This window comes from Saccostrea cucullata, unplaced genomic scaffold (assembly GCF_032062105.1).
Source record: "Saccostrea cucullata isolate Sc308-1 unplaced genomic scaffold, CSIRO_AGI_Scuc_v1 ctg1356, whole genome shotgun sequence".
Lineage (NCBI taxonomy): Eukaryota > Metazoa > Mollusca > Bivalvia > Ostreida > Ostreidae > Saccostrea > Saccostrea cuccullata.
Window position 1 is genome coordinate 24,521 of NW_026920947.1, and position 72,089 is coordinate 96,609.

Below are 72,089 nucleotides of genomic sequence, written 5' to 3' on the forward strand. Positions count from 1 at the left end.
TCTTATCAGCAAGTCACAGCGGGAGTTCCACAGGGATCTATACTAGGTCCTCTTATGTTTTTATTTTACATTAATGATATTCCTTTATGTATTAAAAAATCCAAATTAGAACTATTTGCAGATGATGCCACTTTACATGCGAATCAAGTAAATATTCTCAAACTATTGTAGATGCATTATCAACGGATATAGCTTTTATAGAAAAATGGTGTTCTCAAAATCAAATGGTTCTAAATGCTACAAAAACTAATTGCATGTTAGTTGGTACGCACCAAAAGAGATCAAATTTTTTTGAGCATGAAATTAATCTATTTGTATCAAACAAAAAACGTGATATAGTATCAAATGAAAAAAGTCTTGGAGTTTATTTAGATAATTCTTTACAATACAATGTACATATTGACCATGTTTGTAAAACACTGTAACGTAAAATTTCTGCCCTTCGTAGAGTTAAAAAGTTTCTACCTATTCAAACATGCAAGCTGTTAACGTTTTACAATGCATATATCATGCCTTCAATTGATTATTGTTTAACTGTTTGGGATAATACATCTTACTCAAATCTTGACAGAGTTTATGTTTTGTTATATAAATCATTGTTTAATTCTCACCCTACTTATTTAATTAGTATGTTTGACGTCCCGTGTAATAATCGATACAACCTTCGATCTGAATCTAATTTAGACCTGTGTGTACCAGCTCATAAATGTAAACTCTCTGAGAACTCCTTTCAATACTCTGGTGCTATCTCATGGAATAATTTACCTGTACATATAAAAATGTCTCAAATACTCAATGCTTTCAAGAATCAAATCAAAAAATTTGAAAATTATGTCAAAATAACATGATTATTTATTGATTGTGTATATTTGTATATGTATGTATATTGATTTTTGTCTATAGAAGGCCCCGGGGAAGAATAGTGCTTGCACTAATCTGGTTACCTTCTTTAAATAAAGAATTATTATTATTATTATTATTGTAATCTCCCGTGGTCACATATAGCCTTTAGTACCGTAGATTTTTTTCATCTGTTTTGTTTTATGAGTTGTTCACCTTTTTATATGCCTTGAGGAAGGGTCAGATTTCTAAAAAAAATTTGATATTTTTTAATTGTTTGTGTCCGTGGTCATTTTGAGTGCTTTATATAAACTTCCATTTGTCTTTACCTTCGTTTTCATAGTTTTATTCAGTCTTTGTTAATAAGGCTTACTAAATGATGTCTAACCTGATGGAGATTAGTCTCTGTTGAATAGATCTTACAAATGTACAACTGTCTTACTTGTAAAGCATGTTCACCGTATGTTTATTCAATATATACCTTTCAAATTCACAGAAAATAAACAGGTTTCGAAATGTAGAGATAATAATTTTTTAAAAAAAACCTAAAGGTTTTTGCATTATAACCCCAAACACCCAATATTTTTTAAAATTGTTTTTATTCCTTTTAGATAACTAAATCTAAGGACACCTGCTGTTCCGGGATAGGTTATGAATGTACATGAGTATACTGTTATACTAAATGCAATGAACAGATAATCATATTACAAGACATTTTTAAAATATAAAACCAATGTTTACATGGCATTTATAATGTATATTATTCAAATGTATGCCTCTTTTTTCTGTACTATAGAGATCAGAATTTTGTGGTTATAAAATTTCGCTTCACGTGGATTCAAAGAATTCAAACGTGACAGGAAAGCTATTAAGTTTTTTAAACATTTGAATTTAAAACAGCAATTTAGAGTTACATAACACACACATCAATGACCTTAAATTTTACCAAACACCTGTGATTTATACATTTGCTCGTTTGAAATCCTGCGCTTTTACTTATCATAAGATGAAAGATATCTAAACGGGACCAAATAAGAAACGTTTGTGGTTGCATAAACGAATCAGAAAACAGAAAATATCTCAAGAGAAGTGATGTAAGACGGTATTTCTTCTAATTAAAAATATCTTTATTATAAAATATTTCTTTTTTTAAATGAAAAATTATTTCTGTGAAATTAGAGACATCAATGCAACTGATGAATGCAAAGTAAAATTTAGCTATTTCTTATACATTTCAATATAAAAGATTGATCCCTTATTTTGGCCCCTAAAATAACTGTTGGTGGGGGGGGGGGGAGTGGGGGGGGGGTAATGTGAACAATTTTCTCGAGTACATGTACCTTAGAATTTTGGTTTGTACATAATATATTAAAAGCATGTTTTGATGTTAGAATGCACTTCTATAATTACAACTGAAATATCGTATTACGAGGGCTGTACAATAAATAATGTCCTGAGCTATATTACATACAACATAGAAATCATACGACATAAAGTTTGACTTTCTAATATGATTGAATCTTCAATGAATTAAATACAGTTTTTGTGACCACTTATCATCACATTGTTTCATTGTGAGAAGCTGGAATACAAGGGCTATTCGATCGAGATACTGCATTGAATGGTAAAGAATCAGTAAACTATCTAGATTGAAATTAAACGCTTCATTAAAGCTGGTGTAAAAACGTTAAGAATCCCAAAGAAATATTCACTGAAATATGTGAAATTTACAGAACCAATTTTGTTTTATAGAAACATGAGCAGGTGGATTTCATTAAACAAAAATAATATAATGGGCATAAAAAAATGGGCACCGTCCCTTGCGACAAGGACCTACAACAACCAATGTACTGTTTGCCAAAATTCAACAAATTATCATTGACGATGTTTGATCGACTCTAAGGCACATATCAGAAATTGTAGTTATCAACGTTTGTCTGAAATTCAACAAATAACGAACCTTGAATCCATTGCTTTAAACCCTCAAAACAAATTTTACAATAGGATGCACTTGACAAAGACAGCAATGGTCTGGGAAGAGCAAAGAATTGCAAAAGCACAAAATCAATTTTGTATGCCATTTTCTGAAATATTAGTGGTCTTCCTTTTCAAATTCTTATTCGGGGAGGCAGTTCAATTTCTGGAAAGTAATTTCTTTGCAAAAAAAATTAAGATTTTATGAGAAGATGGAACCAGAATCAGGAATCCACTACAGTAAATTTCTTTATAACAGCGTCCAAACCCACACGACATGAAGAGTAAAGGAGTTTTGGGTATAAGCAGATAGTTAATGTTTCGCCAAATCTTTCACCCTTTGACTTGATTTTTTTTTTCCAAGTTGAAAAAAAAACACCTTTCAGAAAAAAGAAAAGAATCCGGGAAATCATAGGATCGGATCGTCCATATTGAAGTATACGAAGAGCCATACTCAAAACTGTGTTCTAAAAACAATCAGAAACTGGATAAAAATGTTTCGGACATGTGTTTTATTTAAAAGAGAATATTTAAGTGAAATCATTAAGACTAAATCATTGAAAAGCGGTTTTTTTTGGTTTCTCTCCGAGCACCGAGAACAGGGTGGAATTAACAAAAAATGACCAAGAACATATTTAAATTACAGGAAATATGATAGCATTACTATAACTCAGTATATGTCTTTTATTACTACTAAAATAATAGCAGAATATAGGTATTGATATTAACAACACCATGGACTGTAGGGTGTACGTGCAACAGAAAAAAATGTAGTGTTGCCTGAAAACGTTGATTCTTAAAATCTGTAGGACAATTTAGTGAAAAAAAAGTATAAACCATTAATTGATATATTTTTAATAACTTTAAATATTATCTCAATCACAAACAGCATTTTCTGTTGATGTCGTGCAATATTTGATCAGTTGCTCTCCAGCAATGAAGGGAAAAAAAACTAAACTTTTATTAGATTATTATTTTTTTTTGCTAATTTGGAAAAGAAGGATACAAAAACATTGTTTATAAGATAAATTTATTAATTAGATTTTAAATTAAATTAAGATCAATATTTGTTTGGTCAGAGAAGGGCTCATTTAAGATCCAAGTTCAGAAATAAAAAGACTTCTATTCATACTAGCTTGGAAGATTCCTTAAAATTCATTATCGATTTGAATAATGTAGCACTCAATCATTGTCACTTTATATGAATAATATATTTTTTGGATTCCATCAATCCAGATGTGTTTTATCTTATCTTTTAATTTTTATTTTAATGAAATTTAAAACACACACCCCCTCACATTCTCACACACTCACACCTTCACACACAAACTGGGAAATTGCTATAAAATCCAACCTCAACTTCACTGACACAACAAAACAAATTCTGATGTAACTTAGGCTTCACGATTCTACTTTAATGTTTCATATGCTCTTGAGGAGGAGAGCAACAAAAAGAATAGAATTATTTATGTTTAAATATGAGTGAATATAAGGAAAAAAATGTTGAATACAATGTTTTTGTTAATATCAGTTGCTGACATCGTTTGTCCTTTTAGAAACAGTTCTATATATGATATATACTTTTACCTTCTAAACATATCTTAGCTACTTTTGTAACATTGTTTGAAGTATGAAATAAACGCATGTTTTAAATAATTTTATTTTTTTAAATTATGAAATATTTTGCAAAAAACTTCATTATGCCAATAAAGGAATTGACACGGTTAATATAAGTAATATTCTTACTCACAAAAGGTTCAAGTCTTGTATTCCACGATATTTCAATTTAAAGACTACACCTTGTATTTCCTACAAATATACATCGACCATTGCTTCTAAACTTTTCAATTACAAATTTTTTTTACAGGACCTGGATATCGAGTATCTGAAACATAATCCTCCATCGGGTTCATGTTCTTCTTCACCCTATAACTATAGTTCTGCTGGACATGTTATTACAAGTGACGTAAATATAGTTAATAATGAGGGCACTAAATCACTTATTTTAAAAGGTCCTAAATAAAGGGAACCCCGATCCTTCAACTGGCGTCGGAATTTCATAAATATTAAGGATTTTGTTGAAGATTACGCAAGGCGATGGGCCAGATATGAAAAGGAGGACGTTGACACTTTGTCAGAATGGATTACATGCATCAGATCCATGTTAAAATCGCGTATGAATAGATCGAGAGGCAATATGAAAACCATCTATCCTTCTGTATTATCAATAATTCATGATCAGTACGTACTGGTCCTTGCTGACAAAGCAGCTAACAACATTCATTTGTCTTTGTTTGTAAGGCTCATTATATAAATTGTATTTTAGAAGAACTTTAGAAGATTTAATTCTACAAGTGGTAATCCAACTTATACTCATAGTTCCCTCTCTAAGGAAGCAATTATTCAAAATCACATGTCAGTTTTGAATATTTTTAACATCCCAAAGAACCAAACTGAATTTGAACTACCATACACATGTATATATATTGGATTCCGAAAATTCATAAGAATCCTTACAAACAAAGATACATAGCGGGTTCCAGTAAATGTTCAACCAAGCCTCTTTCTTTACTCCTCACTAAGATATTAACAGCAGTGAAGGAAAAACTTAAAAAGTACTGTGCAACAATATATTGAAGAAGTGGTGTAAATCAGATGTGGATACTAAAAAATTCCAAGGATCTTTTGGACCAATTGAAATCACAAGATTTTACCAAAATCAACAGCTAAAAAACTTACGACTTTTCAACTTTATACACAAGCATCCCCCAGGATAAATTAAAATCCAGGCTTTTTGACATCATTGACAGCTGCTTTTTTAATAAAAATGGAATTTGTCATTGGTCATTTGCAAAATTACTTTGTTTAAAAGTTTAAAACATTCTTGTACACACAGGTACTTTGAAGTTGATATAAAAAAGTTGCTTGAGTTTCTGATTGACTATATCTATGTTGTTTCGGAGACCAGGTCTTTCAACAATCTATTGGAATTCCTATGGGTACCAAATGCGCCCCGATATTAGCAGGCATATTTTTGTATTCATATGAAGCAGAATTTGTGCAAAATCTTATGCGTGAAAAGAAGAAAACACTTGCTGTTGCCTTCAACTCGACATTTAGATATATCGACGACTTATTGTCAATTATCAATAGTAATTTCCATTCTTAGATCGATACGATATATCCTGGTGAGCTTGAGAAAAAAGATACCACAGAGTCTGACACATCTGTTTCATATTTGGATATTTTACTTGAAAAAGACGTTAATGGTAATCTAACAACCAAGCTCTATGATGAACGTGATGGCTTTAACTGTTCTATCGTCAACTTCCCTTACCTATGCGGCAATTTACCTTCATCACCTGCATACGGAGTTTATATACCTCAGTTGATTCGATACGCAAGAGCATGCTCTACGCATGAACAATTTCTAAATTAAACAAAACAAGTTGATGAAACAAGAATATAAACAGTCTCGTTTAAAGTCACCATTTCGTAAGTTCTTTGGTAGATACAATGACCTTGTCAGCAAATACAATTTTTCATTGAGTCAAATGCTGACTGATGTTTTTCATACTAATTGTTAGTCCATTATTTGTACACTGATTTGACGATGGATTTTTCCGTTGTTACCTGATCATGACAAGGAGCACACGGCGGGTGGGACCGGTCGGCAGGGGATGCTCACTCCTCCATTGTACCTGATCCCACCTCTGATGTTTTGGAGGTCCGTGTTTGCTCTGTTCCTATTTTATATTGTTTTATGGACTTTTGATCTTGAATACTGTTCGTATTTCCATATGTCTCATCAGTACAACTCAGGAGTAGAGCAAAGGGACCTTCAGAAACATCAGAGGTGGGATCAGTTGACAAGGAGGAGTAAGCAACCCCTTCGAGAAACACACGAAGTGTGCTCATTGTCATGATCGAAAAAAAAAATACGTAGACAATTAAGTGTGTAAGTAATTGTCTTACGAGTGGTATGAAAAACGTCAGTCAGTATTTGACTCAATGATAGATTCAACGATAAACTGGTTTATAAACTTTGTGTGAGAACGCGGGTGTTAAAATCTTTTTAAAATAATTGTTAATTAAACGTATCAGACATAAAGAATGCAAGAAAAAAAGATAACAAACGATCATTTCAAAATTATTGTTTTGAATATGGATTTTAAAATACTTTTAGGATGTGATTTTTTTCAAATAAAAATTTGAAAACTTTTTTATGCCTTTTTTTCTATTATCACTTCATCAGAGATTTAATAGGGTTACCTATAGAGTGTGGTTAGATAATTTAAAGGTATGATATGAACAGTTAAATTGTGTCAAAAAATTGAATTCTATACTAACTATTTTTTTTAACTCACCCTACGATAATTTATAATTGATCATTACTAGTAGGGCAAAAAGTTTACATTGGAAAAAAAAATTACCCCTAGAAATACTTATGCATGTTAGGTTTTAGAATTCATAAGCTTAAAAATTAACAAAATTCTACTTAAATCTTTCTTTTCATTGGCTTAAAAAACGTTGGTCTATTTGCACCCTTAAAAATTATTCTCTGTAAGAATCAGTGCAAGAAGGTGATAAGAACAATTAAACGAGTTGCATATGAAAAATAAAAAGGAATGCGACCTTTTTAAACTTGCTTAACATTTATTATAAATTTAATTTTTATGACTACATGATTTTAATAGCATCAATTTTCAATGTGCACATAAATCCGGTCTAAATCTTTGATCTTTAAAATATTTTCTTAAAGTTGACGCTTATATTTTGACAAATAATTTTACACTTGTCTGATGCTGAATGCTGGAATCATTCTCAGGATGTAAGTTTTGTTTGAAGTAATTGCTAGAATTACACTTATTTACATTTATAAAATAAGATAAGGACATTTTATGTTTCAAGAATCATTACTTTAAGTCAAACATATCAATTTAACATTAATCATAAATTTAACCTTCACGACTTCATTTAAGATTTTTAGTGCATCAATTTCCATCGTGATATAAATCACAGTCTAAATCTTTGATCTTTTAAACGTTTTATTAAAGTTGACACTTGACAAACCATTTTCACTCGTCTGATGCTGAATAAAGGAATAATGCATATACTGCCATATCTTTGAATCTATAAAAACATATATCTAATGTAATTATTAACAACTGAAGAATGATTTGATCTTTTTTATCTTTATTTTTGTCTATTGTTCAAGTACATCGAATTTTAGAAAACGTTTTATTTTTTAATTATAGTGAAAATCTTTACAGACCTTTAGAAGATCTGTCAGAAAACGGTCAAAATCTGATAATTAAAATGTCATAAAGACATAGCAGATGCAAGGTAAAAAATGTGTTAATCTGTTGTTTTAGCTGACTATCTATAAAGTAGTAGTGTCTTTAGTGGCGTATGCATTACATATTTTGCTCCCCCCCCCCCCAAAAAAAAACCCCATATACCATTATTTTATAAACATTGATCATAAAAAAGCCGTCAACAATTTAGGGTGAAATATATATTGATAATGAACAGAATTCAAGCTCAACAATCCATTCAAACACTTCAAATCAGGAACAGAGCAAACACGGACCTTTAAAGCATCAAAGGTGGGATCGGGTGCCATGGAGAAGTGAGCATCCCCTGCCGACACCGGTCACATCCTCCTACGTGATAAGGAAATAAAATAAAATAATTTGCTATATACAAAAGAACATGTGCAATTATGGGACTTAAAACGAGACCGTTGGTATTCTTGATTTATCAAATTGTTTGTCAATACCTTGACTAATTTAGAAATAGCTCTTACTTAGATCATACTCTCGTGTATAGATTAAACTGAGAAACATAAACCCCATATGCCTGTGGTAAGGGTATAATACTATTACCATTAAGAGAAGTCGGCGATTGAAAAGTTGAAGTCACCGCCAACAATATCAAAAAAGATCTACTGCTCTTTCGCATGAACTTTGTTGGAGGAAATTTTATAATTCAATTTGGTCCATTTTCTGCAAGAAAAGCAGCTAAGAACTCATGGTTGAATAAAGACTGTTTGTAGGAATCAGGGAATGATGTTTAGAATTTAGCTCTAACCTAATAAAAAGTTCTTATAAAGAACTTTAGCAAGACTTTGTGCTCTTTATTTCTCACAGAAATAAATAAATAAATAGTACTGTAAAAGAGGAACTTAGGATGTACTATATGCTACACTATATTCTGGAAGTGTTGTACAGCAAATGGAGATTCTAAATTAGTCACTTTAGAATCTAAAATCACATAAAGTAAGCAACATCAAAATGGATTATCTTCCTAAACTTTATAGAACCATTCCTCGCCAAGAATTTATCTCTAGATTTTTACTTTGTATCATAGACAACTGCTTAATCAATTTATGCATTTTATATTATTTTTACTAATTTTAGTTGTATTTGATTTTGTAAAGTAACTTATACCAAATTTTAGACGATTAGCTATTGTTGCTTAGATCAGCGATCTGTGACCCCGCGTTTCTCTTGGTTCAATTATTCATTAGCGTGCGTATTTAAAAAAAAGAAAAAAGAAAAAAAAAGATTATTTTTTTTTCCATAAATTTAACTTTATGTGGAGAAAAATATGAATACGTACCTTTGGGTAGGTAAGATAAAGAAATGAGCTGAAGGTCCTTCTACCTGTCCTCTTTTCTTTTTCGATGAGAGTTGAATTCATTTGTTTTTTTTTTCTTCGAAAGGACATACATGAAGATAATAATACTCTCTATTGCTAAAATCTAAGACCATCAATTTTATTTCATGCATATTTTACAAAGTTTGTTTTGTGATTCTAATCACTCTATGGTAAAAATAATCTTCAAATTGCGTTGATTTGTCCCAGATTTGACACAATTTGGAAAAAAATCCGATTTTGTCCGTTATAACCCCAGGCCTTCAGATCGCTTTGATCTTACCGACATGTATAAAAAAATTTTTCATACATGTCGGTCAGATCAAAGCGATCTGAAGGCCTGTGGTCATTACGTACTTTGAAATTTTTCTTTTCAAATTGCGTATTTTTTTCAAAGTGCGTTGCCACAATACAGTAATGATACGAGGCTTGATTTGAGTATCTGTATTCTATAAAGGAAATCCGAAACAAGAACTTGTATAAAGGTTTGATAGTATTTATGATGATTTGAATTCTTTGAACGGGAATTTATGAAATCCCTTTAAGATATAAGCTATTAGATATTCCATATTCAAACAAATTAAATCTTCCTTTCAGTGAAAATTTTAAGTCGAGTTTCAGTCGTTTCATCGAAGTTTCTAAATATAGATTGGGGAATTGGATTACTATGCAGGTGAAGATTTATTTATCACCAGAGAATATGAATTTAAAGTTCCATTATCTTTGTTTTATGTTATATATTTATATCGTACTGCAGTTCTGTCCCGCTACTTACCGGGTATCCCAATATTTATCACTGTCATCGACATTTAAATTAGGTAGCTTCCATTTCCTATTAAGGAAGTAAACTCAAGATCGATTTCAAACGATAGTAAAAAAAAAAAAAGAACGAGGTAAGTTTTCTTCTTTTCGTTTTGATAAATTTTTAAACAGATCTATTTAGTTTATTTTTTGTTATTTTTTTTTAATTACGATTATGTCTTATTTAATTAAATATTTGTCTTTTTAATGAATGAGTGAAAAAAACTATGGAACTCCTTATCTGATTTAGAGCGTCAGTTGTGATTTTTTTCAGCAATCATGTAATATTTATCGACTTCAAACTTGTTCTGAATTTTTGGCATGTGAAATTAATTACATTTAATAGATTTTTTCACAAAAACAACTTACATCACTCACAAATTCAGCAATATATTTTCAACCTCGGTTGAGTAGTTGTACTCTTGAGAGATACAAAAAAAAGATACTAGAGGTGACAAGCCATTTTCAAATTAAAAATAACAGACTTTCGTTAATTGAAATTAAAAATGATAATAATAATTTTACTAAATTAAATCAATGCAATTAAGCAAATTCCTCTGCAGGTTGACGATAAGAATTGAGCAAATGGGACAAAAAATTGAGCATACATTGGATTTCGTCGAGGAATACTTCTCCTCGCAGAAATCTTACAAGGTCTGTTTTCCTCTTGTAATACTGGCATGGCTACTACAGATGTTGGCGCTGGGAACCCAGGATTGGGTAAAAACTACCAACAGCACAATAGGGTTGTGGACGTACTGCAATTACACCACTACAGATTTCAAATGTTGTCAAACAGTAGATAATTTCATGGCCAAGAATTACCAAATTCCAAGAGTACCAGGTATTAGATATAATATCCACTCTAGAAATTACAGTACGGCAACATTGCATGTTTTAAACTAATTTTTAAATATAAATATTTTTTATTTTCAGTGTGGTTGTCCGCTTCAAGAGTGTTCGAGATTTTTGGTTTCATTACTTCCATGATATCCCTGATTTCTTTCGTTATATTTTTTGATGTGTCAGATGTCAGCATGAAGATCAAAGTGAAGACATTTACTGGATCTTCCAGTATGGCCACAGGTATTTATAAATGTTTTAACCTATATGTACGAGGGGTTTACTGTTTGTCAAAAAGTTCGAGGACTAGCGCCATAAAATTTAAAGCACTCTAAGTGCATCAATGGATTATTAGTCATTGAGTTAGCGCGATCTTTTAGATCTATATAGTTGTCATTATACATTATTTTGAAAAACAAAAGCAAGGTTTTTCAATGTGATTTAGAGGAAATTGTGTTAACGTAAGAGGACGTAAGGACGGTGGGTTAACCGTAAGAGGACGTTATGCTTAATCTCCCTCAAAAGAGGTGTAAACAAATTTAGGAAATACTCTGCTTGTTTATATTATTCAGAGGGAGGGGAGGGGGTCGGACAAAAATCTATCAATTGAAAGTCTTTATCAAGACCCTCTTGACCCCTCCAAACGTAAAATATTAATGTAGACTTCAATGTTGTTCCACCAAGCTAAACTCTTTAGAACAAACTGTAGTTAACTATTGTAAAACCTTTGATACTTTGGTATTCTGCCAGAACATAGGTACTCTGAGTGTGTACAAGAAGACCTCTGGGGGGCTGGGGAGTCTGTCTGGAGCCTGAGTGGGGACCAGGGGACAAATTACAGTGGTGTAAAATTTGGAAATAATATGTGAATATACATGTACAAATAATTACATTTCTCACCTATCCTCTTCGTGCCTGCTGGCACATAAAGCTCCGATACACTGCCTCCACCTGCCTTTGTTTTCAGCAGTTGTCCTCACTGACATCTAGCTATTCCATCCCAGCTGTTGTTCCGTGGTTCTTCTCAAAGTTGGTTGTTTTCGACCAGCCTTCTTTCCTCTTTCCTTCTGGATGCCGTATCAGTGCGGTAGTTCAAATCCTGGTGTTCTTCATCCATGCATGATTGATCCAACTCCACTTCTCGAGAGTAATCACTCGCACTAGCTCTCTTTGTTCTTTAATGTAGTTCTTTATTCAACATTTTCAGGCCATCTTACTCTCATGATTTTTCTGAGGCATCTGGAAGGTGTCAATCTTCTCTGTGTCTTGCTTGGAGGCTTTCCATGTCGAGGGTAAAATACTTAAAGAATAAGTGGTTGGAATATCCAAATCATTTCGACGTATCAATGGTATTCGAGATGTCGGTTTCCGAGAAAAGGTTCACATGTAGTTGTCTTGTTGTACCCCTCGCTCTTCTAAAGCCAACTTGTTTTTTATGTCTTTTTTTCATGAATTCTAGTGCACATTTATAACGTATTCTATATAAAAAATCCAAAAAATGTTTTATTATATAATGATACGCGGGGTAATTTTGATATCTAATGTTTTAGTGATTACTGTTTTCATTGGTGGATTCATCTATGTTGGGGAATATTACAAAACAACTTGGATGAGTACAGCTACATTGTCATCTTCGTTTGGAACTTGTATGGTGGCAGGGATTCTTCATATCATTTGCTTTATTCTCCTCGTCACAACTAGCAATAGTAAGATTTTACTGATAAAAATAATTGACGGAAATTAAAGGATACAATATTGTGCTTCATATCGAGAATGAGTAAAATACAAGTAAATCAAAACATATACAATTAATATAGTAAGACTTTTAAAAACACAACCATGATGTATGAGGATTTATACACTAATGCCGAAAAAAGGGACAATGAAGGTATTATAGGTTAATAATCAGTAAATAATTAAAGTAATCGATATGAGACGATATGAGACTATTATTACAATTGTATTAATTTTTATAATTTTAATATGTATAGGTTACGAAATTATCAAGTAATCTTTTATAGTACATTGTATTACTGTATTAATATTATTTATATATTGAATGTATTAAGATATATATCCAATATTGAAAGACATTATTAAGAATATTTTATTGATAAACCTTTTTTGTATGTAAAGATGCAGTTCAGCCACTGGATTTAAGTAAGTTCAACCCTACTTTTATCAACTCTTTCACTGCGCTTAACATCAACTTTCAAAATTTTGATTAACCATTTTTTACTAAAAATTTTAGCTTTCATCGCTTTATCATATATCTTATACTGGGCAAAAAAAAGTTAAGGATCATCAAATTAAATATATTTTAAATAATTTATGCTTTATCATAGAAAAAAAATATAGCTTTAATTTAAGTACCACGTTATTACATTCTATATTAAAAGTTGGACAATTAAGCATTGATAAGTTTTGTTGAAAACACGAAACAAATTGTTCCTTTCGGTTACTCTAAAATTCACCGTGTTGGGTGTAGACATGAAAATGAGAATGTTTCAAAAGAGTCGAATCTTGTTAGGAAAATGATCGTGAGTATTTTGCGTGACCTCTCCGCAAGGCAATAACGGCCCTGCAATGCCGATACATTCTGCCCATCAGCCATACAAAGCTAGCTGGGTGATCTTTTGCGATTCTTACCGCAACCCTGTCTGAAGCCTATGTCGATTTTGGGGAGGTTTTGGACGAGCTGAAATGCTTTGATGAAGAACGTGTAATGCATGTTCAAATGGGTTAAGATCTGGGAAAAAATGCGCCGCAAAACTCATCATACACGTACTATTTAAGTATAGAATCGAACCGAAGCCCTTGATTTCACACAAATTCAAACGTATAGAAAATATTGTTCTTGTGTATAAATGATTTCTAACTTTTGTCCAGCATATTTCATCAGATGAAATCAAAGCAAATCATTTATCATATATTTTTATTTTATACAAAACCTATTTTGATAAAATGAAATATCGTATATTGGTTTTTGTTAATTAAAACAAGCAACATTTAGTTTCTTGTTTGAAGCTTTTTGCCCCCTTAATGTCAAGCGGTTGAAAGTATCTTTTAATTTAAAATCATGATTTTTAAAAAAAAAATAAGTAATGTAAATTGGATATATTGGTCAAATCCAAAGGCATTTTGCAACTTTAAAATTTTGATCTCGGAAGATCTCTACCATTTCACCGTTAAATTATTTCAATTACACATTTTGAAATTCGATATAATTCATAACATCAATTTTATGAATTGTTGTAAAATGTTATCATAAATTAATGTTCTACCTAAAATGGTTGAATTAGATTTTATCCCAAATGTTATTGACAGAAAAATGAGAAAAAAGTTGAAAAAGGTCCGCTGATCTTTATCGGGATAATACTGTACATATATATGTATAGGGTTTCAGTAAAAAGAAAAGAGTGACAATATTGGCCAAAACATTTAATAGTTTCTCAAGCCAAAAATTTCAAAATTCCATGCGGCAGGCATTTTAATGGATGTTAAACCTTTCTTCACATCAGTCATTCAAAAAAAAATTATCTTTAAACAATGCAATAAGGTAGATCTAGTATAATAATTATCTCTGGAATATATATGTCTTATTGTTTTAAAAACAACTTTGATAAATTTTAAATTTACTGTACGGAAAAATATCATCAAAATTGTTGGACTTCTGCCCTATTCTTTTCTTTAAAGATCAACAATGGCACGGACCAGTAAATGCAATTGGGACAAATGAATTTTGGGATGAAATTTTGGATCATTCCACAACACCAATGTATTGGGTTAAGTTTGAGGGAGGATACGATGTGAAGAAGTATCTTAATCTTCAAGAAACTTGTGAAACGACGCAGGTAAGCAAACAAGTCTTTGATGCTGTGAAAATACTAACAGAAAGTACCTGGGATTCAAAATATGCTGGAATTGGTGCTGATGCACACAACATAAATTACAAATCCATTGTTGTTCGAGATGTTAAAAGAGTCGAAAATGTGGATCTCTGGGATAACTACGTCCATGAAAGAAAGAAAATTATTGGGAGTTTGCTCAGGAGGGGCCCTTTTGAGAAGTTAGAGGACAGAAGTACAAGAGGATCTATCCTTACCTCGCGATACATGAATGTTGAACTTAAGAAAGAGTTATATCCAGAGTTAAACGAGTACCTGCTATTCCATGGTACAAAACTTGCTCTCGTGGACAACATCATGAAAAAAGGAATGGACCCTCGTCATGCCTCTGAGAGTACTATGATGGGACGAGGAAACTACTGCGCAGAAAGTTCAACCAAATCCGATCAATATGCAGGCATGCATTAAAACTTGATATACAATCAAAATTAATTTGGATGCTCAGTAACAAATAGCTTTTAAAAATTTGAGAATAATTACATTTTGTTTTCTAATCAAAGTGACATAAACTAAAGTATTCCAAATGTCAATAGATTTTATTTCTCCTTTTTGTTGTTGCTTTATCTGAAAATTATTGCATCCTTTTAACAATTAGATACATCAAATCAACGACAAAATGTTGGGCTTAAAATGTTTCTGGTGCGCGTGCTCCTCGGTAAGATTTATGTGGCCATTAGCCCTCACAAGTATAAGCTACCTCCATGTATGACGTGTTTGACTGACGGGTGTATTAACAAACAACATGAACACTTTGATTCAGTCGTAGCAGACATTCATGGTAAGATTTTCCGGGAAGTTATCGTATATAATTCACATCAGTGTTACCCAGAATCATCACATACGACAGGATACCTTAATGGATTGCGTGAAATGACTGAAGCCAATTGGCAATTTATTTGAAAGAAAAAATATATTATTATTTTAAAATCTTTGTAGATTAAATAAGTTTTAACTTTTGGCTGGTTATCTTGTGGAGTCACTTTTTTGTTTGGTGATGTACAATTACATTTGTACTCTTCTTTTCTGGTTGCAGTGCAAGGAGAGACTACTCAAAATGTCACAAAAACACTGTAATTATGAATGTTTTGAATGTCATTTATATCTTTTTTGCTTTTGATTCTTGGAATAAAGCTTGTATTCATTTGACTTAATGCATTGATTCTGTTGAAGACTATTCTCTTTTGATTTCCCCTAATATGACTGCTTAGAGATAGGAGACCTTTGCCCTACACAAAAAATCTACCAAAATTTAAGGAAATTTGCCTAAATACCCACTGTTCAATTTCTTCAATATGCTTTTCATGGTTGGAATTGTCGGGGGTTTCCTACTCCATAGTAAAAACAAACAGCATCGAAACCTTAGAAAACTCAATGGCTGAAAACAAGATCTTGTTGTTATATACATGGGTCAAAATATTGAGTCCAATGGGGTATGTATTTTGGTTTGAAATATTACACTAATATTCACTCAAAATAGAAAACAGAAACTTAAAAATTTCTTTGATTTCATAAGAGTTGCTTATAAATTAAAGGTGTGTAATAGTTGATATAGAGGGAATGTGAACACAGGGTTTGGTTTTCCGTTTACACAATTTTTCCACGGACATCAATATTCCGCAACTGAAGGCAACAACAAAGGCAGACAGAGAGGCAATGTAGAAAACACCCGCATACCCGCCTGTGACGTCACGAATCATTCCTACAATGAAAAGAATTATCAGTATTTCATGCATTTTACGAAGAACTTACATATACCACTAGTTGTTTATTAGAAGAATAAAATCTTATTAATAGTAACGCGAACACGCTTGCAGAAATGAAAATGGAGAACCAATAACAATACATCACTTTCTCCCTTCCTCTTTCGATGTGACATAAAAAACGAAGCTCAAAATAAGCAAAATTGATGACAAATTTGTCTGTAAACAAATGCAGTAATAATGAATGTGAAATTTATAAAGTAATTTACCACCGACATATCCTCCGAGAACAGTACAACCTCCATAAATAGTTAACTCTGTAGCCAGTCCTGTTGGGTAGAGGTTTGATGAGAGGGACTGAACAATCACTGGGGCACTCTGGGATACCACCATTCCAAAAGTGATTCCGTACATCACAGAGGCCAAGATCAGGGCGGGGGTAAGGTGGATGAAGTAGGGAAATATAGCATGGCTGAGTCCCATTAAAGTGAAGATATAGATCCAGTGGTACATCAACTTTGTTCGACTAAAATATTTTTGTCAGAAATCAAAAAAATTATATACATATAGTTTACCTATCTAAATACTTTAATGGCGTAAACTGCATTTTTTAACTTTCATTACCTTAAAAGAGGTTCTAATAAACCTGCCAGAATTCGCCCAACTAGATTACAGGCTCCAATTATTGTCATTAACAAAGCAGCGTCTTTTTGGTTGTAACCATTTGATGCAAGGAAATCAGGTAGGAACCAAGGTTCAATAAAACCTGTTGGAAGGAATCATGCAGGAAATGTTAAGAATTTGGTCATATTAGAATCTTCATATTTATTCGTGGTTTTGATTATTATTAATCAACTTCTGTAATAATCAGGTCCATTCAACCACGTGGCGCAGGGGTAAAATCGATTGGTATAGAATCGCTTAGCAAAAAGTGATCCTTGCGTCACAGATGCGGCAAGATTCGAATCTCACTGTGGGACGAAGAGACCGGTCCTTCGATTGAGACTGTCTACTGCTCAAAGGCCATAAGTGCTGAGTACAATTCTAAGATGGCAGCCCACCATTTACAAATGGTCGCGTCTCAATGTAAGTGAAAATTCTCGAAGGGACCATCAACAATTAACAAACAAATACTGAGTAATCAGGTCGCGAGTTCGATCCCTGACTGGGTCATACAAACCCTGGTTTGTCCAGAAGGGTACCTTGTACCAGATTTACAGGAACAGAGTTTGCGATGCGTACTTCTCAGTTCTCATTTTGCTTCGTTTTTCGAGAGGCCCGGGATCTATACTAATTTGCCACATTGTACATTCTAAACATTAGTAGTTTGTTTTCCTTCAAAGGGCGTTCGGCACTAGAGGTAAAAGTCAGGGGTCTTTCAGGTGAGACTATAGGATCGAGGTCCCATGCCACGATAGTCATTTGCACGTTATAGAAACTTTACTGATTTATGGCCCTAAGTGCTGAGCATAGGTCCGAATTTGAGGCCCTTCACTGGTGGTGAAGTCTCTTCTTAAGAGAAGAATTTTCGAATGGGGCGTAAAATGACATACAATCAATCCTAAAAGACAAAAGAAGTGGAGAAACATACTTTACGAATGTACTAAATAAGTGCTCTTACCAAATAACCCAAATAAGACCATGCTGAACAACATCACTGAATATGATCTGCTTTTAAAAATGGCCTTTTGGTCCTCCCAGTTGAAAGTTTTGGATTTCTTAGGACCATCAGGAAGATTAATTTGTACCAGAACACCGATCACCAATAGATTTAGGAATATTCCTCCAGAAATAAGACAGGTTCCTCTCCATTGATATCTTCTGAGCAGAAACTCCGTTATATAAGGAGTGATGATGAGTCCTATACCCCCGCCTATTGCTGTCAACGTGAGGAACTGGGTGGCAGCTTTTCCTGAGAAAGCCCTCCCAATATTGCTATAGCCCAGCAATAAAGGGAACATAAAACCGCAACCTAGAAGGATAATAATTGAAAAAAATTCTTTCTTAATTAAATTTAATGTAATTAAAAGTTATCAGAATCAAATATATACTTCTGATTAATACATGTATAGTGAAATATAACCGATCTGTCAAATCAAAAATTTAAATAGAATTTGTCAAGAAATCCAAGGCAAAGAAAAATTAGTATGAACAAACCTGCTCCAACACCCACAAGCAGAACAACTGTAGTGACATTCTGGGCAAACATGGCTACAATAAAACTGAAACTTCCTATGAGAGACCCGACCATCATACAAGGAAACTCGCCAAAATAGCGCATTATCAGGTTTCCTACAATACCTGTCAAGAAATAAACCCCATAGAATTAACAAACAATTTTTTAATGGCTTCAAAGTTGTAGATGTTTTTTTTCTACTCATATGACGCAACAGAGAATAGGAGAATAGGTGTCATAACTTTTAAGTTTCAAGAAATCGGATTTTTGGGGTTTCAGAAAGGCAACGTATCATACAAGTTAGAGTAAATTTGCTAAAATATATGATGATAACGATCGAACAGTATTCAAGTTCAAATTTCAATTAAACAATATAGATCGAGAGCAGAGTAACAAGGACTTCCAAAAACATCAGAGGTGGGATCAGGTGCCATTGATGAGTGCACATACTTTGCCAACTAGTCACACCCGCTGTGTGCTCCTTGTGATAGTCAGGAAATACGGGGAAAAAAATCTGAGGAGACAATTCAGTGTGTAAATAATGGCCTAAAAAATATTTAAAAAACATCAGTCAGCATTTGACTTAATGATAGATTGTACTGCTGACAAGATCACTGTTTCGACCATAACACTTGCAAAATAATGACTTCAAACAATGTTGATGTGCATGTTGATATTCTTGTTTCATGAACTTGTTTGTCAATAGCTTGACTTGTTTTAGAAATTGTTCCTACATGGAGCTTTTAGAAATTGTTCATACATAAAGCATGCTGTCGTGTATCGAATCAAATGAGAGATATAAACATCATGAGCAAGTGATAAAGGTACGTATATTACCATATAAGAAAGTTGATGATTGAAAAGTTATAAAGTCATCACGTTTATCATAAAGCTTTGTTGTTAGGTTATCATTAACGTCTTTTTTTTTTGAAAAAATATCTAAATATGAACAGATTTGTCAGAATCTGTGGTACCTTTATTTTAAGCTCACTGGGGTTGATCGATTCGACGTATGAATGAAGGGCATGGAGATAACGAACAGCATTCAATATCAAAGTCCATTAAACAATACAAAATAGGAGCAAAGCAAACACGGACCTCCGAAACATCAGAGGTGGGATCAGGTGCCATGGAGGAGTGAGCATCCCCTGCTGACCGGTCACACCCGCCGTGTGCTCCTTGTCATGTTCGGGAAATAACGGGAAAATCCGTCGTCAATTCAGAGTATAAATAATGGACTAACAATTAGTATGAAAAACGTCAGTCAGCATTTGACTCAATGATAAATTGAAATTGATGACAAGATCATTGTATCGACCATAGAACTTACAAAATGATGACTTTATACGAGACTGCTGAATGAAAGTAACTATTGTTAATAGATAATAAGTCGTCTATATATCGTAATTTTGGAGGGACGTAAAACAATCATAAATAATTCGTTTTTATTAAATCAAAATTTCACTGGAAAGCTTAGAAAATCTCACACACACGGGGAATTCAGCCATAAATTGGATGGTACATGAAGGGGCAAATTGGTTTAATGAGGGTTTTCATACTTAGCAATATGTATAGCAAACAAATGCATGTGAACTTACATCCTCCAAAAGACAGCCCCCGGTATAAGGATAACATCAGAGCTGTTTCCGAAGCTTCCGCTCGGAACTCTCTCATGATGTCGACAAACATGATTCCCAACATGGAAGAGGGCATTCCGATGACAAAAAACTGCAGGAATAACGAACAGACAAAAACCACATAACGTCTGTATGATTTTTCATAGCTATCCCTGTTGAAAAAAATATATTGTTAGGATAGTCAAGTATAAAACATTTCGTGCTTGGATTCTCACTTTAAACAATATTCGATCTATTATCTGAAAATATTGGGCATAACCTAAAAACCATCCCAAAAAAAATTCAGATTTCAACTTAGATTAAAATCTGAGATTTATGATAGCTTTTTATTAAACTGCTGATAAAATAAAAACAGACACTCGACAAGCAAATTCAAAGAATTGTGCCCCTCCCTTGCGTTGTCGTTAAGTGGGTGAGGTGTATGGAACACCAAATTAACATATATAAGTATTTGAACCTAATCTTCAAATAATTGTACCTATCTTCAAATCAATGCACCTATCTTCAAATTAAGAACATACGCAATATAGTTTGAACTTTTTAGTCTTTTTCTATGGAGTTGAAGAGTTCCAATTCTTGGTAGAAATGTGTTCTGCGTTTTAATGTCTAAATAATTATGGTGTTGTCAACTTCTTCTAAAACAATTTTTGATAAAAGAAACATCTAGAATATAAAATTATGTTTAGTGTTTTTTAATATATTTTTCTTTGAATCACCCAAGAATATTAACCAACTGAAATCTTTCAAAAACCCCAGGTAATGCATGCTGATTTGTTGTCTATGAATATCTAATGACACTATAATCTTGAATTAAGAATATCTTGAAAAAGTATCGGTAGGTAAGGTATGTCGCATATGTTCCTTAATTAGAGATATGTATCATTCAATTATACCTATTATTAATTCATTTGAAGATAGGTACAATTGATTTGAAGATAGTTACACATGCCATGAATAAAAGATTTGTATAATTGATTTAAAGATAGGTGCAACAGACATGAACCTATCTTAAATTTTCAAGATACTGACAATATCAACCTCTCCCAATAAAAAAACTTTGTACAATTCTCTCAATGTTTAAGTCGCTGTCAAGGGGAGCTTTCATTATTTTCCATAACAGAAAAAGAATTGAACCTAGGTACAATTGAATTGTAACTATCTTTTATTCTTTTGTGAATATGTTTCATTTGTATCTATCTTCAAATTAATTGAACCTTTCTTTTATTCAGTTGTACATGTACCTATATTTAAATCAATTGTAATTATCTTCAAAAGATAGGTATAATTCAATTAAACCTATCAAATGAATTGCAGATAGGTATAATTCCGTTAAAGATAGGTGTAATTTATTTGAACATAGTAGGTTTAATTATTTAGAGATAGGTATTTACAACTATCTTTAATTCAATTGTACAAATCTTTAATTCAATTTTACAAATCTTTAATTCAATTATTGAAATATAGGTACAATTATTTAAAGATCAAATATTTGAATGTGTGTTAATTTGGCATTCCATCGAGATACTATTATAAATTTGGCATATTGCGTCAAATATGAATGCCCTATCATATGTCATTCCAAAGTAATCATCAAAGTTAGATATTTTGAAAACTAGGTCAAACATGAAGGTCAAGAGATTAAAAATCATAGAATGCTCCGAAAAATTTGCCTCAGATTTTACATGTATCAAATATCAAAGCCCTATACCATTTTTGAAAAGTAGGTCAAACTTCATGGTCAAAGTCACAGGGTAAAAAATCATAGTATATTTTGAAAGATCTTGGCACAGGTAATATACATCTTTCTCTTTCAAATGTTTTGACCAATTTAAGGTTATGCTAAAATTTTTGAACAGTCAAACTTCAAGGTCATGGGGCCAAAAATAATAGCACATTTGAAAAGTCCTTGTCACAGGTGATGTACATATGATCATGAAATATAGAGCCTTATCTCTTCTCATTCTAGTTATGACCCAAGATTAAAGTTTTAATGACAGACGGACAGACAGACAGTCTGGAGGACAGACAGACAAATAAGATTTAATGTCCCATCGCTTTCGCGAAAGTGGAGGAACAAAAAATATGTGGTATTATAACAAATCTTAGGTGATGCAGAGTGCTGACGGAAGTGATCTTAGAGACCCCTAAGGTTACTTTTAGTGATATTACACCATACGTGACATCTATATGTACGTGAAGACATTTTTTTTAAATTATGCGTGGAAATCAAAACATTACATTGATTAAAACATAATTTCTTTAACTTATCTCACATTCTTAAAATATCAATAGATACAGTAATTATTTATTATAAATAAGTAAATTAATATTATTATAAAGAGATTATCTAAAAAAAAAAATCAGTATGCTGAAGAGCTGAGTTCACATTTCTTAGCACTCGGATCAATACGGATACTGTAGAACCAAAGTGCCAGGATCGGTACCCAAAGGAGATCTCGAGAACCTGATATTAAATTTATTGAAAGATTAAACACCAGTTTATTGAGCGAGATGTCACTACTTTAACGTTTATTTGTGAAGGCAGATAATTTTGTAGATTTCATACGAGCGTAATGTTACGCTTGCTAATTTGATAAATTATATAATAATTATAATTTCGTATTATGAAAACTGCCAATATATTTGTGTGACAGTAGGTACTTATGGCCTTACGCAAATGTTTTTTTTTTCTCATTCAGAATAAACTTAAATATCATTTATACCATAGTAATATTAATAAGCTGTTCCCAGGGAATGAAATTGTTTAGAGGCAATGAGTGCATACAATACTAAAATGGTATAAGAAGTCGTAAAACAGCTTGAACCAGCTACATGTATCTCATGCCATCTTTCTTGAATTTTCACCCAGCTCCATATACTTCCATATCTATACTGACATTTGATGTATAGTTATTGAAAAAAAAAATTGGACTCTACTCCAATAGATTTTCTCGCTTTCAAGGTATCATATTTGGAAATCGATTGGAATTCACCGATAAGAATTTTTTCATCAATATATAAATTTGATAAACCAGTTTAAAGGCTACATGTACACATGATGGTTAACATCTATACGATATTATTTAGTATCCTTTGATAATTATTGCAATAATGTACTCACTTCAATTTCTTTTCTTTACTTGTCAACGATCTTGTCATATCTAACAAATAAAATTCCAAAAATATTTATTAACGTAAGTCTGACACAAAATTTTTCTGAAGTAGAACCCCTACTTGTGTTTTGATCATTTCTTTCCAAATTAACGTGGAAGTTTTCGGGGGAATTCTTCCTCTGTTTTTCCAAATGCCCACAGTAAAACGCAAAACAGGTCAAAAGGTTGAGAAAATGCACTGTTCAGTCCAAATTGAATATCCTGTACGCTGCGCATAAAATAAAACGTGTCTTTATTATTAAATCATTAATTATTTGTGTGTTAAGTTTATTAAGTAAAGTTTCAACTATTTCATACCTCATATTTTTATTAAACAAAATGAGAAATATACATCTGTTGAGTTGTTTTTACAAAAATACGTATTTACTCTAGAAAAAAAGAAATAAATGTACTATGATGAAAGCAAATTAAACATATCACTTTTTAAATATATGCTTTTATACCTACATTTTTTAAAGAAAAAAATTCATTTAATCTTATCTCGAGTCGTTTTAAAAATTAGATGAGTTGAATTGATGTCCATAAAATAAAAGTGAGACTGTCACGTTCACTTCAACACTTTTAGGAAATTGTTTTTAAACTTGACAATCAATGACAGAGAATCCACATTTTCTTAGTAGCTGACAACGCAGGTGAAATATGACATAGGTCTGCACTTAAAATCCTTTAAGCTATAGTGTATAAATAACTACATAGATAAGGTGAGGACTGGCCAAGGAACCAAATTCATATTCTTCAGAAAGGTCCAACTGAAATTTTTACAGGATTGATGCTGTAGTGTGTAAAAAAAACCCATTGTTTTGTTGTATGAGATAAAATAACCTTGTTGTTCGGTGGCAAAAAGTTTTACTGCATAATTCATAGGTGTCGGAAGCAAATTGAATGTTGGGGGGGGGGGGGGGGGGGGGCTAAGTGAAAGAGAAAAAAAATTCGAACCTGAAAAAAATTGACATGCAAAGAAAAAAGTACCATTTTTTCTTTCCAACACTACCACTCACTCTTCTTCGACTACACTGCAACGTGTTTGTTGAAAGGGGGGAGCTAAACCTACGCCCCAAAGTTTGATACATATATGTCTATCTTTGCAAAAGAAGTGAGTCCCCCCCCCCCCGGTTCCGACGCCTATGTATTTTTTGTTTGTTTGCGAAAAACCTTTATTTATCTCTCTCTTTTTCAATTATACTCTTTAGCATCACCATCATGAAACTTGAACTCGACTTTGATTCATATGAGTATTTTATAAGTTTTACATTATATAAATATTGAATGTAGTTGAGTGTAACATTGAAAATTTTCACCCCAAGAAAACCATTGTCAACCGAGGCGCAGCCGACTCAACTACACTCAACTACATGCTATATTTATTATATTATACTGTATGTTTTATACAAATACATATAACAGTGAACCGAGTGCACATAAATTCTGCGCAGTCGCTATTATTTGGAATACCACCCGTCGTCAAGCAATGTTGACTGTTGCTACGCTGGAGGGCGTGGCTTCATTATTCAGCGGGTAATAGTGTTTTTTAACAAATGTTTCTCGGCCAATCAGATTCAACTAATTTACATGAAAGTATAATATCATTGAATAAAGGGTGTTCGTCAAAGGTCATCATATCCAAAAATTTATTTTTACAAGTGTTGCAAAACTATTTGGTTTATAGTTAAAACTTTTACAATTTATAAATATATTATTAATTAATAGATAGAAAGAATCACTTGAAACAAATACATAGAAAAAATATTTATCAAGAGAAATTCTTTTAAAAGAATACATTTATTTTTTAAAAATACACCTAATTAATTCTGTGCCTTTAGTGAAAGCCATCATTGCAGAAACAAAACAAATGTTCAGTGAACGGCAAGTTGAACTTTGAAAGCCTGTGGTAAGTTGTTTTCCCTGTTTATTTTTCTAAATGTTTAGATATGAAACTGAACATTGCAAATTGCCGATTATATAGGGATCTTGTCTTCATACATGTCATGATTTCAATAACAGCCTTTCAGAGACCATTCACGTCCAACCTGCCCTTCAATGATAAACATATATTATTTCTGCAATTATGTTTTTCACAAAAAGGACAGAATTAAGCAGGTGCAATTTTTTAAATACCCGGTATATGTTTTCAAGTTATATTTTCTACCTGTCAATCAATGAAATATTTATAAACTGTAAAAGTTTTAACTTTATACGAGGGCTGTTCGATAAATAATGTCCTGAGCCCTTTGGCATACAAAATAGAAATCATATGACGTTAAGCTTGACTTATTGATTACAGTTTATGTGAACACCTTTCATGACGTAGTTTCATTAAGAGAAGCTGGAAAACAAGGGCTTTTCGAGACACTGCAGTTTCATTAAAAATGAATGGTAAAGAATCATTAAACTAGAGTGAAATTAAACGCTCGTGAAAGCTGCTCTAAAACTAGTTAATATTCCCAAAGAAATTTTGAAGTTTACAGCAACAAATGTTTGTTTTATAGACATATGAGCAGGTAGATTCAATGAACATTAATGATATAATGGGCATCAAAAATGGGTACCGTCCTTAGCGATAAAAACGTACAACAAGCAATGTACTGTTTGCCAAAATTCAACAAATTATCTCAATTACTCAATGGTCACCCTATGTTTTGAAAAATGAGTGAAAACAACAGCGTAACAGAATATCTAAACAATTATTTTAAAAAATCAAAAAATGTAGTTATCCACGTTTGTCTTGAAATTCAAACAAATAGTAAAACTTAAATCCATTGCTTTAAACCCTCGAAACAAATTTACAATAAGATGCATAAGATTGACAAAAACAGCCAAGGTCTGAGAAGAGCAAAGAATTGCAAAAGTACAAAAACCGTTTCATATGCCATTTTCTTTAGTATTAGTGGTCTTGTCGTTCAAATTCTTATTCGGGGAGGCAGCTCAATTCCTGGAGAAGCCTTGAATGCAATTTTTTTTGCAAAAAATCAAAAGGTTTATGAGAGGAAAGAACTAGACTCAGGAATCCACTACATTAAATTTCTTCATGATAGCGTCCAAACACACACGCCATGAAGAGTTAAGGAGTTTTGGGGGAAAAAGAAAGTTAAGGTTTTGTCGCATCAACAATATTCGCCAGATCTTTCACCCTTTGACGTATTTTATTTCCCAAACTTGAAAAAACACGTTTCAGAAAGAAGAAACAAGTCCAGAAAATCATATAGGATCTGCCATATTCCAGTATACGAAGGGGCATACTCAAAAATGTGTGTTCTTAAAACAATCAGAAATTGGATAAAAGTGTTACAGACATGTGTTTTAATTAAAAGAAATTATTTAATTGAAATCATTGAGGTTAAATCATTGATTTTTTGTTCCTTTCCGAGCACCGAGGACATTATTTATTGATTTATATCGTACAGGGAGTTAATAAAAGGATGATAATAAAAAGAAACACTTACCACATTTTCTGATTTCTGATGAAATCTTAAATTTGAAATACATTTTTTTTCTCGAAAAACAGAGAGCACAAGCTTGTCTATCTGATATTTAACACATACTTGAAAATTGTATCTGATACCACTGCATAATATTTAGTTGTAATTTTTTGTAAGTGAGATAGTTTTGCTTTATGTTGTTGTTTTTTTTGAGACGAAATGCGCTCTAAAATTGATAAAATTTGGACTGACAATGAGAAATTCGGAAAAAGACAATGTTCTACCAAGCCTTTTCCTTGACTTCTCACTAAAGTATTAACAATATTAAAGGAGGAACTTCAAAAGTACCCTGCAACAATATACTCGAGTTGTTTACCAAAATAAGAAACATCAAAACTTACGACTTTTCAACTCTATAATACAACATTCCCCACGATAAATGAGAGTCCGGAATCTCTGACAGCTGCTTTTTCAATTAAAATGAATCTCGTTTTACTCATTATTTATTGGTAATCTGAAAACTGAAAAAATATTTTCGTTGAAAAACATTCTGTTTGTACAAACAAGTACCATGAAGTTGACTTTAAAAAGATGCTTGAGTTTCTGATTGTTTATATTGATATGGTTTTTGAAGAACAGATCTTCCAACTGAAGGAATTTCCATCGATCCCAGTTAAAAGCATACGAAGCAGAATTTATTAAAAAATATTATACACGAGAAGAAAACACTCATTGAAGCCATCAACTTGTCATTTAGACGTATCAATTTGACGACGTGCTACCAATTAACAATCCTCACTTCCATTCATATGTCGACTCCATCTTAAATTTCTCAGTGAGCTTGAAAATAAAAAGATCTCAGAGTAAAACAATTTATGTTTCATATTTCTATATTTACTAGAAAAGACGTTAATGACAACCTAACAATAAAGCTTTATCATAAACGTGATGACTTCAACTTTTCAATTTCCCTTACATACCCTCATCACCTTCACATGAGGTACATGTATATACATATATCTCAGTTGATTTGATACGCAAGACATGCTCTACGTACGAACGCATTCTAAAAGGAGGTTATTGAAAAACAAGTTGATGAAAGAAGAATGCCAACAGTCTCGTTTAAAGTCATCATTAGCATGTTTTATGGTCGATACATATTATCTTGTCAGAAAACTCAATCTACCATTAAGTCAGATGCTGATTGACTTTTTCATACTACTTGTAAATATTATTAAATATTCACACACACGAACTTTTTCCGTTATTTCCCGATTATGACAAGGAGCACATTGCAGGTATGGATGTTCATTCCTCCATGGCACCTGATCCCATCCCTGATCTAGAGCTCAGTGTTAGCTCTGCTTCTGCTTTGCATTGTATGAATGGACCTTTGAGCTCGAATACTGTTAGTTATCTTAATTTCAGTGTTTTTGTGCAGGATTCGCTGCTTACTATTATCATTCTATCTGTTTAACTTCCTTGCTGTCATGCAGTAAAGATATGTTTAGGTCTCATCTTTTTGTCAAACGGATTTTAAAATTATGACATTAACAATTTTTGGATGCTATATCCCGAATTTGTTGAAATAATTTGAGCCAGAGACATGTACATGTAAGTAAAATTACAACCGACGCACAACGATGCACAAAAACAAACAGCAGGAGGTCACTTGATTGATTAAGGTAGCCTAAATACGAGGGTTGATCTAAAAGTAAAGACACAGTGTCCGTATTTTTTATAATTGGTTTCATATTATCAAATACAAAGCAAATATGTAAATGTAATCAATATTGAAATTTTTGTTTAATAATGTTAAGTTGAATTCATTTTATAGATGTTTAAAACTTTAGCATAGGGGGTGTAAAACGCGTCCCAAATAATTTTTAAAAACATAATTTGTGTCATTTTTTATTCTTCAAATAAAAATTTACATTGAGAATTTTTTTTGGAAAAAAGGATGCATTTTGAAAAAATACAAACACATTAAAAGAGCATCTAAAACTGGTTCATTGAATGCATAATCAGCAGAGGACGTGAGGACCAAAAGATGAGAGGAAATGCTTCTTACTGGAGTTTGATGTTGTCATATGACATGCATGTTTCTGTTACGTAAAGCGAAATGAACACTCTGTCTTATGGTACTGTTCAAAATATTTTGACAGTTTTAAAACTATTGATTTTGCTAAAATCTTGTGGAGCACTGAGCAAAATCTTATGCGTGATTTCAACTTGCCCAAAAGTTCTTTCAAATTTCTGAGTACTAGTATCCACATCTGATTCACACCACTTCTTGAATATATTGTTGCACAGTACTCTTGAAGTTTTTTTCTTCACTACTGTCAATATCTAAGTGAGGAGTAAGGAAAGAGGCTTGGTTGAACATTTACTGGAACCCGCTATGTGTCTTTTTATTTGAGAAACGTTAAATGTATGACAGCCCATATCCATGATATGACGTTACAATTATTTATATAGATTCTGCAATTACTTGTACCATTATTGCACATTATATAAAATCCATTTTTTTAAAAGTAATCATGTTGAATTGAAATTTTCAGGTCTGATTTGAAATAAATACAGCTTTCATTATTATTTATAATTTGTTGCTTTACGTCGACTAGTATCAATTTCATCGTAGTTGTGAATTACTTTTGGATCAACTCTCTATCAAAAGGTTACGGGGAAATTTATTTTAAGAGATCGTAATTGAAAGACTTGGCTGGACTGATGCCATTCTTCTATATAAGACTTAGTTCTGGGAGGAGTGTTTGCATTTTCTACTTTGCTGTATTATATTACTTAGGTGGAAAATAAAAAAAAAATCAAAATATGTATTATAAAAAAATTATATTACTGAATCTGAAATCCAGTCTTGGGTTTTTACCACACATTTTTTGTATTTTTTTTTATCTGTAGCTATCTTGCATGGTTTTTATCTTGCAGTTATGTACCAATGTGCTGGCAGCTTCAGATACGATGGTATAAAATCATTTGTTCGCAGACCTACCATATAGACTGCTCGTTGGATTTTAACCTTTCAAAGACAATTACGGACAGGTCGTTTTTCAGTAGGTCATGTTTTGCCATGAATCTTGGGGAGATCATTATTCAGTGCAATAGTTCTGTTTCTTCCTCTATAATGTCTCTTTTTCACGTGAATATGTATGATTGAATTAAATTGTACCCCACTGATATCGAAAGACATGCCACAATTTAAGAATGTTAATTGGCGTCGTTTATGCTACATCATGTGCGTGAACGAGAAACACTAGAAATATGATGATGTTGATGGGACATGATTGGCAAACGTGTATCCAGATCATTTTACTTTGCTTATCATGATCAAAGATATGTCTTTTATTTTCTTTTAGTTGCATAAAGCCAAAATGACAATCAAAGGAAAAGAAAATTCGGAAGCCTTGAGGTGAGTATGTGCAAACGTCTTATTTTATAGTGTTAAGTGCAGTACCTGTATGGCCACAAGTTTGATACCCTTTACATGCATTTTTTTTTATAACTTTAAAAGCAGGAGGGCATCCAGAAGCTGCAATGATGTAGCTCTCTCCATTTTTCCAGATATTTTCTGGAGAGAGCTACAATTCCACAGCATCTCCGTAATGGTGCAAATATATTTTTTAAATACGGGCAATTACAGGCAAAATAAATTGTTTTTACACACAACTTACTTCTAAACAAGCGAAATTTTTATTTACTGTCTACATTATATATAGCCCGTTAAACGCGAAAACCAGATTTGGGGTACCCATCTTATCCGCAACTCCTCTTATAACTCTAAATGAAATTTAATGAAACTTTCACAGAATCTTTGCTACACAGGGCCATTAGGCAGGTTTTATTTTATTTTTTGATCGGACAGATATAAGACATAATAAGATTTTCCCATAGTAAAACATGGAAACTGCCATTCTTTCTACTATATTGATAGATACCCATCTCTTATCCGCAACTCATCCTATATACCACTGAATAAAATTTTATTATATTTTTACAGATTCTTTATTATGATTATGTATGGTCATTGTGAGCTCCTATTTTACTTTTTGATCTGACACTTATTCTGGGTTTCTCAGAGCAAAACATTGGTTTTGCCAGTATACATGTAATCATATGGGAGGTGATGTATTTCGAGCGCACGTTCACTTCACAGAAGGTCATGGTTATAAACCCCGGTCTTAACTGACATAAGTCGTTAAAATAAAATAAGTAGCAACTGGTCTCACTTTATAGTGAAAGTTGCAAGTCCTCTGGATGAAAACTTAAAAATTTAGGCCTTTTTGCACGAAGGTGTTAGCACAATAATTATCTCTCACAGCTCAATGGCCCTGAATGCCGAATAAAAGTCTAAATTTAAAGTCTTTTACCAGTATATGGCGACGTCTCTATGGATGTACAATTTTTGAAGGGGACGTAAAACAACAGACAACCAATCAATCGTATTTGTTTATGTGCATTTAGAAAAATGATTGATAAATATCCATTCCTATCCACTCTTAAGTTAATCTACAGAAACAATCCAAAAAGTTTAGGTAATGTACATGTGATTAACATTGGTCTGTCCAAGTTATCGAAGATTCGAGGGTACGAGGGCTGTTCAATAAATAATGTCCTGAGCTCTATGACATACAATATAGAAATCATATGACATTAAGCTTGACTTTCTTCCATGATTGAATCTTAAATGAATTGATTACAGTTCATTTGATCACTTTTCATCACATGTTTCATTGTGAGAAGCAGGAAAACAAGGACTATTAGAGACACTGCAGTAAAAATGAATGGTTAAGAACCAGTAAACAAGAGGGAAATTAAACTCTTCATGAAAGCTGCTGTAAAACTTGGTAAGAATCCTAAAGAAATATTCCCTGAAATATGTGAAATTTACAGCAACTAATGTCTGTTTTATAGACACATGAGCAGATGGATTTAAATGAACACAAATGATATAATGGGCATCAAAAATGGGTACCGTCCTAGGCGACAAATACTTAAAACAACCAATGTAATGTTTGCGAAAATTCAACAAATAATCAATGATGATGTTTGATTGAATTGAAGATGCATAGCAAAATTGATAAGCATCACTTTGGGGGTAATTTACAAAGTTTTAAAGAAACATTTGACAGTAAAAAAGCTTAGTACTCAATGGTCACCCTATTTTTTGAAAAATGAGTGAAAACAACAGTGTATAAGAATATCTAAACAACTATTTTAAAAAAAACAAAAATTGAAGTTATCCACGTTTGTCTGAATTTCAAACAGATAATGAAACTTGATTTCATTGCTTTAATCCCTCAAAACAGAACAATAAGATGCACTTGATAAAAATAGCCAAGGTCTGAAAAAAGCAAAAAATTTCAAAAGCACAAAAATAGTTTTATATGTCATTTTCTTAAATATTAGTAGTCTTGTTGTTCAAAGTCTTTTTCGGAGAGGCAGTTCAATATTTCAGGAGAAGTCTAGAAAGCAAAAATATCGAAAGGTTTATGAGAGGATGGAACCAGAATCAGGAATCCAAGTGGATTAAATTTCGTAAAGACAGCGTCCAAACCCACAGGCCATGAAGAGTAAAGTAGTTTTGGGGATAAACAGAAAGTTGATGTTTTGTCAAACCAACAATATTCGCCAGATCTTTTACCCTTTCACTTGTTTCATTTTCCAAGCTTGAAAAAAGCACCTTTCAGAAAGAAGAAACAAGTCCAGGAAATCATAGGATCTGCTATATTCCAGTATACGAAGGGCAATGCTCAAAAATGTGTTTTAAAAACAATCAGAAATTGAATGCAATGTTACGGACATGTGTTTCAATTAAAAGAGAATATTTAAGTAAAATCATTAAGGCTAAATCCTTGAAAAGCGTTTTTTCTTGCTTTCCGAGCACCGAGGACATATTTTAATGAACAGCCCTCGTATATAGTTTTTTGCACTGTCCGTTCGTCTGTTTGTCTGTTTGATCGCAAAAAAAAACCGTAAAGCTCGACCATAACTTTTGAGTGGATCGACTATGGCTTACATACTTCACAAGTGCATTCCTTGTGACAAGACCTTTCTTTGGGTGTCACCAAATTTAACCTGTCGATCTTGGAAATTTACTTGACCATAACTTCTGAATAATTAGTTCTATAATTAGAGTTTGACCCACTTTTAAAAATTTTAACCTTGGTCGTACCTTTTGAACAGATCCGTACTGGAACTTTCAAAGGTGTATTCCTCGTTACAAAACCATCCTTTAGATACCAACAATTTTGACCGTTTGATCTTGACTTTTGAGGTTGGCCCGCATTTGAGAATTATAAGCTGCCATACGGGGACATCAGTGTTTCACACACAAAGCTTGTTTTAATTAAATTTTCAGTCATAAGCATAATTTTCTTATACAGGGAGCGCTATGACAAGACCTACAGGCGCTATATCGTCTTTGTGGGGTGTCTTCTGATACAGTTTATAGCGATAGCAATGCCCTCCTCCATGCTGGGAATCGTTTATGTTGACATTACTAGAGAGTTTGACGCCGAGGCTTCCGAAGCCGCCCTCATGTTGTCCTTATTTCGTGGCATTGCTTTTGGAGGAGGTAATTTATCAGTGAATGCAATGAAATATACCTAGGCTTTCAAATCAACTAATCCTTTTTTTGAAAATCAGAGATTTCTCTCCACAAATTGTCAAGGTTTAAATTTTTGGCAAAAAATATTCCAAATTTTGACTTCTTTGAAAAGATTGTTTAGGTGACTTTGTGGTCTCTTTTGTTTAACGTAATTTTGTGTATGTTAAATCAACTAGACATGTCCAACAGGAGTGATTGGTGAAATGGTGATCAGACGAGTGGGTGAATTCCCGTGTATAATAGCAGCGACTCTGCTAGGAAGCGCCTGTATCTTATCCTCAGCCTTCGCACAAAGCATGACCACAGTCGTCCTCCTTATCGGGATCGGTGCGGGTGAGTTACCGATTTCAGATGTGAACCTTTCTGGGTCCTTAGATGTTTCAACTGAAGTAAGTGAGAAGCTTTCGTTAATATTTAATAGAAACTGAGCACAGCGTGTTGAAAGGTTAGAGACATCTGTTTTGATGATGAATATTTAATATATGGATGTTGCAGTGCAGTAACTTTGCTTCAACGTTTTGACAGAACTTATTTGTATTTATCATAAGGGAGCCTATAACTTGATTTATTCATTTTTTGGAAGAAAAATTCATCTGCATTGAGATAATCTTGCCAACAACCAAAACTTGCTTTGAGAGCATTGAGAAATATATATACTCAAATACTGTTCTCGAAATAATTATAGCAAGAACCTACGATGGCCGATATCAGCCTGTACAAATTCCGACTGCTTTTAAAATTTGTACATCTAAAATGTACATTGACATGTACATTTTGCAATGACAGTGCACACTTTGTGCTCTTAATTTTTGTCTGTAAATGTACAAAATGGCAAAAAGGCAAATGTCAAAACGTGAGCGGTTGAAACGCATATGCTCTTAATTACAATTCCTGGTCGGCGAAAAACCATTAAATATGAATAAAAGTGTACAACGGGGAAAAGTTGAACAATTAATATCAAAACAAGATTTGTTTTGTAAAACACTATGCCAGCAATGATAACACAATTCGGGGCTGGGACGTAGACGTAGTATACACCTGTAAGATGTTTTAAGGGTAGCAAAGTCGAAAACACTTAAGACCTTTTGTTTTTTCAAGAAAGTATTGTGTTATGGTTAATTACTGAATACTTTATGAAACGCAATGTTACAGTTTTTTAAATGATGGTCAAAGGTTACATTTGAGGTCACAAATTCATCTTACGTTATATTATGGTTAGACTCTTACTCGATTATAAAATGTCCTTTGCAACTTCCCTTTACTTTTGATCAAAAAGGAGTATAAACTATATAGTCATCATTTTCTGGGTTGGATGAGGGCAATTCATTGTACAAGAAATGTTTGTGGAAGGTGATTTTAATCTATTGGAATTTCATTCTTTTCAGTAAAAGGAGACAAATTTGATCATTAGTTTTAATGTTCACAAGAATGTTTACATTTTCTTTTAATATTTCTCATCCTTTTTATCGCAAAACTAATCTTCTCAGTGCCTTGTCTAATTTAATTCATATTTAATCGTTTTTCGCCGACCAGGAGTTGTAATCAGAAGCAAATGTGTTTCAACCGTTCACGTTTTGACATTTGCCTTTTTGTCATTTTGTACATGTACAGACAAAAGTTAAGAGCATAAAGTGTGCAATGTCATTGCAAAATGTACATGTACAGAAAAAAGTTAAGAACACGAAGTGTGCACTGTCATTGCAAAATATACATATCAATGTACATTTTAGATGTACAAATTTCAATAGCAGTCGAAATATGTACAGGCTGATATCGGCCATCTAAGAACCTGAAAGAATGTACATGTACATGTATTTAAATTTTAGGATGCGCCTGCGTGTTTCCGGTACTCTTGTCCTACGTCTACATAAGTCGGGCCTTTACCAGACAATCCGTATCCAAGTTTCTAACAATAATGACCGTGGGGGCAGGGCTGGGGCTGCTGACAACGCCGTATATGACGGAGTTTTTCCTGAGTCAATTCGGGTGGAGGGGCACCTTTATGATGACCAGCGGACTATTTCTTCATCTGCTTCTTATTGGAATTGTGATCCAGTTTAATCTACCACCATTAGATGGACCATCAAAAGCCAAAGAATTCAATTGGGCAGATCAAATTGCTATTTTTAAAAACAGAACATATTCAACATATTTGTTTGTTATGATTCTGTTTGGAATATATGGTAAATTGTTGTCAGATTAAAATAGATTATTTTATCATTCGATGGATAATTAATTGAACAATATTAGAAAAAGGATTTATATAAAGAGAAACCTTTCATGTCTTATTTTGAACAGGATATGTAGTTCCCTGGTTTCTTCCTGATTTCGTTGTTTCTAACAATTACACCAAACAAGATGCCGCCTTGCTGCTTACAATTAGCGGAGTTTCTAGTCTATTAGGACGGATACTGGCAGGGACTTTGGACCCTTTCTTTGGGTAATTAGTAGTAGAAAAATTCTGATTAAAACTATAGGCTGTACCAGTCAGTATATGTACTAATCATCTAGCCAAGTATCAATAATGTAGGAGAAAATACGGCTAAAGTCAATTTAGGAGCACTTGATAAACCCAAAAGAGTACATTACACTAATGCAAAGTATCATACCAATATTAAATTCAAAATAAAAGACATCAAAGAGCATGACTCACATAACTATTACATATTAGATGGCAAACTTACAGCAAAGCTTAGTCATAAAAATGATGGATAAAACTGTGTTTGTCAACTCTTATTCCTAATACAAAATACCATTATCGCCTATATATATAAGGTGTTTTGTGTCTTCTAGTTGATTAAACGCGCAATGACATTTTCTAAAACAAGGTAGACTACTGACAAATAATTGATAATACAAGGTTATCACCATCTCAAGTCAACATTTCCCAAATTTTATGATCACAACAATGACATTGTTTGCAATACAATATATTGTTGGACTGAATATCATTGATGTTTTTATATACTTTTTATACCATTATTTTTTAATTATCTTCGGATTTCTACGGTAAATTGGCCACGTTAAAAGGATCACGTCAGGAGAAGGAGTGGGAGGGGTCTGTTTGACAGGGGATACTTACTCTATCGCGAGATCTGATCCTCCCTCTAAGGTTTTCAGGGGTCCTTATTTGCTGTTCTCAATTAACATTGTTTGATTGAATTTTTAGCATAACAACGATATGCCAAATGCTCTCGCTGACATATCTAATTTGTTAAATAGAAGAATCATGTTGCAGATTTTATTAAAGAAACAATTTATGTCAGAGAGGACATACTTATAAGTATTAGCCTTGCAAATATACTTTGACTTTTGAAATAATGATTATCAAATACCACCCCATCGTCTCAAGCCACGGTCCGGAGTCCACATATAGCTCTCTCTAGAATGGGAGAGGATCGTACATTTTGGCCGTGGTTTGCCAGAATTAAACAAATATGAAAATTCACTACACATTTTATTTAAAAGTTTACTTATTTATTTAATTTGCATTCTGTCAAAATATAAATGTTCTTTCCCTTAAATATGAAATCTTATTCTTGTTCTCCTTTCAGTCGGACCAAAATTATCTATCACTGGGGTTATATCTTCGCAGTAATTGCTGTCAGTTTTGCCATTTTCCCATTCTTTGTGGAAACTTACACCGTTCTGTGCGGAGGTACTTTGATCTACGGAATCTGTTTAGGTTTAATTGTCTCGCAGAGTGTGCCAGTTGTGGTGCAATCATTACCACTAAATTTGAGTTCTATAGGAATGGCTACGGAATTCACAGCGTATGGATTGTGCACAGTATTAGGGGGGTATATATGTGGTAAGTTTTTGTACAAATATTCTGGGGAAAAAAAGGTTGAATTGCACTCCATTTTATATGATAACGATTTTCACTTTTTTTCATTGCAGGATTAATTCGTGACGTCACTGGTGGATATGAAGCCGTATTTTACATGTCCTGTTTGTCGGCCATTTTTTGTTGTTTTGTTTGTCTTCTTCTCCTCTTTGTAGATAAAACGTGTAAACGAAAAACTCCAAATAACGTTCATATCAACACTATCTCGATTATCTCCCATCTATAAATTAAATTTATGTACATTTGTTATTAGTGATATTGGTCCGTTATTTTGCATCGTTGCAAACCCCCGTATTCGAAGTTTCGGGGGTATATAGTTTTGCCCTGTTCGTCTGTTTAACATTACCTATATGTTTGTAGCTCTCATATTTCATGTGTTTCTCCCGACAATGCCTTTCTTTAGGTAACAACCTATTTGACCTCTCGAGCTTGTAATTGAAACTTTAACCTTGAACAGTTGGTCTAGACAAAGTCATTCTAATGACTGCGGCTGACTTACATCTTCTTAAGAACCACTGGGCCAATTTCAACCAAACTTGCCACAAACTATCCTTAGGTAAAGGGGATTCAAGTTTCTTCGAATGAAGGGTTATGTCCTCTTCCAAGGGGAGATAATTATGAATTAGTAAAACATTAATGTCATCTTTTAAAAATCTTCTTCTCCAGAACCACTGGGCCAGTCGCCCGCGCGGCGCGGTGGCTAGAGCGTCTGCTCTAGAGTAGCGAAGTAAGGGGTTAATCCTTACCTCGCGAGTTCGCATCCCACTGTGGGACGTGGAGACCGGTGTCATATAGTGAGACTTCCGCCATAGTGAGACTTCCCCCCTGGGGGAAATATGGCTATATAGTGAGACTACCCCCATAATGACCATAGTGAGTCTTCCCCCTTCGGTTTTCGGTTTGGATTTTATATACATTGACATAATTAAATATTTATTGTATGCTTTAGGGACCTTTTAACTTTTATAAATTTTATGAAGTATTTTGTGGATTTGTATTTCATTTTGAAATTAAATTTGCGTGATATTAATGAAATTACTTCACTATAAAATCAAATAAGATGGATTTGAGTTCTAATACACTTTAAATCAAATTCTGACTGTCATGCATATTTTAGCAAAGGCACCGGATGCATGGATTGGGCTTAATCCCCCCCCCCCTTTTTTTAAATTTATGACCGGAAAAATTGCATGAAAATGTGTGCATCCCCTGCTCATCACACCCATACATCAATTCATACAATTATTTTTTTCATTTTGGTCGTGTTTTAAAAAAATTATTTATTTAAAGATATTTTATTAAACTGGGTTTGGACGATTGGATGTTTGAGTACACGTAAAAAAGGAATAGACAGAACGAAAAACATGGACTGTATTACGAACGGACAGACAGAATTGAAAGAAAAAAAATCACAATGAGAGAAATACATGTACATGTACATATATTAGTAGAGAAAGAGAGAGAGGGGGGAGGAGATATTCAATAAAGTTATGCAAAATACATATTAAACATGTATATTTTAGTCATTTTTATATTGTATTTTTTTTAATTTTAAATTCCTCACTTATGTTAAACAAAATTAATAAATAATAATAATAAATAAATTTAGGTATATGTTCTGAAATATATGTATTTAATAAAAATAAATCTAAGTGCCTCTGATCCTGAGATAAATAATATATTATTTCAAGAAAATCGGTGAACTATTACTTTTCCAATATTTTTTGTTATCAAAACGGGTTTTATCTGCTTATATTTAATACATGAAGTTGTAATAATTTTAATGTTTGTTTTATAAAATGCTTGTATACTGGTTTTCGTCAATTGGAGAAAAACGACCACGGCGCTCAAATCACTGACTCTCTCGTGATTTCAGCAAATTGAATCATGATCAGTTACGGACCTTTCATAAAAATCTGAGATTTATGTGCTATAGTGTAAATTTTTGTCAAACCACTGATCTATGAAGTCTTTAATATTGTAAACGTCCCTGTGGATAAAGTAAATGAAATTTTTCAGCATATCTATTAAATGATGCTTAAAATTATCCTTAAAGTAGATTTAAACTTTATGTACATGAAACTTTCGATAAATATAGTTAGGAACTAAGAAAATCATAAATGAGATTTGGAATGCATGTTTTATTTTTCACATTCGAGCAAAATTATTTTATTTCTCCCATAGTCTTAAAGTACTATAAATTTTTCTTCTTTTCGCTACATTTTTTATTAAATCGGTTGAACCATATCTAATGTGTAAATATATATCTAATGTTTGTACACAAACAGAGAAACAAACAAAAAAAACTATGCTATCAATTTTTTTATTCAAATGCTGAAAACAATCAGAACATTTCATATAAGTGACTCGTGAACTAATAAAATTATTCGTTATCAATACATGTAAAGGAAAGGGTATACATATTATATATATTATATCATCTCAATGTACATGCATATGTTATAATGGATATCCGTGGGGGAAGTCTCACTATATAGCCATTCTTCCGGGGGGAATATCACTATATAGCCAGCCTTCCGAGGGGAAGACTCACTATATAGTGAAGCCTCACTATGGGGGAAGTCTCACTATACGACACCGGTCCTTCGGATGAGACCGTATAAACCGAGGCCCCGTGTCGCAGTAGGTGCTGGCACGAAAAAGATCCCTCCCTGCCCAATGGTCCTGAGTGCCGGGGGTAGGGTGGGGCCACAATGGGATATCAGAGTTTAACAAAAGAACACATAGGAAAAAATCTTTAAAATTATTCTTCTCCAGAACCACAGGGCCAGGAAAGATGAAACTCATGTGGAATGATCCCCAGGTAGTGTAGCGTAGATTCAAGTTTGTTCAAATGATGACCCCCAGGAGTAGGGTGTGGCCACAATGGGGTATCAAAGTTTAACATAGAAACACATAGGAAAAATCTTTAAAATTCACTTGGATTCCTGATTCTGGTTCCATCCTCTCATAAACCTTTCGATATTTTTGCAAAAATTTGCTTTCTAGACTTCTCCTGAAATATTGAACTGCCTCTCCGAAAAAGACTTTGAACAACAAGACTACTAATATTTAAGAAAATGACATATAAAACTATTTTTGTGCTTTTGAAATTTTTTGCTTTTTTCAGACCTTGGCTATTTTTGTCTAGTACATCTTATTGTTTTGTTTTGAGGGATTAAAGCAATGAAATCAAGTTTCATTATCTGTTTGAAGTTCAGACAAACGTGGATAACTTCAATGTTTGGTTTTTTTAAAATAGTTGTTTAGATATTCTTACACACTGTTATTTTCACTCATTAGTAAAACATTAATGTCATCTTTTAAAAATCTTCTTCTCCAGAACCACTGGGCCAGTCGCCCGCATGGCGCACTGGCTAGAGCGTCTGCTCTAGAGTAGCGAAGTAAGGGGTTAATCCTTACCTCGCGAGTTCGCATCCCACTGTGGGACGTGGAGACCGGTCCTTCGGATGAGACCGTATAAACCGAGGCCCCGTGTCGCAGTAGGTGCTGGCACGAAAAAGATCCCCCCTGCCCAATGGTCCTGAGTGCCGGGGGTAGGGTGGGGCCACAATGGGATATCAGAGTTTAACAAAGGAACACATAGGAAAAATCTTTAAAATTATTCTTCTCCAGAACCACAGGGCCAGGAAAGATGAAACTCATGTGGAATGATCCCCAGGTAGTGTAGCGTAGATTCAAGTTTGTTCAAATGATGACCCCAAGGAGTAGGATGTGGCCACAATGGGGTATCAAAGTTTAACATAGAAACACATAGGAAAAATCTTTAAAAATCTTCTTCTCCAGATCCACAGGGCCAGGAAAAATGAAACTCGTGGAATCATCGTCGGGTAGCGAAGATTCAAGTTTGTTCAAATCATGACCCCCGGGGCTAGGGTGGTGCTTCAATGGGGTATCAAAGTTTAACATAGAAAATCATAGGAAAAATCTTTAAAAATCCTCTTCTCAAGATTCACTGGGCCAGGAAAGATGAAATCATGAAGAAGCATCTTCTGAAATTGAAAGGAAGATTTAATTTTGTTCAAATCATGACCCCCAGGGGTAGGGCGGGGCCACAATTGGGTATCAAAGTTTAACATAGGAAGAAATAGGAAAAATCTTTGAAAAAAATCTTTCGCAAGAACTGCAAAGCCGTGATTGGTCATGATTATATGGAAGCATCCTCTGAAAGTGTAGATTCCAGTTTGTTTAACTCATGAACCTTAGTGGTGGGGGAGGGAGGCACAATGGGGGATCAAAGTTTAACAAAGGAAAACTTAGGAAAAATCTTCTCTAGAACAGCAAAGCCATGATTGGTCATAGTTATGTTGAAAAATCTTCGTGTAGTGTAGATTCAAGTTTGTTCAAATCATGACCTCTTTGGCAAGGGTGTGGCCACAATGGGAGATCAAGTTTTTACATGGGAATGCATAGTAAAATTCAATAAAATTCTTCAACAAGAGACCCATGGGCCACATCGCTCACCTGAGAAGCTTTGACCATTCTGTTCTTTACCAGATTTCCCCCTTTAAATACATACTGCGACCTCACCCTACCCCACTGATCATAATTTAGACATTTTGAAATCTACACTACCCCAGGATGCTTCCATGTGCACTAAAGTTTTAGCTTTTCTGGCCCAGTGGTTCTTGAGAAGAAGATTTTCAAAGATTTTTCCTATATATTTCTATGTAAAACTTGGATTTCCCATTGTGGCCCCGCCCTACCCCCGGGGGTCATGATTTGAACAATTTAGAATCTACACTACCCCAGGATGCTTCCACATAAGTTTCAGCTCTAAGGGCCTAGTGGTTCTTGAGAAGAAGATTTTCAAAGATTTTTCCTATATATTTCTATGTAAAACTTGGATTCCCCATTGTGGCCCCGCCCTACCCCCGGGGGTCATGATTTGAACAATTTAGAATCTACACTACCCCAGGATGCTTCCACATAAGTTTCAGCTCTAAGGGCCCAGTGGTTCTTGAGAAGAAGATTTTTCAAAGATTTCTATGTAAAACTTGGATTTCCCATTGTGGCCCCGCCCTGCCCAAGGGGGTCATGATTTTAACAATTTAATATCTACACTACCCCAGGATGCTTCCATATAAGTTTCAGCTCTAAGGGCCCAGTGGTTCTTAAGAGGAAGATTTTTCAAAGATTTCTATGTAAAACTTGGATTTCCCATTGTGGCCCCGTCCTACCCCCGGGGGTCATGATTTGAACAATTTAGAATCTACACTACCCCAGGATGCTTCCACATAAGTTTCAGCTTTTCTGGCCCAGTGGTTCTTGAGAAGAAGATTTTCAAAGATTTTTCCTATATATTTCTATGTAAAACTTTGATTCCCCATTGTGGCCCTGCCCTACCCCCGGGGGTCATGATTTGAACAATTTAGAATCTACACTACCCCAGGATGCTTCCACATAAGTTTCAGCTTTTCTGGCCCAGTGGTTCTTGAGAAGAAGATTTTCAAAGATTTTTCCTATATATTTCTATGTTAAACTTGGATTCCCCATTTGGCCCCGCCCTACCCCCGGGGGTCATGATTTGAACAATTTAGAATCTACACTACCCCAGGATGCTTCCAAATAAGTTTCAGCTTTTCTGGCCCAGTGGTTCTTGAGAAGAAGATTTTTTAATGACCCCACCCTATTTTTGTCTTTTCTTGATTATCTCCCCTTGTGAGGGGACTTGGCCCTTCATTTTACCAATTTAAATTCCCCTTCACCCAAGGATGCTTTGTACCAAGTTTGGTCAAAATTGGCCCAGTGGTTCTTGAGAAGAAGTTGAAAATGTGAAAAGTTTACAGACGGACAGACAGACGGACGGACGACGGACAAAATGCGATCAGAAAAGCTCACTTGAGCCTTCGGCTCAGGTGAGCTAAAAAGCCATCATGATGATTGATCATCAATTTAAAAAAGTAAACCAGACGTCTCTGTCGAGACTGTAGCTCTACTGGTTTGTACTTATCAAAAACCATTGCACTGTTTTATGTATCTTTGTGTAGTCTACTTATGTGCCAACTTATTTTGAAATCAGACAAAAACTGTAGAAGGAGTAGCGTTTTTAAGGAATTTTACAGAAAATTCTATTTTGAGTAACCATAGCAATACCGTTCATCGAAATCAAAAACCGATGCACTATTCTATGTATCTTAGTGTAGTCTACTTGTGTGCCAAGTTATACTGAAATCAGACCAAAACTGTAGAAGGAGTAGCGTTTTAAAGGAACTTCACAGAAAATTCTATTTTTAGTAACCATGGCAACACCGTTCATCGAAATCAAAAACGGATGCACTATTCTATGTATCTTAGTGTAGTCTACTTGTCTGCCAAGTTATATTGAAATCAGACAAAAACTGTACAAGGAGTAGCGTTTTTAAGGAATTTCACAGAAAATTCTATTTTTAGTAACCATGGCAACACCGTTCATCGAAATCAAAAACCAATGCACTGTTCTATGTATCTTAGTGTAGTCTACTTGTGTGCCAAGTTAAATTGAAATCAGACAAAAACTGTAGAAGGAGTAGCGTTTTAAAGGAATTTCACAGAAAATTCTATTTTTAGTAACCATGGCAACACCGTTCATCGAAATCAAAAACCGATGCACTATTCTATGTATCTAAGTGTAGTCTACTTGTGTACCAAGTTATACTGAAATCAGACCAAAACTATAGAAGGAGTAGCGTTTTTAAGGAATTTCAAAGAAAATTCTATTTTTAGTAACCATGGCAACACTGTTCATCGAAATCAAAAACCGATGCACAGACTTATGTATCTTAATATAGTCTACTTGTGTGCCAAGTTATATTGAAATCAGACAAAAACTGTAGGAGTAGCGTTTTAAAGGAATTTCACAGAAAATTCTATTTTTAGTAACCATGGCAACACCGTTCATCGAAATCAAAAACCGATGCACTATTCTATGTATCTAAGTGTCGTCTACTTGTGTACCAAGTTATACTGAAATCAGACAAAAACTGTAGAAGGAGTAGCGTTTTAAAGGAATTTTACAGAAAATTCTATTTTTAGTAACCATGCCAACACCGTTCATCGAAATCAAAAACCGATGCACTATTCTATGTATCTTAGTGTAGTCTACTTGTCTGCCAAGTTATATTGAAATCAGACAAAGCCTGTAGAAGGAGTAGCGTTTTAAAGGAATTTCACAGAAAATTCTATTTTTAGTAACCATGGCAACACCATTCATCGAAATCAAAAACCGATGCACTATTCTATGTATCTAAGTGTCGTCTACTTGTGTACCAAGTTATACTGAAATCAGACAAAAACTGTAGGAGAAGCGTTTTAAAGGAATTTTACAGAAAATTCTATTTTTAGTAACCATGGCAACACCGTTCATCGAAATCAAAAACCGATGCACTATTCTATGTATCTTAGTGTAGTCTACTTGTCTGCCAAGTTATATTGAAATCAGACAAAAACTGTAGAAGGAGTAGCGTTTTAAAGGAATTTCACAGAAAATTCTATTTTTAGTAACCATGGCAACACCGTTCATCGAAATCAAAAACCGATGCACTATTCTATGTATCTTAGTGTAGTCTACTTGTGTGCCAAGTTATATTGAAATCAGACCAAAACTGTAGAAGGAGTAGCGTTTTTAAGGAATTTCACAGAAAATTCTATTTTTAGTAACCATGGCAACACCGTTCATCGAAATCAAAAACCGATGCACTATTCTATGTATCTTAGTGTAGTCTACTTGTGTGCCAAGTTATACTGAAATCAAACTAAAATTGTAGGAGGAGTAGCGTTTTGAAAAATTGTTTACAGACGGACAGACAGACAGACGGCCGGACGCCGGACGCATTACTATCGCATAAGCTCTTCTGGTCTCTGACCAGTAGAGCTAAAAAGGTAATGTAGATGTGAAATTTAGGAGAATACTTAGAGGAGCCATAAAGTGGACAAAGGAATACAAAGGCTATATCAATAAAAATTTTCATCCTAAAAAAAAAACAAAACCATAATGTGTCACAAAAGCATTCTAAGGAAGTGTAGATTTAAGTTTGTTTAAATACCCCCTCCCCTCCCCTGAACCCACTTTTATAAAATAATTATGTAAACTTTTCAATTCTGAACTAATTTTCACCGTTACCCAGCCAGTTTCTCAGATGAGCAATGTGGCCCCTGGGCCTCTTGAGGTAGATCGCGGGTTTGCTGACGTCACAATAGGATTTGACGTAAAAAGCTTACCGAGTTCAAGCAAAATATATCTTCAGCAGTGTTGTATGCAGTTAAAAGTGAAATATATATTAAAGGTTGTTTAAAGTATTTAAATATTTTTTGTATGTAATTGAGAATAAACGATGTTTTGAACAAGGTTGTCATTATAAGGTTTACATTATAAGTAGTTTTTAACGCTGATATCTGTTGTGTGTACATGTACGTACCTTTCTAAAATAGTATTGCCTAATTGTTGATACAATGCAAAAACAGATCCACCCCCGGTTTGTCTGGCGCCTGTCCTGCAGTTTAATTTTTTTGTTCACTTTTAAGAATTTCGTTTTGTTTGTTTAATTTAGTCTCCATACTAATCTACTTTTTATTTTTATTTGTTTTACAACCATCTCTAGCTCATTATACAAGGTATCCATTTTCTTCGTGATGATTTACGTCTAGATTGGTAATATTTTTTATGCGCAACAATATTGTCTCAGCCAAGTACAGGTATAAGATTTTTAAAACGAGAAAGAAATGAATAGTATATGATACGTCAGTATGCTTAATGAACTATATCATTTGTACATGAGTTTCCCTTACTAATGATTTTTTTTTCTTTTGGGGCGGGGGGGGGGGGGTGTTAAATCAGATAATTATCAACAGGAGAGACGTTAATGATTTACGTAACATCACCAAATAAAATATGTACGTTAACATATATATAAATTGTCATCTATAACTCAGACCCTTTTATTTTTGACAATCAATAGCAATTCGGTTTACAACTGCTATTGGTGCTTTGTGTGTGGGGGTGGGGTGGGGTGTCAAGGCAAGAGTTGCAGGTCCGTAGGAAACAATTTCATTTAGAGTCACAGCAACTCGTATATATTTTCAGTTGGGGGTACTATCAACAACCAAAAATTCCCTGACAAGCATAAAAAGGAGGGGGTATCAGGCGTATTAATTAGGGGACATGAGCATATAGTAGTAATGTTTTATATAGTATTTATACCTGTTTTCTATAGTATACTGTATGCTTTCTTTAGTATTCTATAAATTGGGCAAATTCATAGGCGTCGGAACCGGGGGGGGGCTTACCCCCCCCCCATTTTTTGCAAATATAGACAATTTCTATGTACATGAATTGAAAATTGAGTTTTACCTTTTTTGTTGGTTTAGCCCCCCCCCCCCTTTCAATTAGCCCCCCTTTCAATTTGCTTCAGACGCCCATGAAAGTAATGATAAGAAATGGCCTTTACGACATTTTAAAGGGAAAAGTGAAGTCTATTTATTAAGGGATAGACAAAATTAATTCATTCTATGAAGTATAAATGTATACAATGTAGGTCATAAAGCTACTTTAACAATCGGAACATCACTCGGTTTTTTCTCGACTTGACGGAAAAGCCGAGTGATGTTCCGATTGCTACTTTAATTCAACTGCAATATTTCCGATTTAAAATCGGGAACATTTTATTAATAGATAAAAAATGATGCAAGAAATATAGATGTTTGAAAATGTTCTCAAATCCGGTAAGGTGTTTTTTTTTCTTACCTCCATGAACATTTGTTATAATTTTTCTGCACCCCTAGCCTTGTACGTTTATGCGAGAAAAAGAAAACACGTGACATTGAAATAGAGCCATGCTGTTGGTAAACTATGGCAATGATTTTATCAGGAAATTGAATTTACGGATTGCATGCTTTTTTTGAGTGAATTGCTAAATTAATTAAATTGTTTTCGCGTCATGCAGGCATACGAAAATAATGACGTCGCACCAACGTAATATAACGTCGTGATGAAAAATATAATATTTCTGATTAAAATTGTAAAACTTTGAAGTTTTTTTGCAAGAAATTGAGCGAGAACACATATTAATTTTTTTTAATAAATCGATTCTAAATTTACTTCACATTCATTGTATCCAGTATTATAAAATTCTTCTGATTCGTTTTAATGTTATGATTATGGTTTGAAATGCGTATACCGGCAGAAAAGGGACGTCTTACTATATATTTCATTGAAAAAGCGTCAGATGTTCTCATCAACATTAGTGCATTTGAATTACGATTACAATGTAACCACGCAGACGAATCTCAAAAAAATTTCAGAAAGAAAAATTTAAAGCGAGAGGAGTTAGCTGACACGTTTTTAGCCTATGTTTTCAGGCAGAGAGTAAACCCGCGATCTACCTTAAACCAAGCAACTGAATACAATTTCTTAACATTTGAAGCCATAGGCATTCTGCACACCTTGTTCCCCCATCCTTTGCTAATCTTCATAACTAAATATGATAAATGTGATTTCAACTTTTTCTATCGTTGACATCTCTTTCTTATGTAGCAATTTACCCTATCTCCTGCATATGGAGTTGTCTCTCAGCTGTTTTAGTTTGCAAGATTGGAACAAGAAAAGTAAGAAAACAAACAAATACAACATACATAAATTTATTTTTGATCCTTGCTTTTCACATAGAATTCACATCAATATATATATGAGACAATTTCACTTATATGAGAGATCACAAATTGAATACCAAGGTATTTTACCCGCATCAGATAATGATGTACATGTAACAGTTTGATCAAATTATTGAGATTCTTAACATTCATTAATTCTTTTAATATCAAAAAAGCAAAAATACGGTAAAACTTGTCTTTATATGGAAAAATTGTTTTAAAAAATAGAATTTTTTCTCAAAGACAAGTAAATGAACATCTTCTGGAATATATTGGATACTGAACACTATTTATCACAACCAAGTATAGTATAATCTCCATATATTACATAATCTCCATATATTACACAGCCCAGTAAGAAAGCACTTTTCAAATGTCTATTAATATTATGCACCAACAGAAATAAAACTTCTGAAACAGTCGTACCAACACTGACGGAGTAGAATTTTAACAGCACTTTTTAAATGTCTATTATTATGCACCAACAGAAATAAAACTTCTGAAACAGTTGTATCAACATTGATCAACTAGAATTTTAACAAAATCAACATGGCACTTTAAGGGGAGAAATGTTCATTCTAGCTACAACAATTCCAAAAACATTCTCATTTATTAAGCTAAAATCTAAACCATTTTCATTTTTAAAGCACTTTAATATTTCATTTAAAATATTCAAAATCAAATACTAGCATTTCACAAAGAGAAAAAAAGAGTTGTGAACATGAATAATTGTTACAATTTTTTCACATATGTTGAATTTTTGAACTCATTTTCAAGTCTTGAGACACTGAAGATTTAAATTCAAGATAATTCCAAAATTATGATTGGTACTAGAATTGATCTAAACTTCATGTTTTTTTTTTTTTTTGTTTGCAGGTGTATTGTCTGCTTTTTACATTTTTCACTCAAATACAAACTAGTGTATTTATATCTTAAGATATTCAGCCCAAAAGCAAAATTTAAATTTTTCCCTTAGTGTTTTTGAATGCAGATTTCAAACATATGCACCAATGATTATAATAAATTCCATCTAAAATTCTATGATATAATGTTAAATCTAATTAACATTTTCCCAGTACAATTGCCAGTAAAGCCATTCTGACATACATTCCGTTCTCCGCCTGTCTGAAGTAAGCAGCTCGCGGATCCGAGTCAAACTCGGGACTGGAAAAGTTAAATAGAACAATGCATTATAACCAATTGCTCTCAATCCTACAATAATCATCCAATAATCAGATTTTACAAAAAAGAAGTTTGGATTCCACTTACTGGATTTCATTGACCCTGGGTAGAGGATGCATCACTACCATTTTCTTCTTGGCTCTCCTCATTGTCTCCGGGGTGATAATGTACTGACCACACACCTGTCAAGACATAAATACCTGTTACTATATATATACTAATCTCCAATTAATTTGTAGACTTTTTATCTTAATGAACGGGATCATCATCTCATCCAAGTAAGAGAAACCTTATTTGCTTTCCTTCATTTTTTTTTTACTACTTTACCTCACTGTGATAATACACATACTCTGACAATGAGTTCCCTGGTAATTATTTTTCTGAGGTAAACCTTGAATCAGAACAGAACTTTCTACAATAAAATTTCAGAGACTCCAGTTCTATGATTCATCAGATCAAGGTCATAATACCTTTTAAAATTGTATATGGGAAATATCTCTTTTGAATTGTTAACTCGCCTCCATATTTGTATGAAAGGCAAGGAAATGGTGTGGGCAAATATGATATAAGTTTTTGTTTTTTTTAAATCAATGCTTCACATTAAAATACACATGGCCTAGTGGTTCTTGAGCCTACCCTTTAAGATTTGTGATGGAGTTGCAGCCTTTTTATGCTTAGAGGGGATCTAGATTACACATAGAAGGCGACAAGTATTGCACATGAGATGCTCGCTAGTTCAAGTAGAAATTGCTAACAATCATTTACAAAATGTATGTTTTCCAATGTAACTTCAACCTAACATGTCACTCCAAACTGTATTCTGTGTGGATAGGGGTGGGGTGGGGGGTTCATATTTTCTTATAAAACCTTGAATCAGATCAGAACTGTCTACAATGATTTTCAGAGACTCCAGTTCTAAAGTTCATCATCACAAGGTCAATTTTCTATGCATTTTTTTTTAAATACACATTTAAAAAAAAATTTTGGATTAAACATTTTTCCAAGTTATCAACTTTGAAATGCATGTGAAATTTCAAACTCCAAAATTATCTACTTTATTTTGTAACCAAACCACATCACTACAATCAGAAAAAAAATTTAAGAGCACAATGTTTAAAATTATACCTACAATACCATGTTATTTCAATTGTTATAAAATGAAAACAATACACTGGTTAACCTTTGTCATATTTAATACCATAGAACTTTTCAAGTAAGTTTCTCAATATTTTAAACTTTTCCAGAATTGTTTTCAAATGTATGTCTTTTCTTCTGAAGACCATCATTAAATTTTTTTGTTTGATGTACCCCCGCCAACTCATATTTTACAAGCATGGTCAGTAGGTTTTCTTTTTTAAATGAACATTATCTGATACATTGATAAACATCATAAAATAACAAATTTAAACAAATTAATGTTGATTTTAATATCTATAGTAAACACTGCCAATCTAAAAATGTTCGAGACAAATGATAAACAACTTAAAAAACAATATATATTATCTGTTTTTCTCCTACAAACAAACAAAAAAACTAGTTGGGGAAAAAAATGGGATTCGGTGATTTCAGTGGTTCAATTTGAGTACATCAAACAAGCCAATATTAAATGCTGGCCTCAATTTGAGCTTCAGTAAAAATTCATAATCAAATTTATGTTTGAATAAAGTGCCACGCCACAGCATGATACGCCCGTCAAAAAATTACACAATTATCTTTAACAGTTAAGAGTGCAAGAAAATCACCGTCAACCTTGATTCTAAGATTTCCATGATTTTTCCATTTTTTAAAAAAATATTTCTTTATCCATCCCCTGTGCTGTAGGCATAATTATAACAAATATTAGATAACTGATAGATTTCTATACTGTTTGTGTTAAGACTTTGTCAAATGCCGGCCATCATAATAAACAATATCAAATTAGTCTTAACAACTTAATCTATGCCAAATTAATTTTGAAAAGAAAGGCTGGCCATCAAATGACATATGCTATAAACTGACCAGCAGTTCTTCTGTCTAATCCCCAAAGGATACAGATAAGGCAGCACTTGATCAGATAGCCTTCCTACATTGAATTCATTAATTAATCTTTGACAGGATGCTCGTCTACTCATTACTCCCTAAATATTAATGGATCTGCACTTTTTATCCTAAAACACTTTTAAAACATATAAAATACTTCATGATTTCTTTTTAGATTTAATGCCAGACAGGTTTTATATTTAATTCATATGGACAAGTAGGCATGCTGATTCAACCCCACCCCATAAAATTAGTTTTTAATTAATTAATATTATATAATATCAGATTATTGGTTTACTATGCATTATCAAATAAGTTTTAATTACTTTTCATCAAATTCATTTTAAAACTTAGGCTAGCCAACAAGAGCTATTTTTAATCTAACAGCTAGGCTGGCTGTCCATTTGCCCAATACCCAAGGGATATTGATAACACCAATGCTCTACTAGTTACCTCCTCACACTAAACTCATTAATTTCTCTCTAATTTGACATGCAACTTTCTGCTATCAAAATTCTTCTTGACCAGTGCTTGATAATTATGCCCAAACTGAATTCCTCTCATTAACATTGAAATTTGCTTAAGATTCCTGTAAAGTATATGATGAAAAAAATAAGTTTTTACTTGATTTAATACTTTTTAATAAGGATACAACTCTATTTTTTATATTTTTAGGGTTATGAAATTTAAAATTTAAAAAACTTAGTTTTTTTAAAAATTTCGCTAAAATTAAAGGTCACAGTGACCTTGAAATAGGTCGCGACACACCTTCTACCTAAGATGTATACTTTTGCCAAGTTTGATAGCTCTAGGTCTAATAGTTTTCTAGTTATGAGCCGGACAGGATTTTTCCATATTTGGCCATCATCTTTATTAAAGGTCAGAGCGACCTACTTTTTGTGCGCGACACACCGTCTACCCAAGAAGTATCAGTCGACAAAGTTTGATAATCCTAGGCCTAATAGTATTGAAGTTATGAGCCGGACACGAATGGACAGACGGACAGACGGACGGACGGACATGAAGCCTATAACATAATACGTCCCGTCTTAAGACGGGCGTATAAAAACTATTTACAAACAATTTTTTTAAAATAGAAAAATAAGAGATATTTATGTGTTATTATTTAAAGGGAGAAAGGTTTTAAGGAGCAGTTCATTCAAAGCATTGCTTGTGTTCTCACACAGATTATTCAAGCACAGAATAATGAATCATTACTGCTCAATCCAATAATTATTGAAGTGTATATAAAAACTAAGTTTGCATTTTAAATCTAATCAGCAATATAATTTTTCATAAAGAAACCAAAAGAGAAATCCAAAATACATGTAGCTAAGGTTTCTATATTTTAAATTTCAAAAGATGCTGATACCTATATATCCATGTGCAATAATTCAAGCAAAATAAAGCAAAACGATGATGCTGCTTCAAGCGTGGTTAAATTGAAATTGGAGATTCAAGTCCAGTGTTAATTATTTGTTTTATCTAAAAGTATGCACACAGTAAAACCTACCTGACAATTGCATGCATACAGTATTCATCCCCGCTTACGATTCTGACAGATGAAATCAAACTTGCTTTATTTTGAAAATTCTTCATTGATTCTAAGATCATTAAATTTTAGCTCACCTTTCTGCACTCACATGACCTTATGAACACTAACCTTTTTGTACTCTTCCTCACTGCTGAACCTTTCCTTCTGGATGCGAGTCATGTATAAAACGTCTGTGTCAGACAGGAAATCTTCTAATGCAGTTGATTCCTCCTAAAAAAAACTTGAATGATTTACTATTTAACTTTAAAATAAGGCCATAACTACTCAACAATTCTTCCTCCACAAAATCAAATCCCCATAAAATAAGGTTTTCCTAAAGCCACAAAAATATTGATTTTACAGTATAATCTTTTTTCCCGCAAAAAATAGTACCACACTTAACGTGAAGGGTCTTTTGATATTAAAAAAATTGGAACTTAACCAACAAGAGGCCCATGGGCCACATCGCTCACCTGAGAAGCTTTGACCATTCTGTTCTTTACCAGATTTCCCCCTTGTTGATTTGATTTGATTTGAACATATTTTATTGTTTTGATGTTATAACAAAAGGATTGGACACAAGTTCTTAAAAACTTAGAACGTCCTCTCCTTGTTATACATAATGCATCCCCACCCTACCCCACTGATCATAATTTAGACATTTTGAAATCTACACTACCCCATGATCCTTCCATGGGCACATATGTTTCAGCTTTTTTGGCCCAGTGGTTCCTGAGAAGAAGATTTTCAAAGATTTTTCCTATATATTTCTATGTAAAACTTTGATTCCCCTATAATGGCCCCGCCCTTCCCCCGGGGGTCATGATTCCTACAATTTAGAATTTACACTACCCCAGAATGCTTCCACATAAGCTTCACTTTTTCTGGCCCCGTGGTTCTTGAGAAGAAGATTTTCAAAGATTTTTCCTATATATTTCTATATAAAACTTTGATTCCCCATTGTGGCCCCGCCCTTTCCCCGGGGGTCATTATTTGAACAATTTAGAATCTACATTATACCAGTATGCTTCCACATAAGTTTCAGCTTTTCTGGCCCAGTGGTTCTTGAGAAGAAGATTTTCAAAGATTTTTCCTATATATTTCTATGTAAAACTTTGATACCCCATTGTGGCCCTGCCCTTCCCCCGGGGGTCATGATTTAAACAATTTAGAATCTACACTACACCAGGATGCTTCCACATAAGTTTCAGCTTTTCTGGCCCAGTGGTTCTTGAGAAGAAGATTTTCAAAGATTTTTCCTATATATTTCTATGTAAAACTTTGATACCCCATTGTGGCCCCGCCCTTCCCCCGGGGGTCATGATTTGAACAATTTAGAATCTACACTACACCAGGATGCTTCCATATAAGTTTCAGCTTTTCTGGCCCAGTGGTTCTTGAGAAGAAGATTTTCAAAGATTTTTCCTATATATTTCTATATAAAACTTTGATACCCCATTGTGGCCCCGCCCTTTCCCTGGGGGTCATGATTTGAACAATTTAGAATCTACACTATACCAGGATGCTTCAACATAAGTTTCAGCTTTTCTGGCCCAGTGGTTCTTGAGAAGATTTTTTAATGACACAACCCTATTTTTCTCTTTTCTTGATTATCTCCCCTTGCGAGGGGATGTGTCCCTTCATTTTAACAATTTAAATTCCCCTTCACCCAAGGATGCTTTGTACCAAGTTTGGTCAAAATTGGCCCAGTGGTTCTTGAGAAGAAGTCGAAAATGTGAAAAGTTTACAGACGGACGGACAGACAGACGGACGGACGGACAAAATGTGATCAGAAAAGCTCACTTGAGCCTTCGGCTCAGGTGAGCTAAAAACTTGAACTGCAGCTAATATCTTGTAAAGAATACTTGAAAGTAAATGGTTCTCAGAATTTTAAAACTATTTAATCTGTCATCAGATAAATTCCTCAACACAGAATTTCAGGACAGGTCTGTGAAAATTTTCATCATTCAACAGATTTTGTTTTCTCAGTAACAACACAAGTTTTTTCTTCCACATTTTTGTACCATGAATAAAATTTTACATAGCCAACAAGTACATTTATAAGTAGAACTACAGTGCTATCATAGCTTTGAACAAATTTTCCTAAATGTTTAAACCAGACAAACAACAGATGGACTAGCTTGCCTGTGATATTCCTCTTGCTGCCACGTCTTCTTTGACATCATCGGGCATCTTCAGCGAATCAGGAGACACGTAGCGGATATTGACCCTATACTGTGTCAGAAGTCGAGCCAGGGAATGGACGGTGCGACCGTTCTTCAGATCTCCAACCATAGTTATCTACACATACACAGTTTAAGTGTATACACATAATAATTCAAAATTAGTTTGATATTTTAGATTCTCTGTCTTATGATTAAGTTTGGACATCTACAGTTGGTCAGAAAATTATTCCCTCTTCAGATATAAATTTATCAGGACAGGTCTGTGAAATTCTCATCATTCCAATGTAGATGTCTGTATACACTCCAGTAATCATTTAGTTTGAGATCACTGAAAAAAATGTTGAAAGTAAGCTTATAAACATTTATCCTGCTTTGTTACTGCGAGTCTTTTCTGGAGTAGAACTTACAGTCAGTCCGTTGACTGTCCCTATCTCCTCTCGGATGGTAAACACATCTAGCAATGCCTGAGTTGGATGTTCCCCCACTCCATCCCCTGCATTAATGATAGGTTTCCTACACAACTTCACTGCCTCCTGAAAAAAAATTACAATGCAGGGAATAAAAAAATTACGATATCCATATGTATAAACCCAGTCGTAAGAATTTCTGACCATCTGAAGAGCTGTATCACATCTTGTTGACAGCTGCAGATCATCAGATCAAACTTGACACTGTGTATTCTTTGATCTGATGATCCATACCCGTCAACGCAACATGATAAGACTCTTTGGATCAAGTTAATGTTCTATTGAGTACATCAAGCTAATCACCTTTTACTGGTGGCATAAATTTAAGCTTAAATTTAAAAAAAAACAATAGATTCATCATTATATTTAAATTGGAAAAATTATTTTAAAGCAAATGGAAAATTAAGAGATACAAAGTTTTTTTTAAAAATGTTATTACTTAAAGGGAGAAAGTTTTTAAGGAGCAGTTCATTCAAAGCATTGCTTGTGTTCTCACAGAGATTATTCAAGCACAGAAATAATTAATCATTACTGCTCAAATTATTAACTATGAAATGCATGGAAAAGTTATCTAGTATATCATTTTAAATCTAATCTCTCATAGAGAGAGAACCAGCAGTAAAATGCAGAAAAAGTTTCATGCACAACTTCACTGCCTCCTGAAAAATATCTTCTTTTATAATATAAGAACTAAAAGAAATGCGATATTCATATGTATAATAACCATTAACTCGGTCTTTAGAATTTCTTACCGTCATGACACCAGGAGTTGGGTGTCGGATAACAACCACATCAGAATATCCCGACATCATCATTACAGAGTCTGAAACAGAAAAAAACAGTCCTTTTCATTGGACTCGTGTGATTATTTGCAAAGAAGCACTACAGAGAGAAAAAGAATCAAATTAGATTGTACAAGTATATGTCCATCAAAGTCCTTTTCAGAAATTATTCATTTATTTGGACTTTCAAATTACAATTAAAAAATTTGCAAAGTGAATATACATAATTGATTTTATATACATAAAAATTTCAAGAAAGTAAAATTTTGTTTTTTTAGCATATTTTTAGAGAAATAATGACTTTTCATATAAAATCATTGTAAAAACTGCTTTTAAAAATTGATATTATCGTGATATTTTGATATATCGCGATAAAATTTTTGGCGATACCCATCCCTATTACTTTTTTTTTAAATGTCTAGTTTCACTGACCGCTGAAGGACTCCCCTTTCTGTAAGGAGGACATGGAGGAGTCCAGACTGACCACACTCCCCCCAAGTCTCTGCATCGCTGCAGAAAACGAGCAGCTGGTCCTAGTGCTGACCTCAAAGAACATGGACGCCATCACCTTACCCTGTTAAAATCAAAGATCAAGATCAAGAATATATAAAACCACACTCTAAAATATATATAGTATAACACAGTTGTGACTTCACACTTACAACAAAGTATATTCTATTCCATGTACCTAACGGACATAATGACCTATGCATTTAATGAATCAAAATGTTCATCCCTTGCACTTCAGAGTAAGTGTGTTGTTAATTTAACAAATTTAAATATTTTACCTTAAGAATGTAATCTAGAGGCCGGTCCCTCAATACTGCTATCCTAAATTGATGGGCCAAGTTAAACAAGGTATGTAGCTGAAAAAAAAAATTATATTCCATTTGTTCATGTTTGCTTGAAAATAAATCGAGATTTCCCATTTTTCTATCCTGAACCATAAGTGTACCTTGAAAATGACTAGTAATCAATTATTTGAAGAATGCAGAAAATTGCTCACTTGGAATAAAATTAGCACATGTGTAGTTACCTGCTCTTTGGTGAAGCTCTTCACTGTCAGTATATGATGCCCTGTAACTCCCTGTGTGTAGAATGGCAGAGCTGGGGGCTGAGGGATTCCATGAGGACCCTGGGCCAGATAAGCTCCGTCCCGAACATCTGCAGGCATAAAAATATTACAAAATATCAAAATAAATTTGAGAGAGTGAATAAAAATATTTCCATTTCTGTACATCTTTCAGCACCTCTTTCCTTGTTAGTCAAGCCAAAGCATTAGAATTCCTTTTGTGATTAGTACAGGTTTATTACACAAGTGTACCTGAACTGTATTTCTAGTTCATACATTGTGCATATTCTCCGTCTTCCACTGAAAGATTAGTAATTACCCAGATTTACAATATACTAACTACAATAGTAGTTTCCCAGATTTACAATATACCAACTACAACATAGTGGAACAATAACATTTTTCACCAATATTTCCACCACAACAGTTAGTACTCTTCATGCAATAAGAAAATATCTATATACAATACTTTACTAACTCATCGTTCTTGTTTTTTTGTAATTCAAAAGCTCTCGTTTTCCCAATACTGTTTAAAAAGTTGCTTAGTGAAACAGGATATCCCCATTGTTATAATTTTGACCCATAATGAAGTCTTGATCCTGATCATGAACCACATACGTGTCTCAGACCAATAAAAATTTTGGGCTGAGGTGCAAGTTGTATAAAGAAAAGACTAAAAATAATATGCCCCCGATCATAAAAATGTGCAATATAAACATACATGTACATGTAGTACGTTAAGCCATGCAGTTGACTACTACATATAAACAGCTACATAAAATACCCTGATCTGCTTTGACTGCTTCAGATGCAGGTTCATGAACAGCTGCTTGAGAAAGAATAAGGATATTGATTGAATAGAAGAAAAACAGCGCAAACAAACAGGTCTAAACATCCTCTTTACAAAGGTCTTAAGTTTATACTGTACATCAGCGTATATTTACCATAGCCTTGTTCCATTGCCCGTGGTCTTGGTCTGTCAGATAGCTGAGACTGGGTCAGTTTCCGGGGACTGGAGGGTTCAGACGAGGGTTGGGAGGATACAGCATAACTTATCGGGGGAATCTGGACCTGAAGCTGGTCACCTGATCCTGCTGGGGCAGAACTTTGTAAGGTATAACTTCTGATGTCCAACCCAAAACCTTTAGGAACCAGCACCTGGTTAAAAGTAGCCAGGATTTTAATTAGACAAACAATACATTTTATTCATACAATTTTATTTGTCAATAACATAAAAAAGCCCTTTCTGAATTCTTTGTTTACCTCATTTTCAATGTAGGCCACCTCTCCTCTTAAAACTGTCCTCATGACTTTGCCAACAACCTTCATACCAGCAAATGGAGTCCATTTTGATTTAGAGAAGGTCATGTGATCAGGAATTGTCCACTCATGTTCTAAATCTACCTCTATATAGGTATCCGGCTGGTCTGGTAAATTGAAGATTCTCTTGGGATTTGTATGAAGTCTGGCAATCAAGTCCTGTACAAAATAAGATAGTCCTTGACATATGCCTGATTTATTACCCACTTTCAATTCAGATTATTTTAATCATAATTAAACAAATACTTTACAATCAAATTTTCAAGGTTAATGGAAAAATATTGGTTTATGAGGACTTCATTTTCGTGGTTGGAGAATGTTTAGTAATGATGCATGATATTTTAAATTTCACGGTGGCTGTAAATTTGTGGATCTCTCCATGCCTAAAATCATTAAAAAGAAAAACTAAAACACCACAAAAATTCTTTTTTTCACAGTACATGTTTCACTTTCATTGCCATCAGTTTTCAAGTCCACATTTGTTTTGTTTTTGTTTTCTTTTTGGTGAAACAGATTCATAATATTCAAACAAAAGCCAAATTAAAATCAGGAAAATTAGAACTGAACCAAACATTTGAATCACAATTTTCATTTCAGGGAAATTTGACAGCCTTGCTGGAAAAAATTAATGGTTCTCAGAAGTTAGAAAACAATTTAATCTGTCATCAGATAAATTCCTCAACAAAGAATTTCAGGACAGGTCTGTGAAAATTTTCATCATTCGACAGATTTTTGTTTCCTCCTTCACGTGTTGTACTGTCCTAACATGTTTTATATTGTTTTAACCATAGACTAAAATTTAACATGCACACAAGTATGCATATAAGTACAGTGCCTCAAATCAAATCCTCATGAAAATAAGTGACTTCATAGTGAGCTACAAGTAAGGTGCAGCATTACCTCGATGGTTAACCTGCCATCATGAACAGCTGTCAAAAGTAATGGAAGCATGGTCTCTAAGCCAGGGAACCCAGGTGGGGGTTTAGCACTTTTCTTCTCCTCCACTGCATGTGGGGCTAAAACAGAGGATATTCATTTAGAAACTTTAGAGTTCAGGTAAAATTCCTCAGTGTACCATACACCTAGAATCATAAAAGATGACTTGATCTCCTTTAAACAATATCATATTTGATTTTTTAAATTAATTTTACAGTATTTACAATCACAACATTGAAACTTATTCAAAACCAGACCAACTTATCCTACCATGGTCTGTAGCAAAGCAATCGATGATGTCAATATTGTCCCATAAAGCCTCCTGATCCTCCATGGTCACCAGACATGGCCTGACTTGACCCTGACCATGACCTATCCTGTCAAGATCATCAGAGGTCAAGAAAAGGTGATGGGGAGCAGCTTCACAAGTTACAGATAATCCTTTCTCTTTAGCAGCTTTTATAATTAAAATCTGAAAGAAAATAAAATTAATGTGCAAGAACTGTTCTCATTGCCATATTTTCAAGTTCCAACTCTAAATGCTAGAAGACAATATACATGCACTATAAAATTTCAACTTGGTTGCATACCTCTTCCTTTCTAGCCACATGACAGATATGGACATGCCTTTTGTACAGCTCAGACAGGAGGATAATGGCTGCTGTGTGGGTTCCCTCAGCATGAGCACAGATTGGCATGTGTTTAGGCCAGTGTTCAAAATGCTGACAAATAAGAAAATCATGCATGCATTTTTTTAAAACAGAAATGAAAAGGCCTTTTTGTTGTAACCATTTAAAATCTGTTCAGCTTACTGGATGAAAATAAAGAACATTTACCTTCATCCATACAGAAATATCATTTAGTTTCAGAGTAGTGAAGGTCTCATTCAGGTACATCTTTAAAGCACAAGCTTTGGATGAAATCTGAGGGAGAGTGGAGTAGTTATCACTGCTGGCACCCAAGAAGATTCCATAATCACACCGAGCTCCAAGTCTGGCCAGCTGTGTAGTACAGAAAAAAACTCAATCATAAATCAACATTCAATTTCATTTCAAAACTAAGAATTCAAAAGTTTTTTTTTATCTAAAATGATATTAAGGAAATCTGTCAGTGAGAAGAAACATGAGGAGAGGACAAACCTTCTGTGTCAGAGTAAGAGCGGCCTCGTCCACTGTCGGTGGATTAGTGTTGGGCATGGCCAGGATCATAGTGACACCACCAGCCAGGGCCGCCGAGGTGGCGCTCGACCAGTCCTCCTTATGGGTGGCTCCTGGCTCCCTCACGTGGACATGAACATCAATAAAACCTACAACACAGCAAAGTTATTAAATCTACAACAAAACAAAGCAAGTCACAGTGACAGTTACTGAGAGCTTAAGATGATGTTCTTGAAGACTTATGAACATTGATAAAAACTTGAACAGAACTCTTGTCATTGCTAGAGTTGCCTAGATTCAGTGGCAATGTTCCAATTTTTCTTCTAAGGTAGAACTTTATTAATTATGAAGTTAAACTTGTGCATTAATTGAAGACTGTAATAATCGCTTCTGATCATAATGCCTTTTCCCCCTCTAATTACCTGGTAGCCTGACCACTCTGTGTGAGGATATACAGTCTACATGGGTTTTCAGTGGTGGGGCTGCTCCATTTAGTCTTCTCATGGACTGCAATGAATAGACAGAATAAAACAGTCTTCAAATCAATATTTTACAACCATAATTAAGATTTACTTCCCTTTAGCAAAATACTTATCCTAAAATGACCAAAATTTAGGATTTACCTCTATGAGTAGTTTTGAACATTTGATATCCGTTATCAGTGGTACGGAGTAGTCCACTGCCATTCTGCGGGTCTTGTAACCCTGGGTAACAAAAGATGAGGCTCGATAGGACCCAGAATTCCTCAGAGGGAGATTGATCACAAGATCAAACATGTTGTCAGACAGATAGTCAGCGATCGTCCTCTGCTCCCCACCATTCTTCTTGTGGTCCCCTGTGTCTTCATACGGCCAGTCTACAGGGTTTACCTAAAGATGATATCAATTCCTTTATTACAGAACATTACCTTTCCCTCTTCTCAACTTTCCTAGTGTTAACCCAAATTAGCATAGAAATTGACAATGACGTGGCTTAACTACTGGGCCAGAAATTGTAATTTTACCTTTAATCCATGTTCATTGTAGAAATCAGCTGTCCCCATGCTGGCATACAAGTTATATCCCATGTTCTGAAGACTTCTAACTGAAGGAAGTATTTCTTTTTTGTCCTAAAAAATTTATAAATACAGATTTTACAGTCTTGAACAGGATAAGTCATAAACAAATATACATTTCTCTACATTTAGTATACAAATTGTATAATCCTCATTTTTTGTTCTAAAATATTACTTATCGTATTTATTTGATTTTGTTAAGTAATGTAATGACACTTTAAATTTAAATAAAGTGCCCCGCCACAGCATGATACGCCCGTCAAATATTGTTCAATAATCATAAATTGGTTAGGATGCAAGAAAATCAGGTAGCCTTGATTAACAGACTGACACAGATTTCAATGATCTAATTTCCATTTCTTATCATACATCTCTAAGAAACTTGCAGTTTAGGGATTGATTATAACAAATACATCATATAACTCTAAACTGGTTGTGTTAGAGCATAACAAATATCCATCTGCAGCTTACTTAAACTTAAATTGTTTATTGCATATTTTATGAAATAATAGAAATGCTACAGTTTAATAAAAAAAAATCAAACATAAATTATAATTTCTTCAGACTATAAAATTCTAAGTGAGACATGACTGCAATTTGTTGCAAATATGTAAAAATTGAAATATATTTTTTTTTTCCTATGCACTTGCATAATTAGTTTTAATAATATTATTATACAATAACTAATTTAGTTTTAATCATACACTAAAACATAAATTTGTTTTAATTACATTACACCAATTGGAAGATCTTTATCTGGACTAGCCATCAAACACTCTTAATTAACACAAGCAACTATGAGGCCATTTCTTTTTGCCCAACTCCCAAGAGATAAATTAAGATAACAGCTGCATCAGATCTAGAGATGCTCTTAGCTCCTGACAATAAACTCATTAATTTCTCTCTAATTTGACATGCAAGTTTCTGCTATCAAAATTCTTCTTGACCAGTGCTTGATAATTATGCCCATGGGACAAACTGAATTCCTCTCAAAGCATAAACATTTGTTACAGATTGGGCCATCCTTAAAAAATTGTTTTTTTGCGGTAACGCGACCGACTCACCAAAATCCACCCTACTGGATTTTTTTTATAGGTTCAAAAATTTTTTTTCTTTTTTTACGTATCCATTTTCTATTTTTATCCGATTGACATTTTTTTACGTCTCCATTGCACCTACGCCGTTTTTAAAAAAGAACTGATGTGTTCTGATATTTGAACAATAAAAGATTGGATTCATTAAGAATGCCTTAATTTTCTTGTTTGATTAGTAACTTAAAGTGAAATCTAAGACATAGTTAATACGTCTAAATAATCGAAATTTATTTCTGACTTTTGGTCTCAAAAAAAAAAAAATAAGCCTACCTACCTACCCACACCTAAAATGATGAGGCGCGTTAGGCCAGGTAAAATTAATCTTTAGATTCTCATCCTTATTTGCTAAAAAATTAGGGCGGGTGGGCGGATTTTATTTTTTATATTTTATAATTGTTAAATTGTAAGTATTAACAAAACATGGACTCTTTGTACACATTTTTTCATTATGTTAATGCCAGTATGAATAGATTTTATTTTTTTTATATTCTTTTAAATATTTTAAAGAAAATTCTTGCTTAAATTATTAGATATTTATTGTTAATTAACAAATTATCAAGTACACATATACGTACGGCACACACAAAACAAAATGAGGTGGGGTTCTGATATCAATAAATTTTGTATGCATGACGTCTCAACAGGTTTGATATTTAACATTTTCTTAGCACTAAACATTCTCTAAAGCCTGCCTACGATGTTTTTTTTTTTTCAAATCAAAATCACACACAGTTGGAGATCGTTTAAACTTGACCAGGTGTCATTTTCCAAAATCTTTAAAAACGTGCTCATGAATGCCAGTGATAGTATCTAGATGTGTTTATGCTATTATTTTTTCTCTGCCTTCTCTATACTGACAAATAATCTTTTCCTTACATATTTAAACTGATTTTATTTCCGATTTTTCTCCATTCTTCACATGGCTCTTTTGCTATAAATAGCGACACGCGACTTTGAATACAGACGGGAGATAACTCTTAACTTCACCCAAATTCTTACTGAATAAAAATACATGAAAATGCCTTTAATAACACCCAAAAATCAAAATAAAAAACTCCGGGGCGGGACATTTTGAGAGGGGCGGGTGGGGATGAGAATCTAAAGATTAATTTTATCTGGCCTTACCGCAAAAAAGAATTTTTTTAAGGATGGCCTTGCTGTAAAGTATATAATGAAAAAATAAGTTTTTACTTAATTTAACATTTTTTAATAAGGATACAACTATATTTTTACATTTTTTAGGATTATGAAATTTAAAATTTAAAAGACTTAGTTTTTTAAAAAAAATCACTTAAATTAAAGGTCACAGTGACCTTGAAATAGGCCGCGACACACCCTCTACTTTAGCTGTATACTTTTGCCAAGTTTGAAAGCTCTAGGTCTCATAGTTTTCTAGTTATGAGCCGGACAGGATTTTTCCATATTTGGCTATAGCATCTTTATTAAAGGTCAGAGTGACCTACTTTTTGTACGCGACACACCTTCTACCCAAGATGTATCAGCTGACAAAGTTTGATAACTCTAGGCCTTATAGTATTAAAGTTATGAGCCGGACACAATAAAAGCTAACAGACGGACGGACACGAAGCCTATAACATAATACGTCACGTCTTAAGACGGGCGTATAAAAAAATCAAACTTGATTGTCCAGAGCACTATATTAATATCTGTTTAACTTAAAGAACCACAAATGAATTACATAAAGATTTTCCATGTACAGTAAATTTCGAAAACACCACTACCTACCTTAAAGCTCCCTATAGACAGCAGTATGTTCTTTTTAGGAATCTTAAATCCCGTGCTGATGATGGCCTTGAGGTAAGCCTCGTATCGATTTTCTCCAAAGCAGGCCACCTCCCCAGTGCTGGACATTTCTACACCTAGCAACACATCAGCTCCATGTAGCCGAGAGAAGGAAAATACAGGAACCTGAAATAAGACAATTTACATGCAACCTTTTTTTCACCCCAATATACAGGACTTCACAAGGCAAGAAATTTCAAACTATTATACACTCAGAAATTAACAATAAATTCCAGTCTTTTTCCATCATATAATATACTTTAAAGATCAAAGTGATAAGTGGAGTCTGACCTTGACCCCAACTCTTCCACATCCATAGAGCACATTTATTGGATCCACCACTTCTCCCATGATCACTCTTGTTGCCGTGGCAATAAAATCATGGTCTAAAGTCTTGGATACAAATGGGAATGATCTGGAAACTCTAACATTGCACTCAATGACCTTTAATTGGTTATCCTGAAAATACATCAAGTTACATTGTATAATGCAGCATGTAAATTTTAAGAATAACTAGTAAAATACATGTATTTCAGTCATAGATTTTATCATCGTGCGAGTATTACCTTGGCAATAAGTTGAAGATTGAACGGTCCCGTGACCTCTAATGCTCGGCCTATAGCGCAGCAGATGACCCTTATCTTAGCCAGGGTTTCCTCGTTGAGATCCTGCGGTGGAGTCACAAGTGTGGCATCCCCCGAGTGGACCCCAGCATTCTCCACATGTTCTGACACAGCCATACAAATCACTTCACCATCAGCAGCAACCGCATCCACGTCTATCTCCTACAGAACAAACAATCTACTTAGCACATTACAATCACTTTACACTACTTGACATGAAAATCTTCATCAGTATTAATCCAGACATGAACTTCAATAAATGATATCTTTCAAAATCAAGTAAAATTTTTTCTGAGTATATTTACAACACATGATCAGCATGTCGACGATAGAAACAGGGGTCTTCATTTCAACACATGATCAGCATGTCGACGATACAGACAGGGGTCCTCATGTCAATGCTGTAGACAGTTCCTTACCTTGGCCTCCAGAATAAACTTGGAGATGACGACAGGATGCTCCTTCGATACCGCACTAGCCTGACTGAGGTAATCCTCCAAGTCTTTGTCAGAATGAGCCACGTTCATGGCCGCCCCACTGAGAACGTACGAGGGACGAACCAGACAGGGAAATCCCACCTCCTTACAGAAATCCTTGGCTGCCTAGCAATGAAAAGTTTTGAAATGATATTTTGTTATTACAGAACAGTTCTAAACTTGTCTAAAAATGAGACTTTCCATACTTATATTTCTTGTATTACTACACATAATACATGTATCAATAATCATCATGTTTACCTACACCTTCTACAGCTATTTGCAAGATATTACCTCCACAGTGGATAATTCCTTCCATAATGGTTGATGGATCCCCATGTTGTCCAACATACGAGAAAATTTGAACCGATTCTCAGCATTGTCAATGCTCTCTGGAGATGTACCCAAAATCCGGGCCTGAAAATATTTCTCTACTTAATATATCCACTTTTAATGTTCACAGTTTAAGACACTTACGCTAAAATGTATTATTTCAGCTTTAGAGGAAGCTTGAATGTAAGAATTTAGTGCATGCAGTAGTATCTACCTGTTGTCTGTGAAGTTGCATCGCTATGTTGTTGGGCAGCTGTCCACCAACAGACAAAATGATTCCCTCAGGATTCTCCAAGTTGTAAATATCCATAACAGTCTGAAAACATTAAACATACATGATCGCAAACAATACCTAAGTACAAAGTAAAAATAGGACCTCACATAGTATGTATCATCGATAGAAAAATTAAATCTACATTGTACATCAAAATTTTAAGTTAGCACTTACTTCAAATGAGATTTCATCGAAGTAGAGTCTATCACACATATCATAATCTGTGCTGACTGTCTCTGGGTTATAATTCACCATAATGGTCTTGTATCCCATCTGTAACACAGGAGACAAAATGAATGAACTTTGCAAAAACTATTTTTTTCCACATTTCCAGCTTTCAAATATTCAACAAAAGACACTCATTATATAAATAATTGCAATAAAAGACTTGACCCTGACCTCTCTTAGACTCCTAATACAGTTGACGGCACACCAGTCAAACTCCACACTACTTCCTATCCTGTAGACCCCGGACCCTATAACCATGATGTAGCCTCCAGGAAATGAGACGTCATTCTCAGATCCGTTGTACGTCAGATACAGGTAGTTAGTCTGCGCTGGCCATTCAGCAGCCACGGTGTCAATCTGCTTCACGCAGGGGTGAATTTCATATTCGTAACGCTTCTTGCGAACCACCATTTCTGTGCTGAAATCAGAGTACTTGCAAATTTTATCAAAGATTTGGAATTTAAATACCTTGAAATATTATTAATTTTTTCATAAAAAGTAAGGTGCACATTTAGTTTGTACAACAAGCATACCTTTCCACAGCCTTGGCAATTTGTTCATCACAAAACCCCAGCTTCTTTGCTTCAAGCAGAACTCTTTTTGGAATGCTGCTCATCTATGAAAAGTTGTAAAATTCCAATGAATATACCCGTTCATCAAAAGAACAATTTGTTCAAAGAATTATCCTGAACAAAAATATTCTTAGACATCTAACCTTGTGTTTGAATTTTTCCAGTCCTGACATGCAGTCTGTGATGTTCTTGAACTTATGTAGAAACCACCTGTCAATCTTGGTCAGTTCATACAGTTTATCTACACTGTAGCCCTGCTTCAGAGCACCTGCCACCACGAAGATACGCTCATCTGTGGGCTCTCGTAGTTCCTATTTAATAAGATCAACATAAATATTCATACACAACACAACCCTGACAGAGCTTTCGGGAGTCAAAGTATCACAGTCCATTTGCTTCTATTAATACTCACCACGTCAGATACTTCTATGTTGTAGGGGTCGAATCCAGTGACACTTTGATCCATCATTCTTAGTGCCTTCTGGACTGCCTCCTCAAACCGCCTTCCTATGGCCATCACTTCTCCTACACTCTTCATAGAACTTCCAATCTAGGAAAGGGAGCAGAGGTCATTTTTTTTGTATGCTTTGACAAGTTTTAATATGGACTTATAGAAAAAAATTCCTTATTTACTACACAAACACCATAAAGATATTTCACAAAACATACTTCTTTTAATGCACTATCTACAAGAAATTCTTAAGACTATTCTATGTGCAGCATACAAACACAAACATTTGATAGTCACTAAAATTCTCAAACATATAAAGTCTTCCTTCATCACCCAGTAATTACTCACTCATGCTTTTTTACGACACTAGAGCAAATATAAAGGAAGAAAAAGCATGAGGGTGGTACTAAAATTATCTGTTTAATCATCTCTCCAAATACATGCCAATATATATCACATTGTTCAAGAAAAGGACCAAAACACAAGAAATATTCTTTCATTTAACTATACCTTAGTCGAAACTCGAGAAAACTTCTTAAGATCCCATCTTGGAATTTTGACCACACAGTAGTCCAGACTTGGTTCAAAGCAGGCAGTTGTGGAATTCTCCTTGGAGTTTGTGACAGAGTTCCTCAGTTCAGGCAGGGGAATCCCCAGGGCCAATTTAGCCGCAACATAAGCCAGGGGGTAACCTGTGGCCTTACTGGCCAGGGCAGAGCTTCTGGACAGCCGAGCATTTACCTCAATAATGTAATACTGAAGGAGATAGAAATACGTACATCAAAACCTTATCAAAAATTGCTTTACAAAATGCCACGTATTCAAATACATGTAAATGCAGAATTTAACACATTTTAAAACAATGATAAGAACTTGCCTCTTTGGACTCTGGATTTAGTGCATACTGTATGTTACATTCTCCCACGACCTGGAGGTGCCTGATGACCTTGATCGCGGTGGCCCTCAGCATGTTGTACTCCACATTAGTCAGGGTCTGACTGGGGGCCACCACTATAGACTCTCCTGTGTGAATACCCAGAGGGTCCACATTCTCCATGTTACAAACCTGTTATAAAACGAAAGTAGTGCTAGTGTAACAATATCAATTATAATACATGTATTACAGTAGAATACTTTTGGAAGTGATCACCTCTAATGATCTGTCACTAAACAGATATTTCTGCTATCTTTCTATAAGTATTTAGCTTTTATAGAACTGTAATACAAGTATAGTTTCTTTTATTCATGATGTATGAAGAACATGTAATTATATCTTGAATACTTACTGTAATACAGTTATCGTAGGCATCTCTAACCACTTCATACTCCACTTCTTTCCAGCCTTTCAGAGATTTATCTACCAACACCTGACTTGTGTGAGCGAATGCTGCAGAAGCCAGAGTCAGAAGCTGTTCCTTGTTGTCTGCAAATCCCGACCCTAATCCTCCCAATGCAAATGCTGCCCTGACCAAGACTGGGTATCCTAGTCGCTCAGCTGCTTGTACTGCCTAAAATCATAAAGCAAATTCTTGAATATTTTTCACAGCTACAGGATGCGTAAAGCAAAATTACATGCACCAATATATTTTTAATCAATACATTCCAATGATTTTTAAAAAATTTCAAAAAAGAAGTATAAATTTAAAAACAAAAATGTTTGAATAGTACAGAAATACTCTCTGACCTGGTCCACTGTGTATGCTGCTTCACTAGGAGCCACAGACTCCCCGATCTCTGACATCTTGTTGGCAAACACTTCTCTGTCTTCTGTCCACTCGATGGAAGCTACCTGTGTACCTAGAACTCGGACTGCATACTTCTCCAGAACACCTGTCTTGGTCAGCTGTACCCCACAGTTAAGGGCCGTCTGTCCACCAAATGTCAACAGAATCCCATCAGGACGTTCGTTCTTTATCACCTTTAGAAGTATAACATTCAGAGAATGGAAATTTCTTGTACTTGGGATAAACAATTACTTGCAGAAATAAAGTGCCACGCCACAGCATGATACGCCCGTCAAAAAATTACACAATTATCTTTAACAGTTTAGAGTGCAAGAAAATCACTTCAACCCTGATTCTAAGATTTCCATGATTTTTCCATTTTTCAAAAAAATATTTCTTTATCCATCCTCTGTGCTGTAGGCATAATTATAACAAATATTACATAACTGATAGATTTCTATACTGTTTGTGTTAGACTTTGTCAAATGCCGGCCATCATAATAAACAATATCAAATTAGTCTTAACAACTTAATCTATGCCAAATAAATTTTGAAAAAAAAGGCTGGCCATCAAATGACATATGCTTTAAGGCCGGTTTACACTATGCATCTTGACACATGCATCTAAACTCATGCTTCAATTTTGCCTCATGCATCTTCTTATTAACACTATGTGTCTTGATGCATGCATCTTTAGAATACTTTGTAAAGATGAAATTTCTCTACTTAAAAAAATAACAATACCTTTAAATTTCATTTCCAGATTTATTTTAGCTGAACAAATCATTCTTAATTTCCTTTTTCTGATAGTTCTTGGAAGATATAATTTATATTTATTCCAAAACAAGAACTCCTCTATATTATAATAATCAAATAAGTTTTTCTAATTGTAGTTTTAATCAGTATTTTCTGTTTTTGTGTATCTTGGGAAGCTATTTTTGAAAGTATATGAAAAAAATAAGGCTCATGATTCAATATCAACTCTGACCTTTCTTTTCATTGGTCAGTTCCATGCATCTTGAAGTACGGAATAGAACAAGTTCTATTCCATCGTTCAAGATGCAACACCCATTTAATTTGACACAAGGGGCTTTTACACTGTGAATCTTGACACATGCATCCAAGATGCATGTGTCAAGATGCATAGTGTAAACCGGCCTATAAACTGACCAGCAGTTCTTCTGTCTAATCCCCAAAGGATACATATAAGGCAGCGCTTGATCAGATAGCCTTCCTACATTGAACTCATTAATTAATCTTTGACTGGATGCTTGTCTACTCATTACTCCCTAAATATTAATGGATCTGCACTTTTTATCCTAAAACACTTTTAAAACATATAAAACACTCCATGATTTCTTTTTAGATTTAATGCCAGACAGGTTTTATATTTAATTCATATGGACAAGTAGGCATGCTGATTCAACCCCACCCCTTAAAATTAGTTTTTTTTTTAATTAATATTACATAATATCAGATTCTTAGTTTATTTTGCAACATCAAATAAGTTTTAATTACTTTTCATCAAATTCATTTTAAAACTTAGGCTAGCCAACAAGAGCTATTTTTAATCTAACAGCTAGGCTGGCTGTCCATTTGCCCAATACTCAAGGGATTTAGATAACAGCAATGCTCTACTAGTAACCTCCTCACACTAAACTCATTAATTTCTCTCTAATTTGACATGCAACTTTCTGCTATCAAAATTATTCTTGACCAGCTTGATAATTATGCCCATGGGATAAACTGAATTCCTCTCATTAACATTGACATTTGTTAAAGATTGCTGTAAAGTATATGATGAAAAAAATAAGTTTTTACTTGATTTAATACTTTTTAATAAGGATACAACTCTATTTTTTACATTTCTAGGATTATGAAATTTAAAGTTTAAAAAACTTAGTTTTTTAAAAAAATTTACTAAAATTAAAGGTCACAGTGACCTTGAAATAGGTCGCGACACACCTTCTACCTAAGATGTATACTTTTGCCAAGTTTGATAGCTCTAGGTCTCATAGTTTTTTAGTTATGAGCTGGACAGGATTTTTCCATATTTGGCCATAGCATCTTTATTAAAGGTCAGAAAGACCTACTTTTGGTGCGCGACACACCGTCTACCCAAGAAGTATCAGTTGACAAAGTTTGATAATCCTAGGCCTAATAGTATTGAAGTTATGAGCCGGACACGAATGGACAGACGGACAGACGGACGGACGGACGGACATGAAGCCTATAACATAATACGTCCCGTCTTAAGACGGGCATATAAAAAGTTAAGATTTATACTCTGCCTTGATTTTGTTTTTTCTGCTTTCAATCTAATTCCTTCCATAGCTTTAGCTCTCTGGAGAGGCTACATAAACCCAAATGCTTTTTACGCAATCAATTACGTTAGAATGTACATGTATTGTATGTGTACATGTATATAAATGATTTGAAGTATTTTAAGTGTCATGTTCATAATAAATTCTTTTTTTATCAATTCGAGGACCCCCTCACCTGAGTGACATACTCCGCCGTGATGGGAAGGAAGTAGACCTTATCGGCCAGTCCTT

At 33.9% G+C, this 72,089-nt stretch overlaps 4 protein-coding genes across 6 annotated transcripts in view; 2 read left to right on the top strand and 2 right to left on the bottom strand.

Annotated features, from left to right (window-relative positions):
• The first annotated feature begins 11,048 nt into the window (after window positions 1-11,048).
• Window positions 11,049-15,926, top strand: LOC134258807 (uncharacterized). 2 transcript variants are annotated; one of them, XM_062741391.1, is made up of 6 exons: window positions 11,049-11,119; window positions 11,212-11,361; window positions 12,669-12,824; window positions 13,255-13,278; window positions 14,815-15,423; window positions 15,622-15,926. In XM_062741391.1, exons 1-6 carry the CDS (start codon window positions 11,086-11,088, stop codon window positions 15,924-15,926), a joined length of 1,278 nt encoding a protein of 425 aa, XP_062597375.1. In that variant the 5' UTR covers window positions 11,049-11,085. The 2 variants fall into 2 exon arrangements, with proteins under 2 accessions (XP_062597375.1, XP_062597376.1); XM_062741392.1 differs by having other exon boundaries at window positions 13,261-13,278.
• Window positions 15,927-16,540: 614 nt separating this feature from the next.
• LOC134258808 (monocarboxylate transporter 6-like) lies at window positions 16,541-23,723 on the bottom strand. Its single transcript, XM_062741393.1, has 7 exons — window positions 23,661-23,723; window positions 20,501-20,691; window positions 18,884-19,027; window positions 18,348-18,698; window positions 17,351-17,492; window positions 16,996-17,252; window positions 16,541-16,725 (listed from the first exon to the last, which is right to left on the bottom strand). The coding sequence occupies exons 1-7, from the start codon at window positions 23,696-23,698 to the stop codon at window positions 16,553-16,555; spliced, it is 1,296 nt and encodes a 431-aa protein (XP_062597377.1). The 5' UTR covers window positions 23,699-23,723; the 3' UTR covers window positions 16,541-16,552.
• Window positions 23,724-30,325: 6,602 nt separating this feature from the next.
• On the top strand, window positions 30,326-37,847 carry LOC134258810 (monocarboxylate transporter 6-like). Of its 2 annotated transcripts, XM_062741394.1 has the most exons (7): window positions 30,326-30,555; window positions 33,530-33,720; window positions 33,943-34,086; window positions 35,580-35,936; window positions 36,052-36,193; window positions 37,308-37,564; window positions 37,654-37,847. In XM_062741394.1, the coding sequence occupies exons 1-7, from the start codon at window positions 30,518-30,520 to the stop codon at window positions 37,824-37,826; spliced, it is 1,302 nt and encodes a 433-aa protein (XP_062597378.1). In that variant the 5' UTR covers window positions 30,326-30,517; the 3' UTR covers window positions 37,827-37,847. The 2 variants fall into 2 exon arrangements, with proteins under 2 accessions (XP_062597378.1, XP_062597379.1); XM_062741395.1 differs by lacking the exon at window positions 30,326-30,555 and having other exon boundaries at window positions 33,548-33,720; window positions 33,930-34,086.
• A 10,372-nt stretch (window positions 37,848-48,219) lies between these two features.
• The window catches only part of LOC134258811 (CAD protein-like), a 27,059-nt gene continuing 3,189 nt past the window's right edge, over window positions 48,220-72,089 (bottom strand). Inside the window, exons 9-44 of the mRNA XM_062741396.1 lie at window positions 72,034-72,089; window positions 69,495-69,728; window positions 69,097-69,318; window positions 68,688-68,876; window positions 68,321-68,566; window positions 67,772-67,909; window positions 67,503-67,670; window positions 67,321-67,403; window positions 66,959-67,205; window positions 66,734-66,832; window positions 66,500-66,601; window positions 66,247-66,369; window positions 65,896-66,078; window positions 65,420-65,638; window positions 65,145-65,312; window positions 64,797-64,979; window positions 61,906-62,010; window positions 61,526-61,771; window positions 61,325-61,409; window positions 60,885-61,051; window positions 60,582-60,746; window positions 60,336-60,467; window positions 60,016-60,217; window positions 59,710-59,825; window positions 58,753-58,968; window positions 58,434-58,647; window positions 58,274-58,315; window positions 57,454-57,581; window positions 57,206-57,283; window positions 56,850-56,991; window positions 56,388-56,458; window positions 55,576-55,701; window positions 55,128-55,283; window positions 53,112-53,213; window positions 49,517-49,611; window positions 48,220-49,411 (exon numbers count right to left, since the gene is read on the bottom strand). The exon at window positions 72,034-72,089 is cut by the window's right edge and continues 227 nt beyond it. Of these exons, the coding sequence (XP_062597380.1) occupies window positions 49,309-49,411; window positions 49,517-49,611; window positions 53,112-53,213; window positions 55,128-55,283; window positions 55,576-55,701; window positions 56,388-56,458; window positions 56,850-56,991; window positions 57,206-57,283; window positions 57,454-57,581; window positions 58,274-58,315; window positions 58,434-58,647; window positions 58,753-58,968; window positions 59,710-59,825; window positions 60,016-60,217; window positions 60,336-60,467; window positions 60,582-60,746; window positions 60,885-61,051; window positions 61,325-61,409; window positions 61,526-61,771; window positions 61,906-62,010; window positions 64,797-64,979; window positions 65,145-65,312; window positions 65,420-65,638; window positions 65,896-66,078; window positions 66,247-66,369; window positions 66,500-66,601; window positions 66,734-66,832; window positions 66,959-67,205; window positions 67,321-67,403; window positions 67,503-67,670; window positions 67,772-67,909; window positions 68,321-68,566; window positions 68,688-68,876; window positions 69,097-69,318; window positions 69,495-69,728; window positions 72,034-72,089 (5,351 nt within the window). The 3' untranslated portion in view covers window positions 48,220-49,308. The remainder of the gene's footprint in view (window positions 49,412-49,516; window positions 49,612-53,111; window positions 53,214-55,127; window positions 55,284-55,575; window positions 55,702-56,387; window positions 56,459-56,849; window positions 56,992-57,205; window positions 57,284-57,453; window positions 57,582-58,273; window positions 58,316-58,433; window positions 58,648-58,752; window positions 58,969-59,709; window positions 59,826-60,015; window positions 60,218-60,335; window positions 60,468-60,581; window positions 60,747-60,884; window positions 61,052-61,324; window positions 61,410-61,525; window positions 61,772-61,905; window positions 62,011-64,796; window positions 64,980-65,144; window positions 65,313-65,419; window positions 65,639-65,895; window positions 66,079-66,246; window positions 66,370-66,499; window positions 66,602-66,733; window positions 66,833-66,958; window positions 67,206-67,320; window positions 67,404-67,502; window positions 67,671-67,771; window positions 67,910-68,320; window positions 68,567-68,687; window positions 68,877-69,096; window positions 69,319-69,494; window positions 69,729-72,033) is intronic.

Excerpts from the sequence above, each read along its gene's own strand:
- LOC134258807 (XM_062741391.1), top strand. The coding sequence starts at position 11,086 with ATGGCCAAGAATTACCAAATTCCAAGAGTACCAG. Across the intron at positions 11,120-11,211 it reads CCAAATTCCAAGAGTACCAG|TGTGGTTGTCCGCTTCAAGA; the intron begins GTATTAGATATA and ends TTTTATTTTCAG. Across the intron at positions 11,362-12,668 it reads ATCTTCCAGTATGGCCACAG|TGATTACTGTTTTCATTGGT; the intron begins GTATTTATAAAT and ends CTAATGTTTTAG.
- LOC134258808 (XM_062741393.1), bottom strand. The coding sequence starts at position 23,698 with ATGACAAGATCGTTGACAAGTAAAGAAAAGAAATTGAA. Across the intron at positions 20,692-23,660 it reads AGTAAAGAAAAGAAATTGAA|GGATAGCTATGAAAAATCAT; the intron begins GTGAGTACATTA and ends TTTTTTCAACAG. Across the intron at positions 16,726-16,995 it reads TCTCGGAGGATATGTCGGTG|GAATGATTCGTGACGTCACA; the intron begins GTAAATTACTTT and ends TTTTCATTGTAG.
- LOC134258810 (XM_062741394.1), top strand. The coding sequence starts at position 30,518 with ATGACAATCAAAGGAAAAGAAAATTCGGAAGCCTTGAG. Across the intron at positions 30,556-33,529 it reads GAAAATTCGGAAGCCTTGAG|GGAGCGCTATGACAAGACCT; the intron begins GTGAGTATGTGC and ends TTTCTTATACAG. Across the intron at positions 34,087-35,579 it reads CCTTATCGGGATCGGTGCGG|GATGCGCCTGCGTGTTTCCG; the intron begins GTGAGTTACCGA and ends TTTAAATTTTAG.